Source organism: Xenopus laevis, chromosome 2L, assembly GCF_017654675.1.
Source record: "Xenopus laevis strain J_2021 chromosome 2L, Xenopus_laevis_v10.1, whole genome shotgun sequence".
Lineage (NCBI taxonomy): Eukaryota > Metazoa > Chordata > Amphibia > Anura > Pipidae > Xenopus > Xenopus laevis.
This window is the reverse complement of record NC_054373.1, coordinates 9,475,827-9,547,915: the sequence shown is the minus strand read 5'-3', so window position 1 is coordinate 9,547,915 and position 72,089 is coordinate 9,475,827. Positions and strand designations below refer to the sequence as shown.

The following is a 72,089-nucleotide window of genomic DNA, read 5'->3' as shown; positions in this document are numbered from 1 at the left end:
CGGAGATAAGATTAAGGATTGGGACACTATTCAGTTAGGTCAAATGAGAAAGGTGATTGGAAACAACAGCCATGTGTCAGGCTTATCATGGGAAATTAAGTACTGAATTAGGGTATATATATTCACCAGCATCAAATAAGCAGTTTATTGTGTTACCTCCCCAATTGGGACTGAAACGTCAGTTTTACATGCAACACAATATACTGCTTATTTAATGCAAAAAGACCCCTGATGTTTTCTTTCTCTACAAATACACTGTTTCTCCGTGCACAAGTGGTGCTGTCCATATGTGTGTGTATATATATATATATATATATTGTAAGGGTTTGGGTAACTGGGATCAGTTTTCTTGGGGTAACTCAGCCCAAGGCATAAGCACCACTCATGAGAGTGTAGTCTCTTTTTGGCAGTTTATTGTCTTGTACAGCAAAAATAAACAAAACAAACAATTCAAAATAAAATCCTTGCCACTTAATGGGCTTCTAATTAATACAAGTCAGGTTTCCTAACTAACCAGGAGTAGGCCTACCGCCTGTCTCCCCAAAACAGAGAACATACAGGAAAATACAAAATCCCAAACCTTTTGGTGATTTCAGTCCCTCTCACACAGGCAGCTTTCCTGTGTCTTTTCCCCAGCCAGGAGCTCTGCACTCTGGCTTGAGCTGCCTTTTTAATTAACCACCTGAGATACCTCAGTACAACTCACAACCAGAGCCGGGCCAACCCAGCCAGGCACCCTAGGCAACCTGGCTGGGCACGGCGCCGGCTGAGTACGTGCTCAAGCGCGCATGCGCCAAAGTGCGCTCGAGCGCGCATGCGCCAAAGTGCGCTTGAGCGCACATGTGCAGAAGCGCATTATTACCACAAAATATTCATGCCAGTCGGGGAGAGACGGGACTGGACAATGGGGTAGGCATCAGAGCAGGTATGCCCCCCCAGCTTTGCGCCCTAGTCATGTGCCTACTCTGCCTACCCCTAGTTCCAGCCCTGCTCACAACACTCGGGCTGGACTAGCAGTCCCGGAACCACTCTGTTAGGAACTTGGGGCATAAATAAGCTCTGTCCTGGACTTTCCCTAGTAGTGACCTCACCACAATATATATACTGTTTTTTTATGCAGTAAAAAATACAACTGAAAGCCAGCTCAAGGACCACACAGTACTGTGCTGCAGTTACATTTATTGGACAACACAGAGGTCATTTACTATTAACCAGGTGAAGAAGTGCAGAATGCTAAGGGGCGCAAGTGTATGCCCCTAAATTCAATGCATCAAGGGTACAGGACCAGCGTTAAGGACAGGGCCTGGTAACTCTTCTTTAGCTCCAGGGAAGAATTACAGAGAGAGCTTGAATGTAGGTATACAGAAGAGATACTTGCCTTGCTCCACCACTGCACCCTAGGCACTTGCCTCATCTGCTTACTTCTGGTCCTGACCTACTTTTTTGACTGGTATAGTTTCACTACACAATTTGCTGGAAAAGTAATGTGGGAAAACCCCAATGGCATTATTATTCCGTTATCAGGAAAGCCATCGGGAAGGCCTTCTAGCATAGATTCCATTTATAATAAAATAATTCACATTTTTAAAAATGGTTTCCCTTTCTATAATAAAACCGTACCTTGTACTTGATCGTAGTCATTGGATGTAGTATATCTGAGTTTCTTTTATACAATTGAATATATGTTATCAAGGCGCAGATTTATTAAGGTTCCAGTTGTTTTTTCCTTAAAAATTTGAGTTTTCCAGTTGTATTTTTCAGTCAAAAATCATATTTTCAAGATTTATTAAACCCCGACCCTGAAAATAGCTCCTAAAATCTGTTGAGGTCATGTAGGAGTGAGGTCCCTTGAACCATTTGAGAATGTTAACAGTAGGGATGCACACAATACAGGATTCAGTTTGGTATTCGGCCAGGATTTTTTAGTAGGATTTGGATTTGGCTGAATTCTTGGCCAAACCCGAATCCTAATTTGAATATGAAAATAGGGACAGGAAGAGAAATTACTTACTGTAACTTTTCGTCACAAAACAAGGAAGTAAAAACAATTGTTTCCTCTTTTTCCTTCCCCACAGATAATTTGCATATGCAAATTAGGATTGAGATTCGGTTCAGTATTCCTACTAATCTTTCATGAAGGTTTCAGGGATTTGGACATATCTCAAATAGTGGATTTGGTGCATCCCTAGATAACAGACTGTTTGATATCCGAGTTTTTTTGGAGGGTTTTTGCCCGAAAAAGCTTGAATGATTTGAGCGATTCAAGTCTCAAACTCACAGAACCTGGTTTTTGCCATTGGAGTTTTTTCTTAAATAAGATACCATTTGAGTTACAAGTTTATTTGAGTTCATTCGAGGTAAAAAAAAACTCGACCGTTGATAAATAATTCCCAAATATTTATTATAATTTTACAATTTCTCCTCCTTTGTACCACATTAATGTTATTCTTTCTTAGATTTGTGCTCTAGAATATTTAAGTGTCATTTTATATTTCCCGTGCCTGGATTGTGTATATGCAAATTTGTACATATGTCATTGAGCCTTTTTTCCTCATTCCTAAAAAGCATTTAGTAATTCTAACACTTAATCATTATGTCAGGGAATTTACAGATTGGGCGTGCTCAGTAAACCTGTATCTTCACTTCTTCTCCTTGCCTCCCTGTATGAATATATACAGAAACAATAACACTTGAAGATCCCGGCTGAAATGAATACATAAGGGTCTGATCCAGGTGAGAACTTATTTTTATGTTAGGATAGACATTTATAACCTGAGTAAAACTAGAGTTTAGTAGAACACTCTTAGGTGTAAAAAGATTTTTATAGAGCTTCACCTCTAACTGCCAGTCCTGTTTGTCAGTCAACTAAGGATAGTGATCTACGTTTTGCTTCTGATTTCCACCAATGCTATAATATTCTCCCTATCTCAATAACAGATCATAAAATAGACTACCTTTGGGATCTGTGACGTTGGAATGTTTTTTTAAAGTAAAAAGCAGGCAGAAATGTTACCAGGAAATTCACAGAAAATGTAATTGAAATTTTGCTAAGGTACAGTATAAACTTAGAAGCCTGTTTACTAACATGTGGATTTCCATTTTTTCTCAAATTCAATTTTTTCTCTGTGTTTTTTTATTTCCCTAAAACTCTAAAAACTGGAGATTTATTAAGTGTAAAAACCACGAAAAACTCGAATACTAAACTTCTCCACGTAAAAGCCATCATGGTACGATAGAAGTCAATGGGAGCTGCATTGATCCTATTGGACCTTTATTTTCCAGCCATTCAGACTTTTAGGGGCCAATTCATTAACTTCGAGTGAAGGATTCGAAGTTAAAAAACTTCGAATTTCGAAGTGTTTTTTGGCTACTTCGATCATCTCATGGGCTACTTCGACCTTCGACTACGACTTCGAATCGAAGGATTCGAACTAAAAATCGTTCGACTATGCGACCATTCGATGTTCGAAGTACTGTCTCTTTAAGAAAAAACTTCAACCCCCTAGTTCGCCACCTAAAAGCTACCGAACCCAATGTTAGCCTATGGGGAAGGTCCCCATAGGCTTGCCTAACTTTTTTTGGTCGAAGGATAATCCTTCGATCGTTGGATTAAAATCCTTTGAATCGTTCGATTCGAAGGATTTAATCATTCGATCGAACGCTTATTCCTTCAATCGTTCAAAGTATTTGCGCAAAATCCTTCGACTTCGATATTCGAAGTCAAAGGATTTTCATTCCCCAGTCGAATATCGAGGGTTAATTAACCCTTGATATTCGACCCTTGATGAATTTGCCCCTAAGAGGCACATTTATCAAGATGCGAGTTTTTTTTTACTCATATGAATTCGATTTTACTAAAATTTGATGGGGGGAAATTTATTTAAAAAAATCAAATATTTCAAAATCTGACAAATTTTACCGACTCACAAACTCGAATCGAATTAGAAGGCTACAAACAACTTGAAATTGACCACGTCACCTTTCCATTGACCTAAACAGCAATGCGGCAAGTTTTAGGTGGTGAATAGTCGGACTCAAATTCTAATTCTTAAAGGGCCAAGTATGATAAATCTTGAAAAACTAATTACATTTTTTAAACAAACTCGAATCGAGTTTGAATAATTTGACCATAAAAAAAAAAATCGAAAATTTGAATTAGAATTTTCAATTCGACCCTAAATAAATCTGCCCCTTAGAGGTTTTCAGGTATGAATAATATACATTTTTAAAGATTTTAGAATTTTATTTTTTTTTCAGCTCGTTGAGGACTTTTTTCATTCATATGGAACTTTCATGGCATCCATGATTTTAGAGAAATAGGGGCAGATTCACTAACCGCAAATTTTCGCCGGTGCTGTTTTGTCACCATCGCAACACTTCGCCAGGCGCAAATGAACTCAGACTACTCCAATTCTCTAATATCCTGAGTTTCATCCTGGGCGCCGAAGGCTGGCAACTTTTCGCTAGCGTTACTGCGGCAGTGCGAGCATTTCAAAGCGAAGATGCGCTAGCATACATTTCTGCCTAGCGAATTCACTAGTGATATTGCGATCAGGTCAATTTGCATACATCGGGTCATTTAAAGTTGTATGGATGTCTTTATTATAAATGTTGCTGCAAATGGTTTAAGTTACCGATTTATATTACACATGTCCAGGGAACCTTAATAAAGACAAGAGAGTTAAAGGGATACTGTCATGGGAAAAAAAATTCAAAATGAATCAGTTAATAGTGCTGCTCCAGCAGAATTCTGCACTGCAATCCATTTCTCAAAAGAGCAAACTGATTTTTTTATATTCAATTTTGAAATCTGACATGGGGCTAGACATATTGTCAATTTCCCAGCTGCCCCTGGTCATGTGACTTGTGCTCTGATAAACTTCAATCACTCTTTACTGCTGTACTGCAAGTTGGAGTGATATCACCCCCTCCCTTTTTCCCCCCAGAAGCCAAACAAAAGAACAATGGGAAGGTAACCAGATAGCAGCTCCCTAACACAAGATAACAGCTCCCTGGTAGATCTAAGAACAGCACTCAATAGTAAAAACCCATGTCCCACTGAGACACATTCAGTTACATTGAGAAGGAAAAACAGCAGCCTGCCAGAAAGCATTTCTCTCCTAAAGTGCAGGCACAAGTCACATGACCAGGGGCAGCTGGGAAATTGACAAAATGTCTAGCCCCATGTCAGATTTCAAAATTGAATATAAAAAAATCTGTTTGTTCTTTTGAGAAATCGATTTCAGTGAGAATTCTGCGGGAACAGCACTATTAACTTATTCATTTTGAAAAAAATTTTTCCCATGACAGTATCCCTTTAATATAATGCCCTACACATGAGCCCAATGTAAAATGAATTTTCCATTTGTTAGGAAAGGTCTGGAAAAAAAGTTTGTTAGGACTTTTGCAGGCAATCCCGCTGAAAAATGGAAAAGTCGCCAGCATTTTTTGAACAAATTAGTGAATTTGCGGAGTATTGTCAGTTCGCCAGATCGAAAAGTCGCCTGGCAATAGAGCGTGAATGACCGCTAGTGATGGTCTGTTTTGCTAGTGAATTGGCACCTGTGCCTGTTAGTAAATTGGCGATGTCCCTGCAGTTGGCAACGCTGGTAAAAACTCGCTAGTGTTAGCCACTTTCCTCTTTAGTAAATCTACCCCATAGAGTTTAATCGAGGTTTCAAAAAGCTGTAATAGCACTAGAATTCGCCCTTTAATAAATGGGCCTCTTAGCAACAGCCTCACCTTAGATTACTGAGAGTGTTACCCATTTACTATAATATTAATCAGGCTCATGTCTTCTACAAACAAATCTTTTAATGGCACAAATTGTCAACAAATATCTCTCTGGTCCAAGTCAAGTGAGGTGCTTGTGTGTCCCTGCACCTGCAGTCGATACACCACTGCTTGTTAATTAAAAACACAGATCTAATTCCAGTGATCTCCAACCAGTGGTTTGTGAGCAACCCCTTGGATGTTGCTTCCAGTGGCTTTAAAGCAGGTGCTTATTTTTGAATTCCAGGCTTTTTATACCAAGTTTTTAGCATAAAAACCATGTGTTCTGCCAAACAGAGTCTCCTGTAGGCTGCCAGTCCACATAGGGGCTACCAAATAGCCAATCACAACCCATAACTAGCACCCTATGAACTTTTTTCATGCTTCTGTTGCTTTACAGCTTTTTTTTACATTTGAATTTGGCTCACGGGTAAAAAAAGGTTGGGGACCCCTGTCTTAGCCTGTTGAGCCAGTTTTCTGCATTTTTTTTACATCAAAACCTTCTGCTCTGTATGTACTACACTCCAGGGCTTTTCTCAACATAGAATGTTTGCAATTTCCTGGATGTATTTTGAACTGTTTATAATTCCACGTACTGTATTATTTTGTGTGTGTGCAAGGTGGGGTTTTGGCCCCAGTGCTGTGTCAACTGTTTGATCCCACCCTGTAAAACAAATGCTTCTAAAGAAATGAATTAGGTTTCAGCACAAAGAGTTATATGAAGCAGGAATTTACTGGTGGTTCACTGAAATCTTTGTGTGAAGGAACTGTGATCACTTTGTTCACCTTCAGCTGTCATGGAGCTCAAACACCTATTGCACATTAGTAAACAGACTCCATAGAAATGGAAAGTTCATCAAAAGAGGTGACATGTTCATGCTCTAGGGTGTAATTATGAGTACCGTATATACTCGAGTATAAGCCGATCCGAGTATAAGCCGAGGTACCTAATTTTACCTACGAAAACTGGGAAAACTTATTGACTCTAGTATAAGCCTAGACACAACTACAGCCCTGTCTCCCAGCAGCGCACCTTCTGCCAAAGAGACTCCCCCAGCGATCGACCGGACTTCTTTGCAAAGTTGATGGTGACAGAGAATTGTGCAGAGAGTGCTGTGTGTCATAAAACCATCACTGATCTTTCGTATAACCAACAGATGGCGCTGTGTGATATTGCCATCACTGTTAATCCTTTATTCAACCAACAGATGGCGCTGTGTGATATTGCAGTTACTTTTATTCTTTGATATAACCAACAGAGGGCGCTGTGTGATATTGCAGTCACTGTTATTCTTTGATACAACCAACAGATGGTGCTGTGTGATATTGCAGTTACTGTTATTCTTTGATATAACCAACAGATGGCGCTGTGTGATATTGCAGTCACTGTTATTCTTTGATACAACCAACAGATGGCGCTGTGTGATATTGCAGTCACTGTTATTCTTTGATACAACCAACAGATGGCGCTGTGTGATATTGCAGTCACTGTTATTCTTTGATATAACCAACAGAGGGCGCACTGTTATTCTTTCATAAAACCAACAGAGGGCATTGTGGGATATTGCAGTCTCTCCCCAAGTGAACTGTTGGTATAGGAATGATTAAAAGTGACTGCAATCGCGGCTACTGCCCGCTGACCCGAGTATAAGCCGAGGTAGACTTTTTCAGCACATTTTGGATGCTGAAAAACTCGGCTTATACTCGAGTATATACGGTATTCTACATAGAAATATGCTCAGAAGACAAAAAGGGACAATTTTAGCGAAATATACTGTATATAGTCTAGTGATCCTAAGCATCTCAAATGTCTTTTAAGGAGCAGTTCAGCAGTTCAGTGTAAAAATAAAAAAACTGGGTATATAGAAAAATATAAAGTGTATATATATATATATATATTATATATATATATATATATATATATATATATATATATATATATATATATATATATATATATATAATACACAAAAGCCATGAATGTCTTGTAAATTATATCCTTATAAACGGTGAGTTCTGATGTCATCAGTTATAAACGGTGAGTTCTGATGTCATTTCTGTTACATGACTCACCGAAACTTGTGTATTATAATAAATAAAGTACCCCCTCTTGTAAAATATAAGGATATTAGAAGTTACGTTGGAGTTCCATGACCTGTATAAAAAGACTCGGCCGTCTGCCCCGTGGTCATGAAACTCCTCCTCCTCTCCTCTGTAACTTATAATATCCTTATATTTTACAAGAGGGAGTACTTTATTCACTATATATATATATATATATATGCCATATATATATATATATATATATATATATATATATATATATATATATATATAATCTAAAAAGTCTAAAACAGAACACAACTTCCTGCTTTTCAGCTCTCTAACACTGAGTTAGTCAGTGACTCTAAGGGGGACCACATGGGACATAACTGTTCAGTGAGTTTGCAATTGATCCTCAGCACACATTCAAGATCACACAGTTATGACCCATGTGGCCTCCCCTCAAGTCAGTGATTGGTTACTGCCTGGTAACCAATCAGTGGAAAGCAAGAGAGCTGCAGAACACAAAGTAGTGTTCTGGCTATTATGTTCCCATTTGAATAATTACATTTGAATAATAATTTTAAATTTCTGATCAATATTGTTGTATAGATTTGAAACAGGTGTTTGAACAAAAGACTTTTGAATCTGACAGCCAGTTAGGGAGTTTTCTAAACATATGATCTGCCAGGTATCTCAAGATTTATCCATATTAAAATTCTGCTTCAAAAACGTATTTAATATATACACCAAATTTATTTTCTTGGTGAATAAACAAATGCAGAATTGAACAAAAACCTACCACAGAAAATCTAAAAAAAGATTTTTGGCCCACTCAAACAAAGACATGAAGATTAGTGATGGGCGAATTTGCCCTGTTTCGCTTTGCCACGAAACTGGCGAAAAATTCTCGAAACAGCGATTTCAATACTTCACCAAATTAAAGCTACCGAATTGCTATATGGCCTATGGGGACCTTCCAGTGCATTTTTTAAAGTTTTTGGCATCGAATAAAAATCCTTTGATCGATCGCTAAAAATCATTCAAATAGTTTGATTCGAAGGATTTAATCGTTCGATCGAATGATTTTCATTCGATCGATCAAATGCTATTTTAGCTCTAAATCCTTTGAATTCGATATTTGAATTCGAAGGATTTCAATTCGATGGTCGAATTTCGAGGGTTTTGACCCTTGATAAATCTGCCCCTAAGTGTAATTTTGGCCATGCTCCTCTCAATATAGAAATAATGCAATCTGCCTCTAAACGTTTATACACAGTGGAGATCTATGCCAGATTTTATTCCTGGAGCACTAGGAGGACAATTATTAGAGCAGAATTTCCAGCATTTAAAATATAATTACAAAAATGATTAATTAGAGTTGCCACCTGTCTAGTTTTGAACCAGTCATGTTTTGACACCTATAGCCCTGTTCAAAAGTCTGAAAAACGGCCGGCAGTCCTTCATACTAGATATGGACAATCACAGGTTGCAACATCATTGCCCCGTTAAGTTACTGCTCTGCCTCCAATGTCATCAGTTTTGTCTCTGACATCACTGGTACCACCCTCCTGTGTTTTATAAGGAGCCAACCATATTATTTAATATGAAGCTAATAAGTAACTTCAGAAACAATTAGAAAATTAATGAAGGGACAAAAGAAACTTAATACCGTATATTAAGGGGGTTATTTACTAAAGTCTGGTCGGGCTTTTTGGGGCAACACATTCATTTTTTGGGTTTTTTTTTTAAAACTTGAACTCCAAAAAACTCCAAATTTCAGAAAGGCCATTTCCCATAGACTCCAATATTGTAATAATAAAACAGTAGCTTGTACTTAATCCCAACTAAGATATAATTAACCCTTATTGGAGGCAAAACCAGCCTATTGCTAGTGATGGGTGGATTTTCGCTTCACCAAAAAATTCACGAATTTCCGCAAAATTTGCGAAACAGCAAAAAATTAGCAAAACGTGAAATCGGAAAGTTCATGAAAAATCATGAAATTTTAACGTTTTCACAGAAAATTCATGAAATTCGAACGGTTTCACAAAAAAATCATGAAATTTGAAGAATTTTACAAAAAAAACGTGAAAATCTGACATTTTCACAAAAAATCGTGAAAATCGGAAAATTGATGACAGCTAATTTTCGTGAATTTATTCGCCAGCAGAGAAATGCAGGAATTTCGATGCAAATTTGTGCCAGGCAAATTTATTCACCAATCACTACCTATTGTGTTTATTTAATTTACATGGTTTTCTAGTAGACTTAAGGTATGAAGATCCAAATTTTAGAAAGATCTTTTATCCAGGAAACCCCAGGTCCCGAGCATTCTGGATAACAGGTCCCATACCTGTATAAAGTGTATATATATATATATATATATATATATCATATATAACATCTACAAGCACTGTGGATTTATTGGTCCTTCTATTAAAATAATCCATTCTTTCTACCCTAATAATCCAGGTCGAATTATTGCAGAAGGTGAATTATCAACACCTTTCAGATCTCAAAGAGGCACCCACAAGGTTGTCCACTTTAAAAAAAAATGTATTTGCTGACAACATGCTTTTAATTATAAAAAAACAAAAAAAAACAATTAAGTAGTTTGCTAATACCTTTGGTGCTCTAGAAGATTTGGCAAAATTAATATAAGAAAAAAGGAACAAATTATATAATTAGAATTATATTTTCTTTCATTAGGCAAAACTTTTAAGGTAAGCTTTGTGATGTTGTAACAATGTCCTGATATGTATCAATCTACTAATCTGTACTACTTTATTATTGAAATAACAGATAACTGAGAGAGAGTTGCCAGCTCATTGACTGAAGATCCAAGATTCTTGGCCACCACTTGGGAAGACAAAGCTGATTTTCGAATTACTCAAGAAGCTGGTAACAGTTTAGACCATATTTTCAGATAAATGTGGGATTCTATTGAACAATTAGTAAGTAAAATATACTGTTGATGGCTTTTTAGATTTTGCAAATTTGGCTCTGGACCTTCTCACTTTGAGGCTGAAATGGAACCCAATGAGGTAGGTGAATTTATTTTTAACTTGTGGAAATATTTGGAGACTGCTTATGGTGATATTTGTCTGTAATTTTTTTAAAATATGAAAATACAGATTTGATCTGGATTTGCTACTAAATGTTGGAACCAGTGATGAAATCATAACTATATTTATTAATATTGTTCTTACTTGTTATGCCTGTATTTCCTTTTATTGATTAATAAAGGTTTCTCACTGTCTCTAATGCTGAATGCATCCTATTTTCATTAATGTACTGTAAATTCTTCCAAGGAAGAATCTCATCTATGGTCAAGGGGAGGGAGAGTAAAATGTCACAATTTTTTTTTTTTTTTTTAAAAAAAAGGATTTTCCAATCTTACATTGTCTGATGATTTGTTGGCTTTTGTTTAACAGTATATAAACCAGCCTATCAAGAATTACCCGGTACAGCCTACATATCCTGTTCAACAAACACATCCCTATACCATACCAGTGAATCATCCGCCACCACCGCCATACAACTCCCAATTAAACATTGTTCAGTATGGAGCAGCATCTCCGGCAAGATCATCATCTTGGAGTCGTAGTAAGCGAATTACATGAATGAATCTTAACAAAAATCATTATTTTTCAAGGATGAATCCATATATGGCTATAGTATAGAGAGCAAGTGATTCAGTGATTCTGACACTTTATCATACTGTACATTACGAAACACAATTCATTGAAGACCTAGTTGGGTGGTTAGGAGATTAGCCTTGGGCACCTTTTGGGAGAAATTCTGATCATATACTGTTTTACAGATATTTCAAATGCATTGATCAAGGATATGCAGTCTGTTTCTACTAGGGATGTAATGAACCCATGATTCGGTTCGGGATTCTGCCAGGATTTGGCCTTTTTTAGCAGGATTCGGATTTGGGTGAATCCTTGTGCCTGGCTGAACCGAATCCGAATCCTAATTTGTAAATGTAAATTAGGAGAGGGAAGGGAAATCATATGACTTTTCAACACAAAACAATGTTCCCACTTTTTTCTTTCGGTTTGGTATTCGGCCGAATATATCACATATATAGGCTTTCTAGGCAATTTGTGATCGAAGGAAAATCATTCGATCGATGGATTAAAATCGAATCGAACAATTTTTCCTTTGATCGTTCGATCGAACGAATTGCGGTAAATCCTTCGACTTCGATATTCGAAGTCGAAGGATTTAACTTCGATGGTCGAATATCGAGGTTTAATTAACCCTCGATATTCGACCAATAGTAAATGTGCCCCCTAGTGAGTATATTCTCAGACTTTGACAGTTGAACCACATGATATACAAAAAAGGGGGGTTGTGGGAGCACTCAAAGGCTAAGATAAGTGGCTTATCAATTTTATGATCATAACTTTGTAACTAAAAACCCCTGTTTTTGTAAACACATACACTTGCATTTATACTGAATTACTTATGAGACAGGGGACCAGGGAATGTGCATAGATTAATTGGCCAAATCAGTAGCACTTTCATTGTGCTTAAACATGTTTTAACTTAGTCTTTCAGTGCTCCCACAACCCCCCTTATTGTAAGTTGAACCACATGACCTAGCGGTAGGGATAGGTGAATTTTTTCGGCTTGTTTCGCCGCAAAAATGACACCCATAGACTTGTATGGCGTCATGCGTCAAAAAAATTTTGCTGTGTGACAAAATTATTTTGCTGCCCATAGACTACAATGGGCGTCAACGCCATTTCGCCGGCGAAACGAAACAGGTCAAATTCGCCCATCCCTACCTAGCAGTTATTATTTGGATTTAATAAAGCTATGTCGCAATGTTGGCATAATTCATGTTATCTTCTTGTAAAGGGATGATGTGACAACATTAGGTGCTGTTGGGCTAAAAAAGGTTGAGTATCTTCTTACATGGTATTTTGGAGATCTTTGATCTAGTGAAGGTTATAGGAATAGTAGGAATGTATGATCTAGTTGTTTCCTTAGAAAAAAAATGGAGGGGAATTTCTTAGATTAGATTAGATGTTAGCGAATTTGAGGTATAGCATGCTACCAGATTTCTCTCCTTCATTCTGATATAATTAATTTATTTGTCCACTGTAGCTGTGTTTAGCAAATAATCACACCGTAGAAATCTCTAGTCAACGATGGAGATGTATATATATAAGAAAACTTCCAAATAGGACTGAAATGTTAGATACAATATATTCATGTGTATGTGGGGTTAGTTTCCCAGAAAATACCCATTAGAGGTAGAGTATGTTCCCTTAGGAGACACCACTGAATATCCAATATTCTGGCACTGACACCTGTGGTGAGACTGATCTACTGAAGGAATGGCCATTTACCTCCACTCTGATATCTGTTGAGAATAATTAAGTTATCTCTGTGTACAAAAGAAAATACAGATCTCCATACCTTAATTGGACTAAATAATAATCATTTAAACATTTTAAAACACCCATTAAGATTGTTTTACCTCCAATAAGGATTAGTTGTATCTTGGATGGGATCAAGTAAAAAGGAAATTTCCAAATGTACTTAAAATGTGCTCAATGGGAGATGGCCATCCTGTAATTTGGACCTTTCTGGATAACAGGATCCCCTACATGTACATTCTTTGTTTATGGTTCAGTTGTTCTTGTTTAAGATCTACTGCCAACCAATAATTCTTCTGAAAGTGCCATAATTCTGCCCAGCAACAGCAGTGACCTAGGAGGTTTTAGTTGACTTTTTAGACAAGACCAATGAAAGTTTTGCTAGCTCCAATATTACTGCTGAACCCTACCCAAATCTCACTGTTGCACCCTTGCTCAACATTAACAATGACTGTTTTTTAATTTTTTTAAGGAAAGAAGATTTGTGTCATTACTGCCGTTGTTGTTATTAAAGTGATAATAGGTGTTGGTTTAGGAGTCGGCTTGTATTTTGGTAAGAGAAACCTTATATATATTTACTGTATATACTATGTGTGTTGTACTTGCCTGATCCAAAGGAATTGCGCAGAAATAGAACTCATCCATTAACAGGTAAATTGCAAAGTGCAAGTGGCAGTGCCAAAAGGTTATTTATAAACACTGGGCAAATTTGTACCTGGGCAGTAACCTGTGGCATAAAATTTTTGCTTTCATTCAGTGCCTGGAACTACCGGGGGTGCAGAAGGTGCAACTACACCAGGGTCCACTGGCGATTTGAGAGATAGCAAATCTGCTGTGCAAATTGGTTTTGGAAGGGGGCACGGCTGTTACGTTATGTTACTGCTTTCATTGTTCTACCTGCAGATGGCTGAAACAAGCTAATTACTGATTGGTTGAGTTTCTATGGGTTACATGTGCAAATTCAGTGTTAATAAATGAGCCACACTTTTCTTTAACTATCTGCCATCAAACGCTAGCAAATACTAGCACAATTGATAACACCATTTATAGACATATTTAAGGTTCCATGCATTGCACAAGTATAATATATAACATTTGTATAGGAATAAAGTTCAGCTTCTGATTTTCTGATATTTGTGAATACAGGTAAGAAACCTGTTATCCAGAATGTTCAGGACCTGAGGCTTGTCCAGATAATAGATCTTTCCACAATTTGGATCTTCATACCTTAAGTCTACTAGAATATCATGTAAACATTAAGGGGCATATTTATCAAGGTTTCGAATTTCGAATTGAAAAAACTTCGAAATTCTAATTCAAAAAGACCAACCGAAATTAAGTTGAAGTTTTTTTTGGTTCAAATAGGTCAGTTTTCAATCGCATAGCTCCATGTTCAGCTGAATTGGAATCGTTCGAATCGAAGGAATAGCGCATTCGATCAAATTTGATTCAAAGCTTTTCCCAAAAAAACTTTTTCAAAGTTGACTCCAAATAGTTTCTAGGAGGTCCCCCATAGGCTAAAACAGCAATTCGGCAGGTTTTAGATGCCGAATGGTTAAAGTCAAATTTTTAAAGAGACAGTACATGATACATTTTTTGCAAATTCAAATCGAATTTGGACTATTCCCTAGTCGAAGTACACAAAAATAGCTCGAAATTCAAATTTTTCAATTCGAAAATTTACCTCGACCTTTGATAAATCCTCCCCTAAATAAACCCAATAGGCTGGTTTTGCTTCCAATCAGGATTAATTATATCTTAGTTGGGATCAAGTACAAGGGACTGTTTTATTATTACAGAGGAACATTAAATCATTTAAAAAAAAAAATCGATTTTTTGGATAAAATGGAATCAGCCATTCCATTATTCTGTAATCTGGAGCTTTCTGGATAACAGTTTTACTGGATAACGGATCCCATACCTGTATTAGATAGTGTTGAAAGTGCAAATGAAAAGAGGACTCACTTTCCAATATGCTGATGTCAGGTCTATGTGCCAAGAAGAAGACTGGTCAATACAATTTACAGACTGACTGTGATCCAGTTGGGTAATTGCATTTTAGGAGCCGATTTTTTTAACAAACTGTATTTTTTCTCTAAAAATGTGTTTTATTTTTTTTCAATTTTTCTAAAACTATAAACATTTGAGATTCATTAAGTGTAAAAACCATGAAATAATTTGCAAAGTAAACGCACTTAAGGTCCTGTAGATGTCAGGGGCAGCTGCACTGATCCTACTTTTTTTTAGCCATTCAGACTTTTAGAGGTTTTCAGATTTTTTTTTCCGCTAGTAATTGTCAAAAAACTCAAATTGTTAGAGGTTATGTATTTTTTAGTGCATCGTTCAGCTTTTTTTTTTATTTGGATCTTTTTGGATAACTTTCATGGCATTTGTGGTTGTAGATAAAATGAGCTTAATCGAGGTTTCAAAAAGCTTGAATTTTAATAAATGGGCCTCTTAGTCTGTTGAACTGTCTCCTAAGATATGTATGAAATCTGTTCATAAGCAGCCACTGTACCTCTGCTGATTATAGAAATGGGAAGATAAGCGTATAAATACTATAGAGTTGAAGAGGAAGATAAAGGTGAAAAAAAGAAAGAGAAAAAATGGGAGATAAATTGAAAGGAGGAGAAAGTGGGGGAATTGGGAGATCAAGGAATAGGTTTATTAAAATGTTTGTGTAATAATGTCAGATTTATCAAGGGTCAAGTGATAATGATCATAATGATTTATAAAGGGTCAACTTTGAATGATCTCAAAACTTGAATGGTATCTTATTAAAGAAAACACTTTGTCTAAAACTAGAACGAATATTACCGACCCAAAAACTCAACCTGGAAGTCGATTCAATTCTTTTCTCTGAAAAACCTTGAATGTCTAGAAGGCTATTAACGTCTTCAAATGACCTCTGCCATTGACTTCTACATGAACTCGGCAGGTTTTAGGTGGCATACTATTAAATTCAAATTGTTCCCAGGGGTCAAGGTATGATGAATCTTGAATTCGAGTTTGGATTTTTTGACCAAAAATCCAACTTTAAAATTCTAATTCAAATTTACCATTCTAACCTTAATAAATCTGCCTCTCAAAGAAATACATCTTTTACAAACCCAAATCTATTGAAACAATTAGCTGGAGAGAAGGAAACCCCCTTCTCCAATACTGACCTTTGCACATCAGATAGAACATACTTTGAGAGGTTAATCACACTCAATTGTTGGGCACGTTCTTCATATGTTTTTTCTTCTTGTTGTGCCCCCATCTCATTCGGGAATAGGTCTGATGTTGTCTGTAATTGGAAGCCCCCGTCCTCAAATTCTTAAAGTTACACTTCCCCCCACGGATTCCATGTTGGGGCTTTTTTCTAAGAAAGATGATGACGAGGCCTGGGAGCTAACACTTACATATGCATATCAGAGACAGCAATATTTCTAAGTGATGGACCACTCCTATTGTTCAATTTCAATCTAGTATTACCCTTGTGTTTCCACTTTCTTTTCAGAAAATTTAATTTCAAATGTGTGTTTATTTAATGTTAATTAAGGCCTTACATCTTCTAGATGTGGAACAACTAGAAACATTAAGATGCAGCTTTATTAAGGGTCAAATTGAAAAATTCAAGTTTATTTTAGATTAGTTTGACTAGGGAATAGTCCAAATTCGATACAAGTTTTAAAAAAAAATTGAAATTTTAAATTTAACATGTACTGTCCCTTTAAGAATTCAAATTCGATTATTCGCCATCTAAAACCTGCCGAATTGGTGTTTTAGCCTATAGAGGACCTCCTACAATCAATTTGCAGTTGTTTGGTGGACTTTTAAAAAATATATATATATTTTAATTTTTTTGGTGAAAAAACAGATCGATTCAAATTCGATTCAAGTTTGCTGGTCGAACCTATTCACTTAAAAAATAAAATTAAAAAATAAATTTCGATTGGTCTTTTTATTTTTTTGGCATTTCTAAACTCTAAATTTGACCCTTGATAAATATGCCCCTAAATGTATTTGATTTATCACTTCTTGAAAACTGATGAGATTTTATTTATTTTCAGCCAGATCAAATACATATAATACATTCGGATAAGACCGGCCCATCTGGACTCCCACAGTTTATTTATATCCTTTCTGTTAGGATGGTGGTTGTTCCAATACGAATACTAGGAAAAGAGAACACAACTTGGGGATGAGCCATATCTTTTTTTTTCATAATAAATTGGTGGTGGTGCGATTCATGTAAAATAATAAAGGAGATTTATATAAAATAACGCCACTTAGAACTGACATTTCAGCATGCAGAGAGTGCTTGTGTTTTGTACTGCTTTTGGACTATTCTATTGTACTAAATTCTGACTGATAGTTGAATACTCCTATCTTGCAAAAATTTGAGCCTGAGATTCTAGGGGTCATTTACTCAAAGGAAAGGGCACTAAAAGGTGCAAAGACATGGCCCACAACGCTCACTTAAAAAACACTTGTGTCTGGGGTTAGATTGGATTATGCACAAATTGGTGATTGGTAGAGTGAGGGCTTTTGTCTCTCCCCGCCACCACTCACCACTCATGAATACAACACAGGCAGCACTGTATTCATGGGCAGACATAGAGGAGATCTGCGGCAGTTCCTCTACATGCAGTTGCATGTAGTAAATGACTCCCTGCATTTAGAATCATGCCATGCACTTACCAAGAGTATCTGTATATTAGAAATCCAATGCTGCCATTGGTTCAGAACTACTATAGGGCCAATTTAATATGTAATTTATGTAAAATGTAATGTATGTTTCAGATGTTGTGAATAGTGAATAGAGTGATAGCATTTCATCATGACATGTTTACTGCTTCCAATAAACTTTCAATTGTAAAAGAAAATGTAACATGTATCATCTATACAAGTCTATGGTGGAATAAAACCCAATCCAAAACATCGATTTAATTGAAGACATAAAGAAATGGTTAGCGCAGATTTATTCAGCGCCACCCTCAGCTCCTAGTCTGCTCCATGAAGGATAAATACTACAGTGTGTATGTGGTCTGACAGCAGGCAGAGCTCTGTAAGGCTACACGTTTATTGTTATTACTACTTTTTAACACTCTTCAAGCCTCTCCTATTCATATTTCAGTCTCTTATTCAAATCAATGCATGGTTGCTAGGGTAATTTGGACCCTAGCAACCAGATGGCTGATATTGCAAACTGGAGAGCTGCTGAATAAAAAGCTAAATAACTCAAAAAACAAAAATAATAAAAAATGAAAACCAATTACAAATTGCCTTAGAATATCACTCTATACACCATACTAAGGGGCATATACTCCCATAAACTCCCATAAACTCAAAAAAAAAAACGACCAATCAAAATTTATTAAAAAATTAAAAAAAAATTAAATTCGGGTGAATAGGATCGACCTACAAACTCTAATCAAATTCTAATCAAATTTGATTTGAGTTAAAAAAAAAAATTTACCAAACGACTCCAAATTGATTGTAAAAGGTCCCCCATAGGCTAAAAACCAATTCAGCAGGTTTTAGATGGCAAATAGTCGAAATCAAATTCTTTAAGTACATAATAAATTTCGAATTTCGAAATTCAAATTGTTTTTAAACTTGAATTGAATTTGGACTCTTCCCTAGTCGAATTACACTAAAATAAACTTGAAATTCGAATCTAAAAATTCTAATTTTCAATTTGACCCTTGATAAATCTGCCCCAAAAAAGTTAATTTAAAGATGAACAACCCCCTTTAATGACCCACCATCAGTCTGGCTCTGGAAGAGACTGGTCATTGCTGTAATGATGACAAACTAAACCAATGTATGCAGTCAAGAGTGTATAGCAACCACATGCTTATACATGCTTATAGTGTGCCTAAAAACTCCAAAATATTACGTAAAACACTCAAAGACTAATATAATGTATTAATCATGAATAATGTAATCTTTCTTCTAATGAGTGCAAGTGCCCCCAGAAGAATTAAAGCTACCCTACATCAACTCTCCTCAATTATTTTGACTCTCTCTGGTTTAACTAGCATATGATGACAGCGAGGACGATGTGCTAAAACTAAAATGTATCTCATATTCATATTTATCTCATTTTCATTTTATGAAAAAATCTGATCAAACTTCCTTCCACAAATTGAACTCATTTATCAATCATTTTTCTGGCAAAAATCAGAGCGATAAAACATCACAACAAAATCGAGAGTCAATTCGTATCGTATGACTGAAGCTCCGGAAACTCAATTTTATTGAATTTTCGCTATGAAAACGCTTCTTTTTCTGATTATCCACAATGTCAAGAAACAACTTCATGAACATCTGCCATTGACTTCTACGTGACCTCGACAGGTTTGAGATGGAGTTTTTTCTGATTCAGCTTTAAGGTTTTTTTCCACGAAAAATTCGAGTTTTCTCCCTCAAAACCTCAACCAGGTTTAATAAATGGGCCATTTGGTGTTGTCATGGGCGGAGGCAGTGCTGTGTGTATGGCATGAGGCAAGTAAATATCTTCTGATTTCAGAAGGCTTCACTTTGCATGTAAATTGCTAGTGAAGGGCTTTTTGGCTCCTTTTAGCCCTTCTCACCATAGCCAGGTTTGGTTTCTTATAAGTTTAAAAAACTATTTCAGGCCAATTGTGGACAAAACACCTCTAGGTGTCCTCTAATCTTTAAGAACAGAGAACCTAAAGCATCAGAAACTTGCTTCAGGTTCAGATCACTTGTTAGAGAGTCTAGACATATTTTACAGTGTCTACTTATCAATCTATTTTAGTATTTTATCAAAGCAAGGATCGATGATACACAACTTGGCCACCTGCATGCCAAATGTCACCATATACAATCCAGAGCTTTTATCCAGCTGTGTATTGCTTTTAGGCATAACCTGGTATAAATTCCTGTGTCATAAGAAGAAACCTTGGAAAATTATGTATAGAAAATGGTGATTACATCAGTGCTTCTTACTCCTCATACTCTCTTCTTACACCATTGTTTTCTTGAGTTTTCTTAATTGACTTGAATAGTTTATTTCATAGGGATCATTTACGACAAGCCCGGGCATAGGTGCAAGAGCACTAAGGGGTACAATAGTGCAGTTGTAAATGACCATACATATCTGGGATGGTGTAAAATTATGGTTAAATACATTTAAAGGAGAAGGAAAAGTTAAAACCAAGTAAGCCATATCAGAAACGTCTATATAAATACACCAGTAAACCCTGTCAAAAGAAACAGAGTATTTCTTTCCTTCTATTGTGTACACATGGGCTTCTGTATCAGACTTCCTGTTTTCAGCTTAAACCTCCAGGGCTAGAGCTTGAGCATGCTCAGTTTGCTCAGTATCCCCCCCTCCCTTCTCTGCTGTAATCTGAGCCCAGAGAATAAATATAGCATTCTATCTTGCACTATTGCAGCTAATCTATTGGTAATAAAATGCCTCCATAGCTTTCCTTCTCCTTTAATATATATATATATATATAATATATATATATATATATATATATATATATATATATATATATATATATATATATATTATATACAGGTATGGGACCTGTTATCCAGAATGCTCGGGACCTAGGGCTTTCAGGGTAATGGATATTTTCGTAATTTGGATCTTCATTCCTTAAATCTACTAGAAAATAATGTAAACATAGGCATAAACAATAGGCTGGTTCTTCTTCCAATAAAGATTAATTATATCTTACTTGGGATCAAGTACAAGATACTGGTTTATTATTAAAGAGAAAAAGGTAATATTTTTGAAAATTTGGATTATTTGTATAAAATGGAGTCTATGGGAGACGACCTTTTCGGTAATTCGGAACATTCCGGATAATGGGTTTCTGGATAATGAATCCCATACCTGTATAATATAATAATATATCTAAACTCTTTGGCCCCTTACTGATGGTCACACAGATTGGTCAGCTAGAACTAAAAAGTATCAAATAATAGTTCTGTAACTGGTCAAATTAATAACATTTCTCTGGTGCAGCCCATGTATCACGAATAAAGTGAGAAAATACAACTCCACACAATGATGATGATAATATCGTGTTGTTGATAAAGTCATTGAGTTGTCCCTCGGTCCACCAAATTTCCAGCAGCCTCTGAGCTTTGGTCTGGGAGAGTGGAAATGCAAGTCCTAATGGGGTACTATCATCTCTTCAAATAAAATACACAAATATCCAAGAAGAATGTCCAACTGAACATTTATTTAAGGACAAGATGTAAAAGTGAGGGTTTTTGCTTTGAGCTTCTCATAAATATCATTATTAAAATGACTTGATCCAGAAGATCAAAAACATTTGGCACTAAACAGAACATGGAAATGGTTTTCAAGCAATTGTAGTGATATTAAGTATATCTTTGTGTAACCCTGATTCAGAACCACATTATACAAGGTCAACACAGTGGAACATTTATATCGTATTTTGAGTCTTGAGCCACATGCTTTAAATCTGCTAACATTTAGCACAGTCTTAAAAAAATTGAAATCAAGATCCATTCTAAATGTTTTCATTTGTATGAGCAGAACAAAGTTTTCTAGGACCCCACATCATGCAAAATCTCACAAGGGTACAAATATGATGCAAAAAGTAGAGGCACACTGAATAAATCAATTCTAATTAGAAACTCTCCTGGGTTTAATGATTTTCAGTCTCATGAATGGAGTGCAATAATCACGTCCATTGATGTCTGATGTAAGATATATTAAATCAGGATCAGGATCTGTATATTGGAGCAGTGGGATGCAGATTTAGTTGAGGGATGTTTTACAGTATGTTTCAGCAAACAGTTGCCAATTTTTTCGAGATTTATTATACCTCAATAGCTGCAAAAAGCCAGGATCCAAAAATCCACCATCTCAGACCTGTCAAGGTCCTGTATAAGTCAATGGCAGAGGTCCCTATCACAAATGGAAGGAATCCATCCATCCATCTGTTTCGTGAATTTTAGGGGAAATTGGGACAAATTTGCCCATCACTACCCAAGTCCTTGAATGTGGTGACCTGGCTTGGAAGTGACAATACGACAGGAACGAGGAAAACAGGTACCGGCACACAGGTGCGATTCAAGTAGGGGACTTAACCCTTACGTGTTTATTAAGTCGACACAACGTTTCGGGGGCAACTCCCCCTTCGTCAGGTGAATCACCTGACGAAGGGGGAGTTGCCCCCGAAACGTTGTGTCGACTTAATAAACACGTAAGGGTTAAGTCCCCTACTTGAATCGCACCTGTGTGCCGGTACCTGTTTTCCTCGTTCCTGTCGTATTGCGGAAGTGCCGACTTCCTAGGGTCCGAGCACCGGGTCTATTACTTCATAGGGCTCGGGTGTGCACGTGAGTGTGTTTGCATTGGAAGTGACAATAAACAGTTAAACAAAGGATTAAGTGCCATAACTATAGAGGAAGCAGACCCCCCAGTCGCAGGAGGGCCCAGGGAACAGTGTCTGCTTCCTCTATAGCTAACAACTTCCCCAGCAGCTCTCTTACCTGCAGCTGGGGTATTGGAACGCAAGTCAGCATGGAGCTGAGAAGTAGGCAGGATGGGGCGGGGAGTGGGTGGAGGCAGGGTGGGGAGTAGGTGGGGTCTGGTTGTGGAGTGGGTGGAGGCAGGAAGTGGGCTGGAGGATGGGGATCAGAGTGCACTGTTTTGCAGGGGGGCCCAGCACACTCTAGTTACGCCACTGGAAGGATTCATTATTGGCATTGCACACCGCAGAGAATTAAAACTTAACAGCAAATATACCACAGGTATTAAATATGTCAATATTAGGCAAATTAATTCTAGAAATATATTAGACTACAAAGGATAAAACCTACTCAGTTTCTTTACTATGCCAGCCCAGAGCTTGTTACTGCTATACGGTAAAAGTGAAAAGACAACCCTTATCCCTGCAGATCATCACCCTTTGTTGGTTCCTTGTGTGTGTTTAGCCGATATGAGATGGAAGGCAACACAGAGAGGCATGGTGAAGACAGTAATGACCAGGAAGGGGTGATTGTTTAAAATAAATCTATGCACAGAATCAAGTAGGTTGAGGATCAGTAGTATGGCTTCACTTTCCACTATGATATTACAGTACTAGATGTTCACTGTGCTCAAAAACCCCACTTGCCACATGGAGTCTTGCCCTGGACTTTTCAGATTCAGAATGTGCAAACTTACATTATCTATACATATCGTTATCATATTACCTGTATTTACATTGTATAATAACTAATTGTGTATTTAATTCAGAGTGGACAACCTGCTCTTAAAAATATACAGGTTGACCATCTCTGATTGAAATACTTCTCCTCAATTTGGGGGCCCTGGAAGTCCATTATACTACAGATAAGATTATTATTATTAAAATTGAGGTAGATGGGGAAGCAAAGCCCACATAAAATCATATTTTAAGGCTGAAATAAAAATTCCCATATCTACCAGTCGATCACGTCGATCTACTACTCACCTTCAAGGTTTGACTTGTAAGCTACTTGCCTCTACATAGTTCTTTAACTGGGGCTTTAAGGACAAATAAAGGTAGAATCCCTGTGGGGCACAAAGTTGTTTGGCACCCAAGCCCCCACACCCCCGTTATTCTAGTCTCTACTTTAGACCTTGCATTGATGCTCCTCTTCTTCCAAAAATGCACTGACCTAGGATATTTTTCTTCTCAGTGCTGCACCGACAAGCTCTTCTGTGCAACCCTGGGCCAGCCCTTAAGTGGTACAGAAATTATTTGCAAGTGTAGGTGGTAGGGAAGAATGCTGGAAGAGTATTGTAGCACTGAGAAGAAACGGACCCCAGGCCAATGCATTTTTAAAAGAAAAAGATACAGATACAGGGCTTGAAGTATATGTTGCACCCTCGGTTATACTATCTTCTTTTTCCTTTAGATGAGGTGTCTGGACAGGGTAGAGTAGAAACCCAGAACGTGGGTAGAATGATGCTTTAAATTGTTGGTTGCATAGTTTTGTTTTATGTGGGAGGCGATACAGCAGCCACACGTGCAGTAACAAGATGATAGACCAAAGGGCTCTTTTACTTTTACAAAGTGCAAATAAAAGCTTTATTCTCTTTTATTTGCCCAAAATATAATATTCTTTCCCAGAATTCCAGTGCAATCAAGGTAAACATTTTTTGGGATATAATTAAGGTGCGAGTTGAGCCAGTAATTGCACTGGAGGTCACAGAAAGGCAGTAGATGCAATGTAGGTGGTACAAGGTCAGTGACCTGCATCTTCTGCACCAAGTAGGTACATCGGCCAGTTTGGTTCACAACGCTCGTACAGATGAATGGAAATCCGGGCATTGCATTTACATTGTTTGTCCATTTATACCCCTATCATTTTAAAATTAGTCCTTTCATCGTTATGTGAGGCTTAAATGGATGGTTCACCTTTAGGTTAACTTTTAGTACTTTATAGAATGGCCAGTTCAATGCAACTTTTCAATTGGCCTTCATGTTTTGTTTTTTATAGTTTTTTAATTATTTGCCTTCTTCTTCTGACTCTTTATAGCTTTCAAATGGGGGGTCACTGACCCTCATCTAAAAACAAATGTTCTGTAAGGCTACAGATTTATTGTATTTGCTACTTTTTCTTTGTCAGGCCCTTTTATTTCTTCAGGTCCTTTTCTATTCATATTCCAGACTCTTATTCAAATCAATGCAAGGTTGTTAGGGTCAATTGCAAACTGGAGAGCTGCTGAATAAAAAGCTAAATAACTAAAAAAAAAAAAAAATGAAAACCAATGGCAGATTGTCTCAGAATATCACTTTCTACATCATACTGATAGTTAATTTAAAGGTGAACAACCCCTTTAAGAAAAGAAAGATAAAAAAAATAAAACCAGACATGAACAATATTTACAATTATTTACAAGTGAACGATTAAAAAAAATAAAGTAGCAGTGCTTTCCCTGAGAAATCGCAAGACTGCTTGAACAGCCATAACATCACCAAGAGATATCAAAATACTTGAATACGTTGAGGGTGAACGTGTGTTGGCAGCAATGTACAATTGTAATATAGACTATCATTGCACAGGAGCACAAGAGTGACATTGCTGATGAGTGATCAGCTGCAGATCTTCCTCATGAATGAAAAGAAAAAACACAGAAAAAGGGAACACTATTTAAAAAATACAATAAGTTCTTCTTCTGATGTCCTCTACTGGGAAAAGCATTAAAAAATAATAAAACTAAGGTCAATACATATAAAGTCTTTTCTTTTTTTCCACCGTTCTGAGGTTCTTCTTTATCCGTAGGTCTGCAAAAAAAAAAAGAGCAGAACATGTTACAGGGGTCCCCAACTTTTTCTACCCGTGAGCCACACTTAAATGTAAAATAAATTGGAAAGCAACATAATCACGGCAGAAGTTCCTAGGGGTGTGAAATATGGAATGTTATTGGCAATTGGTAGCCCCTATGTGGACTTGCGGCCTACAAGATTCTCTGTGGCAGTGCACCTGGTTTTTGTACAACCAAAACTTGCCTTCAAGCCAGAAATTCAAAAATAAGCAGCTGCTTTGAGGCCACTGGGAGCAACTTCCAAGGGGTTGGAGAGCAACATGTTGCTCGCAAGCCACTGGTTGGGGCTCACTGCTTAGAGCAAGAACAGTAGTAGTCGATGGACTTCGAAGGGCACAACTTTGACCCCATTTCTTAGCCCATAGAATAAGATGTCACTTTGCCAACCTGCATGATCAGAGTCTGGTGGTATTTGATTCAAAGGGGCAAATTCACTAAGATGCGAAGCGCCGAACGCTAGCGTTAATTCACTAGCGTTTGGCATTTTCGCTACTGCGCAAATTCACTAACGAACGCTGGCGTAGTTTCGCTAGTGTTACTTTGCAACCTTACGCCAGGCGAAGTTTCGCTAGCGACGAAACTACGCAAATTCACTAACTTGCGCAGTGTACTGAACGCTACCTTTTACGCTAGACTTCCTTCGCCACCTCAGACCTGGCGAAGCGCAATAGAGTAGATAGGGATTGTTTAAAAAAAAGTCAATTTTTTTTCTAAGTCCCAAAAAAACACTGGCGTGTTTTCTACATGATGGCTGATAGGCTGAAAAAGATCGAAAAATTTTTGGGGCTCCCCTTCCTCCCCCCTACATTTCCTGACTCATGGCAACTTACCTAGACAGTGGGCACATGTGTAGGGCAAAATAAAAATTTTATTTGCAGATTTGAAGGTTTTCTAGGCATTTGTAGTGCAGATACGTGTTCCTCCATTGAAATTTGAATTTCGCGCCGGATGCAAATTAGCCTTCGCTAGCGTAACTTCGCTTTATATTGCGAATCAACGCTAGCGCAACTTCGCAACCTTACGCTACCCCTGTGCGCAACTTTGCATCTTAGTGAATTTGCCCCAAAGAACCAATTGTAATTTTGCCAAGTTATTGGCTAGAATTAGCAGAATTTGGATTATGTGTGTTTGGATTCCGTTTTTGGTTATCTTTTGGCTGTACCCACCATGCCTAGTCATGAAGGTGGCTTTTTGAGGAAGTGGTTTATCCACGAAACGCGTCAAAGCTATTGAGCTTATTACGCTCTGTCTTCACATTTTAATGGTTTTCAAATAAATGGATGTTTTAAATTTGCTGGTGCTCCGTGTTTGCAAGAATTTGTTGGAGGCTGTACACATCGGGAGCGTTTCTCACGTAGCAGCACAGCGGATATACATCAACGGGTCTGTGAGTGCTCCCCTGTTCTCTTTCGTTTTGTCTCACTAGTCATGAAGGTGAAATGTTCAACATGGTATCATTGATACATTCCCTATTTAGCAATAAGGTTTTATGTTTGTGTTTCTTTTATTTTTATTGTAATCTTTCAAGGATTATGAACACATAAAGTTACATACACTCTACTGTGATATCAAAAAAATATCTTGTACTGTACATTTATTCAACTTATTTGTTGATACATAGTTCTACACATTATGTAGAACAATTTCATTTTAATTTATTTTCCTAAAGAGTCACTAAGCTAAGGGGCTGAGTTTATCAATCACATAGGACTTTACCTCTCTATGATTAGATTCCAATGAAGCCTATAGACAATAAGGTCTATGGGCTGTGATCTTGACACCAAAAGAAATCTCAAACAACTCCCTGACCAATATTTAGCCAAAAATTGGCCATATACCGATGGGGCTGGTTTGATTTTCCCCTGCAATTGAGAACCACATTGGCTAGTTGATGCGGTCCTCGTCCCATCAGTGCCTATTCCCTTTACTGTAATCTGATCATTTGGCCCTAGGGCTGAATGAACGGATTAGCACATTAATGCCCTGCCTTTGGTGGGCATATCGGGGAAAGATCCTCTCGTTTGGCAACCTTAACAAATGAGAAGCTCTTATAGTCTATGGCCACCTTAAATGTTACCCAACTCACCTGCTAATTGTTATAAGGCTGTTTAAGCAGATAAGCTGATGTCATCAGGTTTTAATGTACCCCCTACAAAAATTTAAAATCAATATAACCCTATTTATAAAAAGGGTTTGCTTTCCATTCTATGATCAAGATGTAGTAATTTTACCTGCATCTGTAGGAATATCCATGGCAGAAACTCTGTAATGTTCCCGTACACTCCAGGCTTGTTCACATTGGCGCAACCAGTTCCCCAGCTTGTGTCACCAACGAGCCACCAGAGGGAGTTTGTTTTGGTGACCAAGGGACCTCCGCTGTCCCCCTGTATATATAAGAAGCATCAGCCAATTAAGCAGCCACTCGTAACTGCAAGTGTGCCTTATTTATAGCAGACACTGGGTACAAACCTTGCCTCAAGTTCTTTATTGGTATGTTGTTTAATTGAAATTATATAGAGATTTAAGAGTGAGGGAACCTTTTAGACCACTACTAGAAAACTATAATAACCAATGAGATGGTAGCATTTGGTGTAATGTCTGAAATACAACCATCTAATTGGTTACTAGTCCTGGAACAAGTGTGTTCCTAATATTAAATTACCCCTCAGACTTTAAGCAACTCAGACATTTTTCAGCATTTATTGCACAAGGTAATTCTCCTTTTCTATTGTATATTACCTGGCAGCTGTCAGTGCCTCCTCTGAGGTAGCCTGCACATATCATATTGGAAGTGATGGCTCCATTGTACACAGCGGGTCTGTTGCATGTGTTGGAGTCAATCAAGGGAACCATAGCCGCATTCAGAACAGAGCTTGATGAGCCTGTAGAGGGAAAGTAGAGGAATTAGATAGCAAATGTTGAAGAGTTGCCAGAAGTGTAGAAAATATGGCTGGATAAATGAGTTACATTTAATATGTAGGTTCTAGACCCTCTGAAGTGGGGGTCTCCAACCTTTTTTACCCATGAGCCTTATTTAATTTTAAAAAGAGTTGGGGAGTAACTCAAGCATGACAAAAAGTCCATGGGGTGCCAAATAAGGGCTGCTATTGGCCATTTGGTAAACCCCTATGTGGACTGGGAGCATATACAGGTTTATTTGGGCAGTACACCTGGTTTTTATGCAACAAAAACTTGCCTCCAAGCCTGCAATTCAAAAATAAGCAATTTCTTTGAGGCCACTAGGAGCAACATCCAAGGGGTTATTGAGCAACATGTGGCCCAGGTCTACTTACACCCAGGGTATAACAGTTTCCATCATCTTATCCTTATTTCCACTTTGGGCCTATATACAGTTAAAACCTACACCACTTGGCATTAGCTAAATCCAATTGTGGGCCCAGAGTTTCAGGCTTTCTGGTAAGCTTTATCCAACACTGAGCCCCTCCTACTCTGTGTTAGTTACACCCTGATGCAAAGCCCATGGACATGATTATAATAGGCACACACTACTTTTAAATACCCATTGTCAGGAGAGCCCGATGTTGCTCCCGTCTCCGGGAGCATCAAAGATGGCGGCGCCCATGACCCATACTGTCACGATGACGTCACACGGCCAGCACGAAAATTGAAAATAAAAAGACTTCCAGGTCACTGGTTCAATGCCCGATTATAGGAATTGCTACTTTGATTCCTGGGTGTTCCTAAATTGTCTGATTGCCTTATTGGCTCTTGCCTGAACCTGTTTCCACGATCCTTTTCTGCCTGCCTTTGAACTATTGCCTGGAAATTGATTACGATTGATTACAATTACTTCTGATCCTTTTTTGTTACTTTGAACTTGGACTTTATCCAGAAGCTTCCTCCTTGGTCCGGACTTCTCCTCTAGGAGCCGATAGGACCCATAGACCAATCATATAAAGCAACAAAATAGCAACACTGGGAGAAGTTAGCAGGTTCTGCAATTTTTTCTCACATCTTTTTTAATAGTATTCAAAATTGTCCCCAGTCCTATTATTGCAAGCAATATTCTTCTTATCTTTAACTACCCAGAAAATCCTCCTAAAGTGAAACCATGTTATTAAGTAAGTGTTCTAAAAAATATCCTGATATGTATTCTAATGATTGCCTTGTCCTCTTGGCATTGGGTTTGTGTAACGTTCATAGTTAAGGGCCAATGTCTTTGGTTCAGCTAATTATGGTGTAATGAAGAGGGACGATGTTGTAGGACAAATAAATTATATGATTATACAAACTCAGCTGTTAAATGGGGAGACATTCCATTCATGATTTGTTAGTCGGGATTAAACGTAAAAATTCTGAGACCACCGAAGGGCAAACACACATAGGGGCAAATTCACTAAACGGCGAAGCGCCTAACGCTAGCGTGAGTTTGCCAGCGTTGCGCATTTTCGTTAATTCACTGATTCACTAACGGACGCTGGCGTAAATTCGCTAGTGTTACTTCGCACCCTTACGCCTGCCGAATTTGCTGCGTAACTACGCAAATTCACTGACGCGCGAATTTGTCTGAACGCTACCAGACTTCCTTCGCCACCTCAGACCAGGCGAAGTGCAATAGAGTAGATAGGGATTGCTTCAAAAAGTTAAACATTTTTCTAAGTCCCAAAAAACGCTGGCGTTTTTTTCTTTATTATGGGTGATAGGCTGAAAAAGATCGAAAAAATTTTTTGGGGCTCCCCTCCTTCCCCCCTACATTTCCTAACTCATGGCACCTTAACTATACAGTGGGCACATGTGTAGGGCAAAATAAAAATTTTATTTGATGTTTTGAAGGTTTCCCAGGTGCTGCTACGAATACTTTCATTATAAATTCAATTTGGCGCCGTATGCAAATTAAGCATCGCTAGCGTAGTAGGCGAATTAACGCTAGCGCAACTTCCCAACCTTACGCAAATACGCCTGGCGAAGTGCGGTGAAGCACGGCGAAGCGGACGCCGGCGCAACTACGAATCTTAGTGAATGTCCCACATAGACTTTTTGTAATTAAATGTTCATGTACATGTATATGTGCTACAACAAAATAGCAAGCGATTTATTCCATTAGCTGAACATATTGGATAAGATTTTTTGGATAACCCTTGGATACCCCTTAGTAAAGGCAAATAAGCATTCTATCCCATGTTATGCCCACTGAGCAGGTGAGGGTCACCAAATGAACTGGCTACTGCAACCAGGCAATGGGCAAGTAACCCTTACTCAAATAAATAAATCAAAATCAATTAAGGGTCAAGATATCTAGTTTTAATCTCACCTCCTTCATAGGTGGATCCCCATCCAGATGTCCAACAGGACTGTCCAGACGCCCAAGGCATCCCTGCATTTGGAAGGCACACGGGTTGGACTGTAGCTGTAAAAGAACACAAATGAATGTAAAATGCAATACAAACATTTTTCTAAAGACATTTGAGAAATTGTTATATAGTATGTGATGGAATGGACAAAAGTAAGGCTGTTTAAAGCAAAATTTCCCCCAAAAAATAAATGTATAGGATAAGGCAGTCAATGATGTACAAAAACATCCAACATTCAGACTCATTCAGAGATTTTTTGTATTGTATTATTGTTATTATTTATTTTTCTCCTCAGGCCCTTTCTGATTCAGTGATGAAACCTCTGCCTGATCACTAGGGTCAGTGACCCCAGCAACCTTGACATTTAATTGCATCCCTAACTGGAGACCTGCAGAGCCAAAAGTGAATTTAAAAAAATCCAAAAAGAATGTGGCTCCTAAAGAAGAGTGGCCACTTGGTATCACATGTTGACAGTTGGGCCCAGGGAACACCAGGTGCATTGAGCAAGGAAGCAGAGTTCTCAGCCTTTAAATGCCAGTTGGGGAGTATTGTGCCTTGGGAATATGCTGGAAATGTCATATGCAGCAACTTGGGAATTGTTATTCATTGACCTCTGGCTGACATCACCACTGTCTGCCTTTGACATCAACTTTCCTATGTATAACCCACAGCAACCAATCTGACATTTGCTTTCGACAACAGTAAATGACACTTTGTAAGGAAGTAGATAAACAATACAAACATAACTACCTGCAAATACTAACTAAAAGAGTTGCCTATTCACTTTATGTCATCTCCAGCTTGTACTGCCCCGCTGCACACACCCAGAACCACCAGCAACCTATTGAGAATCTAAGTTAATTTTTAAAAAGTTGTAGCATATTAATGTGGCCACTCCCACTGTTGGTACATACATATAAGGGGTACTATCTGTTGCCGCAGCAGCCAAGAAGAGACAATCTTCAGGGAACCCATTATGGGTTAACCACAACCACTGCTTAGTTCCCTTGATGTATAAATATGGGTGACTCCCGGAAAACTCTAGGAGGGTTGACCGGCTTGCTTTTTGCACTGTATGATTCCTTGACTAATACACCACTCTCATTCTATACACACCACCTTGCCTTCTTACACACTACCCACATCCCAAAGTTCTGACACAGTTCTGGTTGTGCTACCGTACATCCCCTTACTGGACAGAGCGCACTTACGGGACAATATTATGGAACTTCTCAACCTCATGAGGGCAATGTCATTGTTCTTTGTATTTGTATCATAGTTCTGGTGCCCAATCACGGATTTCACAGAATATCGTATCCCGGCAGTGCTTCTGTAGAGGGATCCAACATAAACCGTCCATGAGTACGGAGATGAATAAATTCTAAATGAAAAGGAGAAGACAACAGAATGTTAGAAGGTGTATGTATAAAAAAACATGTGAAGAACAGATGTTAATGTAGGGATACCATGGGTCCCATGAAGGGTCACACACTGGGGGTTCTGGAAGAATGTACAGCTCTAGGGGCAACAATGTGCCATGAACTATAGCACTTCTGCCTCTTTGTGGTTTCTTAGAGGATAGAGATGTGCCAATGTGCAGACAGTACATATGATGATGGCACAGCAGGTATAATATGCAACATGCTGAGGTGCAAGGGAACCATGTATGACCTGGCTTGGTTTACTAGGGAGTATTGCAGCTTGTGTGCTGTTCCTTATTAACCCAAGGAAAGTTCACCATGTGATACCATCTTGCTGCCTCTTTATAAGCACCTAACTCTTCATTTTGTAACAGGCACAAAGATTTGCACCAGGTTGTAACAGCGGCAATTAATCTGGTGCCTCATGGATGAAGCATGGTAAATTGCTCATCTTTTTTTAAAAAAAACTCTGCTCCACTTTATACTTTTATAGGAAAATTCTGCCTGTATTTGTAGTTATAAATACCCATAGTTTCATTTTGCAGGACTTTTGGGAGAGGTAGGTCATGAATAAGTATTGACTGTAAATTACATTAACCAAACAGAACAAACACTTATTAAGTACTGTATAGATCATTGCATGGCTTTGTTGAGCCCAATGCAGAGTCACATACGGGTGGATGAGCCACATTGTATGTTTATTTATTTTGTGTATGATAGTAATGCGGATAGTATCCACACACGCACACAGGTACTTACCCCTCCACGCAGTGTGCAGCTGTGAGTATATAGTTGGAGGTAATTATGGAGCCACCACAGACGTGTCTCTCATTGAACTGAAGACTCACTTGCCACGGCCAGTCTCCCAGTGATGCCTGGGAACCTCCCACTATCCTGTTCCCCACATTCTTTGTGGAGGAACCACATTCTACATTGGAACAAATAAATGTAACTGTTACAAGGGGCATAAAGAGTATAGACCGAAAATGCACATGCAATCCTTTCACTAGGTCTAGTAACCCATAGCAACCAATCAAATGTTTGCTTTCAGGAGACCAGTAAATGCTCTGTGCTGTTTGCTTGGTGTTAGTTGTTAGATCGAATTTTATTGCATGCTAGTTACCCCACATGGCAACAGCATGTCGCCCTACGCGTTTCGACCTATAGAGGTCTTCATCAGGGGCACAAAAATAAAAAAAGGCCTTTTTTTATTTTTGTGCCCCTGATGAAGACCTCTATAGGTCGAAACGCGTAGGGCGACATGCTGTTGCCATGTGGGGTATCTAGCATCGTTTTCATTTAATTATAGAGTGTGCTTTCCTCTTTTTTGATTTTCATGCATGATTTTTTGGAAACTACAGATGGGTAGTGTCCTGGAGGTTTAGCACCGCGCTTATGTTTACTTTTGTTAGTTTTTGATTTTCTATTGGCAAGTGTGCGCCTTCTACCTCTATGTTTAGTTGTTAGACCAACCAATAGATGCAACATTAAGGGGAATAGTGCCACTGAAATATTTGTGCAATGACTCATGATGTTGCGGCTTGTCGACACAAGTGATGTCATTACACATTACATATGCATCATCACTGGAAGTGACATCACTGAGCATGAACACAAGCTCCTCTGAGGTCCCTGAATGCTTCCTGTGTATGCACACATTGAATGCAAAGGGAAATCCTGGGGAATGGTGCAGGCCGGGAGGGATAGGGAAAAAAGTAGGAGAGTTGACATGTCTGTCTCTAAAGAACTTGGTTTAATGAAAATGTCTTAATGAAGTTTGCTGAACCTGTGTATCTTACCTATACAGCGTAAGGTAACCACTCCAGATGTGCAGAAGGAGCTTAAAAAGGTAAAGAAAGCTAATTAATCAATTGTAAGTTGTTAAAGGGTCTGTAAACCCCAAAAAAAGGTTGTATAATGAAAGAAAATGTCATTGTAAGCAACTTTCCTTTATTTGTAAATATATATATATATTGAAAGCAGTGTAGGTCTATCCCATTCTGTCAAATGAAAAAATGGCAAGCACTCACAGATTCCACAACCAGGCTTGTAAAAGAACTGAGAACCTTATTAGGCCACAAGTAAATTAACACATAGCCTCATGCGTTTTGTGTCAATAGGCACTTAATCCTAGGCTGTATGATTAAGTGCCTATTGGAATGAAATGTGCAAGGCTATGTGCCTGCCATTCTCTCCTTTGGTTGTATACCTCCACCTCCACCACGAGCTGTAGGTTTTGGGGGGTGAGCATCCATGCCCCACATATTACTGGTGAGACAATAACCTTTTTAGGTTTTTACATTGGGGCCTTTTCTTTAAGTGCACTATCCCATTCTGTCCCCTTCACTGTTTTTTATTGAAACAATGTAGTACGGGTCAGCTACTTAATAAGCCTGCAAAAAAAAAACCTGCAAGGCCTTGCATAAATGGAGGCTTGGCAAGAGGAAAAGCCAATTTAATTTTTCCTACTTTGCTTCAATAGTGAGAAGCAGCAGTGCAGATAGGGTCACATTTAAGGCAAATAACTTTACACCATACAAAATGTTTAATTTGCCTACAATGACTAGTTACTTGGAATTGCAATATCAGTATTCGGCGCAGTCATAGACTTAGATAGAACTTCTGATGTTCACTGATGTTTCACAAAAATGCAAGGAGGGAACCTCCTTTCTATTCCTGTAGCTATTCTACATGTGCCTCCCTGTATGCCAGACCAGGCAAATAGCTCTTCATCTTTTCCTGCAGTTCCACAAAGATAGGTTCCATAAGTATAACGAAGTCTGAAATTCAATGCATTAACTGTCCACTAGGTGGCAGGGCCTTTAAGTTTTATTTGCATTTCTTTATCTGTAGAAATCTACTGCCACTAGTTCTGTTTATGGTATCTACACAGCCAAAAAAAAAAAACTATATTTAAAATAAGAAATAATTCTGCCCCAGAGATATAATATGTTAAGTTAATTAATAATATTTATGTGTATTTTGTACATTTGGATTTTTAATAGGAATCCACTAGCCTTGAAAAATGATAGATGATCACCTTAATAAATTAATCTCTTACTTACAATGTTGTATATTGCTGCCACCCTGCCTATAAAGGCCGACAGATAAGAAAGGGCCAGAAATCGAAATATATATATATATATATATATATATATATATATATATATATATATATATATATATATATATATATATATATATATATATATATATATTATATGTACAGTATATGAATGCAATGCTTCTGTATGAGAGGTAGACTTGCAGGCTTGTCATTGCAGAACAGATACAGGTTACTTGAAAGAGAAAGTGGAATTCCATACCTCCTGTAAACTCTACTCTGTAGCTTTCCATCAACCACACTGGTATTGAGCTTGAGATATCCCTCAGCGGCATATGTGGCACTCACAGATCCAGTTTTAACATAACTGAAGGGGAAAAGCAGAGAATTAGGCATTGTGCCCCACATTAGATGACTATAAAGAAGAACATAATTTAATTGGAGATGTTGGATTCTCAGCTCGGGATCTAATAATAAAAATAATAAACTCTAGATTAGAGAGACACAGAGAGGAAGCTAGAATCAGTAACAAAAACAACCATTCGGTTATATCATTTCTATTTTGGTTTTGGTTGATCACAAAAATTACATTCATAAGACTCTACTTTGACCCAAAAAGGAAAAGAAAATCGTCTGACCTCCAAAGCAAAAAACAGAAATGAGTAATGAAAGCAGTACATTTTAATTTTATGATTTGCTACAGATAAGCTTTCTTGAAGCAATCTACTATATCTAAAAACCAAAAAATTGTGGCGAATGGCTGGACACCAAAAGACAGTAGGTGACCTTTCATTAGCCACTAAGTAACCTAGTTCAGGAAGTGGTAACACCGAAAAAAGTAACAAAGTGTAATTAAAACGTAACTTTTACTATTGTAATTCTAAAAGACACGCTCACTGAGACACACACCCACTAGCCAACCAATCCGTCGGCAGTGCTGGACCGTTTCCATAAAAATGACATGCAGTTTAAAACAAATTGAGCATAAGGTGTGACGGTGGGGTCTCAAAGAGACTTCATTAATTGTTGTGGAATTGAATTAAACCCCTCCATATACCTGGAGGCCACAACCCGCCCGCTCCCTCCCTTCCAAGCAGATACCCCCGTGCAAGACCTGCCTATCTACGTTGGGACTGCGTGGGAGCTAAGCACTCCACTGTCCACCTATGCCCGCCCTACGCGTTTCGCCGATACCTTCGGCTTCGTCAGGGGCATAAGTAATGAGCGCGTCTTTCCGCACAGTTTAAATAGCCAGTTGGGAATTACCGGGTACTTGAGATCTCGCGATGCTGCGGCCGTGACTTCCGCATTGGTCACATGACATTGTGGTTGTCATGGCAACAATACACAGTCTGGAATAGCCGAATGCTTGAGATCACGCGATGCTGCGGCGGTGATCTCCGCATTTGACATATGACATCGCGGTTGTCATGACTACAATACACAGAAACGCAGCGCATTTTGCCTATGTTATATGCTCCAGGATCCAGTCCCCCATAGTTGGAAGCCATCCTTCTATTTAGACATGGGCTAGATGCTGGTGATTGATAAAAGTTCAAATGCACCTAATACTGTTTGTACTACCGTTTTTAATTTGTGGTGCCTTTTTTCCACACATATTATCCCATATTCCAGCTATTCAGGAGAGTTTCAACACTAAAAAGGGGGGGGGGTTGATTTTTGGGCAGTATTCTAAATAGAATATGTTAAGAAGGAACGGACTTTCATCCTTAAATTTAACCCTGAACAGTAGGGTATTCTTTTATCCTTCGGAGGAAAATCTCATTGACGTAGGAGATTAGATGTATTGGAAAAGTACACACATGGGGGCCATATTACGGGAACCAATGAAGTGCTTAGAGGAATGGACTGAAGGTAAAGCCTTCATCTAGACCATTCGGAGCTTTGCTGTTTAGCCAATAGATCCATTTGGCTTCACACTCCAATAATTTTCTATCTATATCACCCACCCGAGAAGTGGGTTGGAAGTGTTCAACCCCAAAAAATGTCATGACCCCTGTGTTTCCATTATGAACTTCATTAACGTGGGTAGCAACCGTTGTGTTGCGACTGTTTTTTACATCTCCCACATGTTCGAGAATCCGTCTTCTGAATTCCCTCTTGGTTTTCCCCACATAGGTTTTCCCACAGACACATTTCGTAACGTATATGACCCCCACTGTTTTGCAGTTAATAAACTGTGCTATCTTAAAATTAGCAATATCCAGCCTCCCTGTAATACAGGTAGCCTTTTGTATGAATGCACATGCCATACAGGAACCACATTTATAACACCCCTTGGTTTTATTAGTTAGCCATGTGGTGTTCATGGGAGTTTTATAGTGGCTGTGTGTCAGTTGATCTCCAATATTCCTACTTCTCCTGAAAGTTCTCAGTGGTCTGTTTCCGATTATTTGTTTTAGATCTCTGTCTTGTTCCAAGATATGCCAATATTTAGAAAGTATTCGGGTGATTTCTTTGTGTTCGCTACTGAAATCTCCTATCAATCTGATTTGTTTGTTTTCTTTTTGTTTAATGGGAGACAATTGTTTTTGAGGGACTAGGAGTGAATTCTTGTCCTTGGCCAATGCTATTTGATAAGCTTTTTTCAGCGAATTATGGCTGTAGCCTCTTTCCCTGAATCTTTCATATAGTTTTTTGGACTCCACTTTGAAATCTTCCAAGGTGTTACACAGTCTTCTTACTCTTAAGTATTGGCCAGTTGGGATTCCTCTAATGGTACTTCGGGGATGCGGACTGTTAGCGTGTAATAGACTATTAGTGGAGGTCTGTTTTCTATACACCGTTGTTTTAAGTTCATTTTCAGGTCCCCGATAGATTCTTATATCTAAGAAGTTGATAGTATCTTTGTTTATCTCAGAGGTTACCCTCAAATTAATTGTGTTAGTATTGAGTTTGTCAACAAATTCTTTGAAGCTTTCTTGGGTACCTGACCAGATTACCACTACATCGTCAATGTAGCGTAACCACAAAGAAATATTTTGTGTATATTCTATCAAATCTTCATTAAAGACAAAGTTTCGCTCCCACCATCCCAAATATAAGTTGGCATATGAGGGAGCACAGCTACTGCCCATTGCTGTGCCCCTCTATTGGTGGTAAGATTTATTATTAAAAGTGAAGTAATTGTGCTTTAGTACATACTCTAATAGTTCTACCACAAATGCATTATGGTCGTTATATTGTCGACCCCTCTGTTTTAAGGTTTCCTCTACTGCTGTTATGCCAACCTCATGTAGAATGCTTGTATATAGTGATTCAATGTCCAAGCATGCTAGCCATTGGTTGTCACCGAGATTGATCCCATAAACCCCTTATGGAGGAGTTTAATTCAATTCCACAACAATTAATGAAGTCTCTTTGAGACCCCACCGTCACACCTTATGCTCAATTTGTTTTAAACTACATGTCATTTTTATGGAAACGGTCCAGCACTGCCGACGGATTGGTTGGCTAGTGGGTGTGTGTCTCAGTGAGCGTGTCTTTTAGAATTACAATAGTAAAAGTTACATTTTAATTACACTTTGTTACTTTTTTCGGTGTTACCACTTCCTGAACTAGGTTACTTAGTGGCAAATGAAAGGTCACCTACTGTCTTTTGGTGTCCAGCCATTCGCCACAATTTTTTGATTTTGATTTTGATTACACTTGTGTGTTTAAAGCTTGCAGTGGAGTGGAACACATATACTGAATTGAGCTCAATTATTTTCTTGTTTATGAATCTACTATATCTGCCATCACAATTTTGGCAAAAATTCTACAAATTTACTAATAGAAATAAAATGCAATGGTCTTGTATCCTTGTCCGCCTTTTACATATTTATGACTGTAGATTTGTACCGGAATTAAAAAAAATTCAAACCTACAGGTTCAGTCATTGAAGCCCCCCCCCCATTTTTATCACAATAAACTTTTCTATCTCAAATGTTGCAAGTCAGCCGAATTCAGTCAAATGAGGTTAAACAAATGTAATTAAATTTTTTACACCATTTCACTCAGGGAAAATAATCCCTGGAAGTTTTATTGTTCATCGTCACTGGTGATTAAAAAAAAGATCTTTGATGAATCTGTCCTGCATGTTTTATGTTTGTAATTTTCTGGCAGCAAATAATTTTTTATATGACCTATAATTTTCGCAGTATAGCTGCTTTTACTACCTGGGTCTTTAAAGGAAAATTTAAGAATGTTGTAATCACATGACAAATTCCCAGGTGACATTCCTGACATTTTTCTGCCTCTAACAAAAAAATGTGAAAAAAATGTAATTAAAGGGGTGGGGCATGTTAATCTTTCTGTCATGGCTGTGACATTTTATGAGAATTCTTAATTAAATGTTTTCTACCAAGACTTTTGATGCCACAATGAAACGTGTTGGTACATTATTTTCCTTATGTCAGTTATAGAGAATAATTGTTGGTACACACATGACAGTTTTGAGCTAAACATATTTTTCCCATCTATACAAGACTTTTGAAAATTCAGTGGCGGAATTTGAATTTGTAGCACTTACATACAGTTTGGAGAACTGTGTTCTCACCATGTTTGTGAATTCTCTCCACTTGGGCTATTTTTGCCTTAATTCCATAAAGACTAACCTCTAGCAGTAGCCTCTATATCTGTTAAATTTTTGGTCCCTCTAGTTTCACAGCTGATTTTCTGGATTTTAATAAAGATTTTGTAGAGTTATCATTATTTGACAGTCAACCAATCTATCCCCATTTAAGCTAATGTCCCAAGTAGAAGATTCTTCATCAGTGGACTCCATCCAGTGGTTCATGTTGACAACAATCGGAGCCACATGGAAGTAAGCTTTTCTTCTTGAAAATGCATGGCTGGGCATTTTTTGGGTGGAAAGGTGCTCAGATCTTTACTTTGGCATTTGAAGTCAATGAGAGAAATGGGAGGCTGCAAAAGGCATTTCTCCATTGCTGGTTTTCCGCCAGTCTGACATTGGTGTGGGCCAATTTTCTATTGTAGATATTTTAGCTAGTTTTGTATATTTTAACAATGCACCATGCAATTTTTGTTTTATCACACTAAAGAAGGGTCCCCAACCTTTTTTACCCATGAGCCACATTCAAATGTAAAAACAGTTGGGGAGCAACACAAGCAAAAAGTCCCTGGGATGCCAAATAAGAGTTGTTATTGAGTATTTGGTGGTCCCTATGTGGACTGGCAGCCTACAGGAGGCTCTATTTGCAAGAACACCTGGTTTTTATGTAACCATAAATTGCCTTCAAGCCATGAATACAAAAATAAGCACCTGCATTGAGGCCGATGAGAGCAACATCCAAGGGGTTAGTGATCAACATGGTGCTCATGAGCCACTGGTTGGGGGATCACTGATATAAAGCTTAGAAATAATAATAATGCTGTAGGCCATGAACTTGACCTTAACCAGGGGCCTTGATGAATTCTGGATTGAGTTGTATATCTTCATTCGACAAACCATAACTTCTATGGCTGTTACTTGCAACCAGCAGGAAGCAGGCAATAGGTTAAAATATACAAGGGCAGCAATTATAAGAGCTGGGAAAGCTTGCCTTGTGGTTTGGAGACAGGGAAGGTCAGTTGCAAGGTTTGATCCCAAAAAGATTTTAGGATTTAGAGGACAGAAGCGTGGGTAGTGGTGACGTGGCGGGTGCATTGAACTGTGAGGACTGCTAGGAAGCTTGGGCCACAGGCAATACAAAGTACCAGTCCCTAAGGCTTACGTGCTGTATCCCATGTCCTGGCACACGCGTCTCCCCTGAGAGTCACCCCAGTTCTCGTTGCACACAGGCAGCCAGGACGAGGTTGCCGAAATATAGGCTTGCAGCTGGAAATCAGGCCCAGACATTCGAACTGCAAGAACAATTAAAGGGAAACTGTAGTCAAATGAGCACATTCTCATAATTATGTTCATAATTTTTTCTTTTTCTATACGATCGGTTAATCCTCCATAGTGTTTTTGGCAGATAAAACTTTTTAGCAATGTAATTATCAATATAATGATTCTGGTCTTACCACAGTAGCTTTCATCCTCTCCATCTGGACACTGGGCGACCCCATCACACCACTGGTAGGAGCGCACACAGCTTCCGCTAGTACCACATTTCATCTGGCAACTCATTGTTACTACAGAAAAAAAGACTAAATTATTTTCAAAAATACATTGGGCTTCATTTACAAAGTGTAATTTTGTGCCACTACTTTTGTGTCCACTACTTTTTACGCACACACAAAAAAAACCAATAACCAATAGAATCAACATATTTTCTGGAATTGCTCCCCACCCTTTCCAAAAACAGATGAGAACATAAATATTTTGATTGTTCAGTCTAATTAAGTACACCACAAGCTTAATGTAGGATTCAGAGACACTAGACAAAAGGTTTCCTATGGGGCAACAGTCAAAGGGGACCAAGCATAAACAAAATTATAAAAAAGATTAACTAATAATTAAATATAATTACTTCTTACCAAAATACCAGCAGAGCACTGCGCCAACAATCAGCAGAACAAAGAGCAAACCGGTAGCCGCGACAATACAAGCAATCTTTTTTCTTCCTTTAAGAAACAAAATATATATCTATATGTCCTGTTTTATTTATTGACCGGATTAAAATCACTATATACGGAAGTGGCTTTGGGATAAACCAGAAATCCGACTGCATTTTGTGTGAATTAGAACTGGCCCACAGCATGGAAAATCTTGGAGAGCACTTCCCGAGGCCACATAGGAATTTGCCTACTCCATATTTATAGTACTGTATTACTGTTTAGAGCAATAATTCCTAACCAGTGGCTAGAGAGCAACATATTGCTCACCAACCCCATGAATGGTGCTCACAGTAGCCTCAAAGTAGGTTCTTAATTTTGAATTCCAGACTTGGAGACAAGTTTTGGTTGCATAAAAACTAGGTGCACTAGCTGTCAGTCCACATAGGAGCTACCAAATAGCTAATCACAGCTCTCATTTGGCATTCCCATGGACTTTTTATGCTTGTATGCTTCCCATCTCTTTTTACATCTGAATGTGGCTCATGGATAAAAAAGGTTGGGGACCCCTGGTTTAGAGCCATGCTATCAAATGATATGAAGTTGTTGGCCTTTTATTTATCATACTACATGTATGGGGGCCAGATTACATTAAAATGATCCCATACAATGAAATCTATGAAGACTATGTGTTGATAGAAATTCCTTGGAGACCCACATCCAGTCTATGGTCTTCACTTTGGACAGTCTTGTCCTAGAGCAGTGATCTTCAACTAGTGGCTCAAAGTTGCTCACCGACCCCATGTATGTTGCTCCCAGTGACCTCAAAGTAGGAGCTTATTTTTGAATTCCAGGCTTGGAAGCTATTTTTGGTTGCATAGAAAACAGTTGTACTGCCAAACAGAGGATCCTGTAGACAACCAGACCACACAGAGTCGATCAAAAAGCCAATCACATCACTTATTTGGCACCCCCAGGATTTTTTTTCATGCTTGTGTTGCTCCTCAACTCTTTTTACATTTGAATGTGGCTCACAAATAAAAAGGGTTGGGAACCCCTGCTCTAGAGATTGAAAAAGCAAGCTAAAAGTTCTTCAGCAGTAAAGTGAGGAACTACAGCATGTGACCTTCCAGATCTGGAAATAAATGAACATCCATTGGGCAATATTATTTGATTTTAAGTTTGAAGCACATTTTATCAATTTTAGAAGATGCTGGAAGAAGATCTAGCCACCGTCTGCAAAACATTTAGTAACTATCTTTACCATAAAAAAGAAATTTTGTACACAGAACCATGAACTAAAATATGACTTACTTGGAGTCCACCATGTCTGGGACTTGTTCTCATTAATGGCTGGCACGGAATGAATTGTAGATATTTGAGGGATATAATGTGGTACTGGAGAGACATGAGGTCTAGCTGGCTGAAAGACTTGACGACTGAAGGCATTGTTATTGTCCTGCTGGAAGCCATAATTTTCATAATATGGGGGTGGTGGTGACTTCTATAGAGAGAGAGAGGAAACAATAGTAATTATTCTCCATACAAATACACTGGCTAGTCCAATTATCTAATGGATTTCGATTTACTTTAAACTTGGGTTTATTATTAAGTTCCATTAAGATGTGTTCTTGAAATTTGAGATGTTCCAGTAATTTCATGCAACAGGGAAAGTACAAAAGAATGTGTAGAACCCAACATGTCCAGGGGCACAATGAGTTCATTTTATGTTTGCTCAAGTGTATAATCATTACGAATGGCTTTGTTTATACCTGACTACTTATTAATCTATCCGGTAAATTTTTGCATGAGAGCAGGGCTTAAACACAGGAATATCAATATAGGTTTACAGTTTTTTTACTTGGTTACATGCCAACAACCTCACAGAGAGAAACACAATGAAATAGACTACCTGCAATTGCAGGTTTAACAATGTTTTCTATAGGTCTAGTGAGCCATAGCAGCAAATTAGCAGATACTTATAACTTGTTCATTAGTCGCCATGGGATACTAGACCTATTGTTCTTTACATTTCCAACATCTTAGATAGGAAGAGATAATGGAGGCCAATGACTTGGGACCTCATTGTTGCACTGTCAACGTAGTTCCCCTTACAGCAACACATACAGAACTGTTGTAGGGGGTCCAGGAAAAGGGAAATGTGCTGGAACCCCCATAAAGAATACTGGAATACTTGGCCTATAAACGATCAGTAGTAATAACAATAACAAAAAGCACACAGATGAGCTTTTTTGTTTGGGGAGGCTCCCATTAGAGCTCTTTTTGGGAAGGCATCTTGGTTACTCTCTGCCTGAGGTGTCAACAGTAATGCAAAATGGCGTCGGCAAGGTAAGATGGAAACTTCATTTATTGCCCAAGCTAAAGATGCCCCTGAGTACCCTCATAAGCTTTGGGCATAATTTTGTTATGGGAGGGAATGTAGGGGGCACAGCTTTAGAATAACACACCCACACATAAAAGTCTTTCTTTTCTTAGTAACTGAGCCTAAGCCAATGTGCGTTTGTTTAGTTTTCCTCTTTTAAAACAGTCTATGAAAAACACGGTGACTTGGCATGAAGCTTTTATTTGCTTTGGCTTCTCATAAAGCAATATAATTCTGGTCCGTGAATAAACTCATGAGTCAGAAACTGATGCAAAATAACACTTCCGCTTTAGGAGGTTACAATCCATTGACATTGTCATTGTTTCTTTGTGTTGGTCTCATAGAAATATGATGAGGCTTTACTGGCTATTCATGCAGTTTCAGCCTTGCCTAAGCTATCATTCTCTCTATGGTTCTCTCTATGGTTCCAGGCTGGCCATCTCCCATAACCCTCCTATTCTGTTATAATCCATTATTAACAGACCAGAAGAGGAAATGGCCTATCCTTTTGGCTAAGATCGGGGGGCACATTTACTAAGGGTCGAATATCGAGGGTTAATAAACCCTCGAATTTGACCCTCGAATTTAAATCCTTTGAATTCGAATATCGAATTCAAAGGATTTAGCGCAAATCCTACCATCGATCGATCGAAGTAAAAATCGTTCAAAGATTCAAGCGATTTTAAACGATCGATCGAAGGATTTTTCTTTGATCAAAAAAAGCTTAGAAAAGTGATGAGGAAGGTCCCCATAGGCTAACATTGTACCTCGGTAGGTTAAAAATGCCGAGGTATGCAGTCAAAGTTTTTTTAAAGAGACAGTACTTCGACTATCGAATGGTCGAATAGTCGAACGATTTTTAGTTCGAATCGTTCGAATCGAAGTCGAAGGTCGTAGTAGCCTATTCGATGGATCCTTCACTCGAGCTTAGTAAATGTGCCTCCAAGTGTAGTACTGGGCCTTTTGGCTAGGTACAGAAACATTTGGTCCTCTGGCTGGCAAGGGTTGTATGTGTTCTTATGATCTTATGTGAAGAACGGAGAAACACTTGGTCCTCTGGTCTAGGCTTGGAAGCTTGATGAAAGCAGGGAAAGCAGGGGTGAGGGAGGTGCCTGATTTATTTTGAGTAAGGGGCTCTGCACATGCACCTTTTGCCTAATCATGCTTCACTTCCTTTGCCCCAGCCATTAGGTGGGCAGGACATTTTTACTTTTTCCGGCCACCAGCTGGAGCCTTAGCAAGGCAATCAATGGCATTGCATCCGCTCACTCCAGCACCTTTTTTGTGCACCACTGGATGGGTGTCATAGTCCTCTGGGCTTGACCCCAGGCAAAGACTTGCGCCCTGGCGGAAACTTCGGAAGATCCCAGGGTAGACAGGACTCCCCCTAGCTGCAAGAGGTGAAGGGGAGTCCAAACGGCCCTAAACCCCTTCGGGGGTGGGGATGGTGGGGATCACCCTAGCTTCAGCGAAGGTGCTCCCACCTGCTCATGCTGTCCTTTTGAGCTCATGCCTTTGGGTAGGACTTGGAAAGGATGATTCAATATAATCAATTAAAGAACGTACCCTGATGCCATTGGGGTAGGAAGGCAAACAAACAGGGCCATAACTTCAGCACTATTTAGCAATGACAACTTCCTAGGTTTGCTCATAGAATGAACAGATAGAAGCCCCATAGGAATTCCCCTGTGCTAAGTACGTTTCACAAGTCCCCTCCCCCCCCAAGTTAAGTAAACATACCCATCGATAATCTCTGCCAGCCATCCGATTTGGATTAATTTGGGTGAGTTGGAATCTAAAATGAAAGTTACAAATGAAATTAATGATGGCATTGTGGAATGTACAAGACATTATTAATACAGAAATCCCAGCTATCATCTAATGAAATTATGTCAGATTTGGCTAAGTATAAAAAATCCTAGTTGCTGACACAACCCAGTTTTGTGGAACATTAATTATCCATATTAAAGTGCCTCTAGTTTGACATGCACAAAAAAAAAACAACAGAAACAAATTCATTTGGAGCTACAAGCAAACAGCCACTGATCATTAACTCGACTATCTCTGTTGGAAAGGTCCACTTGCTCTGCTGTGCTTCTGTTTATCTAAACTCCCGGCTTCTCTGTTAAACAAACCTTTTACCCCCTATGAGTTTGTGAGAGTTCTGGTTCAGTTATCAGTTAATAGAACAATTCTTTCTTTGCAAACAGAAGGGGACAAAGGTTTCAGCACAGATTGGGAGCATAGGGTACAACACATTCCTCCGCTGTATTGTTGAATGGGAACTACCATATTTTGTGTCTGAGCTGGTGCCCTGGGCACTATCCTAGCTAAAGATGGCCCAGTGAGTACCCTAGTGAGCTTTGTGCTGTGGTTATAGGAGGCAATGTAGATATATATTGGATGACACCAACATAAAGTCTCTTTGTCCTGGTAACTGAGCCTATACTATACTAGTTTGTTAATTTTCCCTCTTCCAAATGAATCTATGCAAAACATGGTGAGTACCTGAAGTGGTGACAACATCTCCATCAAACCAACTGCTTTTATGTTCTGTCATTGATTAATATAAAGCATGCCCCTATACCTTCTTGACTTGCACGACTAACTTGTCCAACTCAGGCCCAGTAATCAAGTGCCCAAAATATGCTGTTGGCTCTGGATGAATGAAGAGGGACACCAATGGCCAGTAAAGTATTGTTTAGTCCTCTAGACTAGGCAATATTAGGCCAAGATGGTCTCCAACAGAGAAGGTCTTGGATGGATCTCCCATTATGAACACTTGATGACAGAACTATTAGCTGACAGTTGGCAGATCCAGAGATGGGTGATACATACAATGCCTGACTGTTATATTATCAAGAAATAGTTATACCATGAGACCAAAAACTGGGTTTGTCCAATCACTTTCATCCATTGACTAGGCTGTAGCATGGTCCTTGGGAGTCTATGGGCAAGTTATCTTGTTATATCTACTTCTCAAGTTGGTCAGTGAGCCCATACATTTGCCAGTGAAGGTGCTACCATTATAAATGATCATACGGAGGCCCTGTAGTCTTCCCCTTTGTTTTAGATAGCTTTTGATATGCAGCAATCATCACCAGAGACGCCCGCTATCAGTTCCTTACTTGGGTGGGCATTTAACTGCAAAGTCTTTCTTGTTGGTACAGTCAATCGTCTGTCCTCTGCTGCCCACCTTAGACAAGAGGTGCCAATGTTGCTGTAGGCCATAGCCGCAATGTCTTTGCGAGAACTATACAGATCTGCTGCACTCTATAGAAAAAGCACTCCCACCCCAAGAAAATCAATATGGTACCTTCCCACTATCTGTATAAACAGAAATATGCAAGGAAGCAATGACAATTTACAAAGGTTAATGGCATCAGTTGCTCTTCGCACAAATCAGTCTATTCCCCCCCCCCTCCTGTTTTACCTGCAGATCTCAAGTGGTTTAACCAACTGCTTCTGTATTAGACACAGAGGTTGAATGCTCAACACAATAAATGCATCAGAATGGGAATAAAGTAGTGGAACTTTATTGGGGGGGGGGTCACAAGTTTGCAACAGGCAAGAGACGAGAAGGTGGCATATGTGTATCAAGGCAAATATATCATTGGGACCTTGTGTGTGCGTGTGTGTCTCTAATAACGACAATGGGAGTAGGATGGAGATAATTACAGAAATCATAGGCTGCCTGTGCCATTACCTAAACATATGATCCTCATTTAACCCTGTGTCTGGTTCCTTCTATCCCTGTGCAGCCAAAGTCATGATTCAGTGATGCACAAATGCAGCGGATCGGCCAGTCGACACAAATGAAAACCTGCCTGTGCGTCTATTACCTGCCTGACTGATTCTCTATGGCCGGATGCATTTGCTTTGCCAAGTACTAAAGGTTGTGTTTGGAGAGTTGCACAGCACAGTGATTTAAGGGACAAGCTTCATCGTAGGAACGTTATTGTACTGGAACTGGTCTCTGTGTCACAATACATTCCTATATCACTATACACATAGATAGGAGCGGCAGAGGGGGCTGTATAAAATGAATGCGCTATAAAACCAATGAGTTTAGAGAATTCACCTTTGGTAATGCCTGACAGATTGAGTTAGTTATTAGCTACTGCCTGAGGGGTCTCCTAAACAAAATATATATGCTTACAAAAGGAACAATATGTATTTTAAAGGAGAACTAAAGCCTAACTAAATAAGTAGCTAGAAATGTTGTACATTATGTTGTGTGCTTCTGTACCAGCCCAAGGCAACCACAGCCCTTTAGCAGTAAAGATCTGTGTCTCCAAAGATGCCCCAGTAGCTCCCCATCTTCTTTTCTGCTGATTCACTCCACATGCTCTGTGCTGCTGTCACTTACTGAGCTTAGGGACCCACTCACAATATACAGTACACATCGAATAGAAATGTCACAATATAAGGCTGATTAGTAATTAATACACATAATTACTACATGGCAGCACAGAAACCAGTGCAATTAGCATCAGAATTTAATAATCGGCAAACCTGTATCATCAGCTTATATTACAGCCAGGGAAGCTCATTTCTGCTGGATAATTAGTGACGAGCCCTAAGCTTAGCTTCTCAACAGCCAATCAGAGCCCACTGAGCATGTGAGTGTCACAGACACTTTCCAAGATGGTGACCCCCTGTGACAAGTTTGAAGTCTTGGATCATTGCTGATATTGACAAGCTGAGACTTTAGGCTAGTTCAATAAGGTCATTATATAAAATATGTCATTTTAGCTATATTCATTTGTAGAATTTAGTTCTCCTTTAAGTTGTCCTTTGAGAAGCATAATACAATTTCTGCATACAGTCACACCCTGGCTTTCCAGGGGCATTCAAACTGTCAGTATTTACCCATCAACAAATCCCTCAGGTTTTAGTTTCTCATATTTGCACCGAAGCTTTGTCCCAACTCCCAGCAACCCTGCTCAAGTAAAGCTCCAACCAATAGCAGTGGGTGCCGCCATGGGCGAAAGTAGGGCCCCCGTTCAGTGAGGCGGGTGGCCAGACAGAGAACAAATAAGACCAGGTTAATATTTTGTTTGACCTTTTTTTCCTGAAAACTGATTTCCGATGGTCAGTCCATTCAGCTGATGATTCTAAGGGTTTATGTGAGACTCAATAACAACAACATGGTGCCCTCACATCATCTGCTCTTACCCAGCATGGCCAGTGGCTATGATAGGAGGAAATAATATAATTATTATTATATTTATATAGTGATATGTTACTCAGCCCCTAAGTAGAGCTCTCAACAGCACTGGACTGGGTCAATGGGGCACCAGTCAAAAACGCACTGCACCCAGACCTGTTGGGCCCCATGGTCTGCTGATATGGAGATGCTATGAAGTGCAATGGTGGAGCGCTGAGATCCTGAATGCAGTGATCGACTGGTGGCAGCGAAACTCATGGTGCTGAAGGTGGGTTCCATCGGGTAGCATGTCAGAGGGGGGCCCTTAGATGGGGAGGTAGGGCCTTATCTCGTTCACTTTTCTGCATTGTCTTACCATAGACTTTTGGGTCTACTTATGACCTTAAAGGATCCTGTCATGATTGTTGTGGTGTAGTTTTTATTTCTAAATTACAATGTTTACACTGCAAATAATTCACTCTACAATATAAAATGAAAAATCATTCCTGAACCAGCAAGTGTATTTTTTTAGTTATAATATTGGTTTGTAGGGGCATCTCAGGTCATTTTGCCTGGTCATGTGCTTTTAGAAAGAGCCAGCACTTTAAGATGGAACTGCTTTCTGGCAGGCTGTTGTTTCTCCTACTCAATGTAACTGAATGTGTCTCAGTGGGACCTGGATTTTACTATTGAGTGCTGTTCTTAGATCTACCGTGCAGCTGTTATCTTGTGTTAGGGAGCTGCTATCTGGTTACCTTCCCATTGTTCTGTTGTTAGGCTGCTGGGAGGAAAGGGAGGGGGTGATATCACTCCAACTTGCAGTACAGCAGTAAAGACTGGCTGAAGTTTATCAGAGCACAAGTCACATGACTGGAGGCAGCTGGGAAACTGTCAATAAGTCCAGCCCCATGTCAGATTTCAAAATTAAATATAAGAAAATCTGTTTGCTCTTTTGAGAAACAGATTTCAGTGTAGAATTCTGCTGGAGCAGCACTATTAACTGGTGCGTTTTGAAAAAAAAAAAAAAACATTTTTCCCATGACAGTATCCCTTTAAGAAGTCTATGTTGGCCAAGGGATGGTATTGTTGCCACCATCAAAGGAAAACAGAATTGAATGGCAGATACAGTCCGGCCTAACTGCTAATTCTCGGGCACTTTTGGCTTGTGACATTTATTGGATATGGATTGTATTTGTACCAAAGAAATGTAGTGGAATAACAACTATCAAGAGAATAGATTGTATTTCTGCATCTGAGAACTAAATCCAGCTCCCGTCTCAGTAACCAGCAGCTCATGTTGCACTGGCCTAATCCTCCCTAAGAACAGCCACTAAGCTCCATATTTACAAAGGGAGGATTCTGCCCATGTACTTTTGATTGGAACAACCTGCCATGATTACTTAAGGACTATTCACATTACTACTTTGCATAATGGAGCAGGAAGGAAAAAAAGAACAATACTTTGTATTATTGTATAAACAGGTCATGTGCTCATACAGAGAGAAGCTGCCATGTTGCTGCAAAGGAGCAAGTAGAATAAAGTGCCCATAAACAGCTGGCACCCGATCTATTGTTCTCTGTTTAGTTTTCCTGCCAGTATGACAGTGCCCTCTATTCCTATCTTCCCATGTGTTGAGTCTATCACATTCTGTCTCATAGGGGCAGATTTACTAAAGGACGAAGTGACTAATGCTGGCGACGATTCACCAGCATTACCGATTTCAGGCACTTCGGCGAATTAGTAACGGGCGCAGGCGTAACTTCGCTAGCGAAAGAGACAGACGCTAGCGGTCATTCGCACTCTATAGCGAGACTTGCCTTCGCCAGCTCAGACCAAGCGAAGTGCATTGATCTTCCTCAGTCATCTGTTACTTACATAAATATATATAGTGGAAAAATTTTCTAAGTCCCAAAAAAACGCTGACGTCTTTTCCTTTTTTCAGAGTGATAGCCTGCAAAAGCCCTTCAAAAAAATTTTTGGGGTAACCGGGTTCCCCCATACATTTTCTGACATATGGAACATAAACTATACAGTGGGCTCATGTGTAGGGCAATATAACAACTCTATTGACTTTATTAAGGTTCCCTGGACTTGTGTAATGTAATGTATTTGCTGCAACATATACGTCCATTCAACTTTATAATTTCTCCGCCATATGCAAATTAGCCTGAGGGAAGACCTCTAACGAAGTTGCGCCAGGCATAATTCAACACTAGCGCATCTTCTCTTTGATTACAGAAGTAAAGCTAGTGAAAATTCGCCAGCGTTGGACGCAACATCACATTTTGGTAAATTAGCATTGTCTGAGCGAATTTTCATCTGGCGAAGTGTTGCGATGGCTGAGAAGCCGTCGATGGCGAATTTTCGCCGCTTAGTAAATTTACCCCATAGAGTCTAGGTTTTAGAGGGCAGAGAAACTGCATAACTTGCCTGCTGTTCTGTACTCAAGCCCAGTCCTCCTGATTTAGATTATACGCCTTGAAGAGACAAAATACATTTCTTTTTTATTTTCCCTGTGTCTCTTTGCTTTAAGTCCCCAAGCTTTAGCGAACTAAAAGTCTCATAAGTCTGAGCAGCCATTGTTCACTAGCAGGTTAGCTGCAATTTATTTATCAACACAGACCACCTGTTGTATTAATCTCAGTACAAGAAACCAGAATGGGGAGGTATGGTATATCAATCGAGGAGGGCATGTTGTGGGCCGTAAGTTCACTCTCCATAGCAGAGACAATTAACCGGGTATTATTTGTACAGAAATATCCATGTGAATGTTCCTCTCTGTACTAAGAACAATTCTGCTGACAAATGTTAGGGTCATTCACATGTCTAGTAGGACATTCACATGTCTAGTAGGCTTTCTCTGCCAATCAGATCTTTCTTATCCAATAACAGACCATTCAGATTGATCCCTCCTGATTGGTTGCTACGAGTTGTTAGAAATGCAGGAGATGTTGCACCTTTGCAAGGCACCTGTTTCTGTGACCTACACATAATAACCAAGAAATTAAAGGGGATCTAAACCCAGTCATAAAGCCGTCCCACAGAGCCCCCTAGTTTTCTATAGAAGTTGTTGAAAAATGTAATTGTAGATGCAAGAAAATCTCTACTGATCAAAAACTTCATTATAAATGCATAATAACTGACAAATAAGAATGCTGATTTCCCAGCACCGTGTCAGGCATCTTGCTGTAATCTTACAAATAGAGATAATTATGTCATTTCTTACCTAAAGGATAAATGGGATAAAGGACAGACTTGTTCAGTGCTGGGAAACTGGGCTTAAAGCTTTCAACTCCAACTGCAGTTGGAGCAACGGATAAAGAGGTTTAGCTGAGCTTTGACTCAATGGAGCAATAGCAAGAATGAAGTGAAAATCCATGCAATGTACCAGCAGGGGGCAGAGTGGGGGGTTTACGGTCAAGGGCATCAACAGGGGGCACGAGCATCAGGAAAGGTCAGCAGCAAAGGCAACTGGAGACACGGATGGTCAAGAAGAAACAAAAAGTGCAAAATATTAACAGAAGAACAAAAACCTTGGGAGTATTAATGAGCTGGAAGCAGAGAATTTGGGATTTTCTGGTTTCTCTGCAGATCCCCACAGATTTTTTTACCTGTAAGCCATATTCAAAAGTAAAAAAAAGTTGGAAAGCAGCTTCAAACATTCATAAAGTCCTTGGGGTGCTTATTATAGGCTGTGATTAAATATTTGGTAGCCCCTATGAGGAGGCTCTGTTTTGCAGTACATATTGTTTTTATACAACCAAAACTTGCCTCCAAGCCAGGAATTCAAAAATAATCACCTGCTTTGAGGCCACTGGGAGCAACATCCAAGGGTTTGGTGAGCAACATGTTGCCCATGAGCCACTGGTTGAAGATCACTGCTCTAGGACAAGACTGTCCAACTTGAAGACCATAGACTGGATGTGGGTCTGTAATCCCCAGTTAACTCATAGTCTCCATAGATTTCATTACATGGGATCATTTTAATGTAACCTCGCCCCCATACATTACATAGTATGATAAATAAAAGGGCAACAGTTTTATATCATTTTCTAAAGCAGGGACCTGTAAACGCCCGAAGGCGCAGTTTGGAGTTGCGGACCAAGGAGGAAGCAAATAGTTTGTATCAACAGGGTTAAGCAAAAGGGTAGTCAAAGTCCAGGTAAGGGGTCAATCCAGGCAGGAAGGTTCAATATCCAATAACAGGCCGAAGTCAAACACAGGGATCCAATCAAGATAACAATAAATCACACCCAGGAACTCAGTAAGAAGAACCTATATTTGGCAAAGTCTTCTGGCATCTTATATAGGCCCAGTTTGGCGGCAAACAGGCGTGATGCCGTCACGAGGATGCATCTTGACGTTGTGTCGCTGCTTCTATTGTGACGCACCGGCATCAAGACACTGCACAAGCTTGACACATTGGCGTCAGAGCGTGCCACGTGGAGACCATGGGCGCCGCCATATTGGATAGGACCGGAGCAGAGGCCGCAACAGTGAGTAATCCTTACAGGGCCATGCCAAATGAGGGCTGCGATTAGCTGTTTGGTAGCCCCTAGGTGGACTGGCCAAGAGGGTGGTAAATAACATGATGCTCATGAGCTAACAGTTGGGGATCACTGGGTTGCACCATTAATTGGGGAGCAAAGCAAACATTATAAAAGTTCCTGGAGGTACCAAATTGGGGCCATGATTTGCTATTTGGTAGCCCCTATATGGACTGGTAGCCTACAGGAGACTTTGTTTGGGAGTATACCTGGTTTTTATGCAAACCTTGCTTCCAAAAGCATTCAAAAAAATTCAAAATAAGCACCTGCTTTGAGGCCACTTGGAGCAACAGCCAAGGGGCTGGGGACCACACATGTTGCTCCTGAGCCACTGGTTGGGGATCACTGATTTAAGGGCAAAGAACCCCCTGCATGGAATTTTTATTCTACTAAAAGCTAAAATTACTTCTGTCATGATGGACCAATAGCTGTGGAGGCAGGGAACGTTTCTTTGGGTTTATAGAACCTTCCAACAACATTATGCTCTGCTGACAGGTACGTGTGAGATGGGAATTACTGTATGTTCCATACAAGACAGGACAGACTGTTCCACACTGGCACCAAGAATTTAGACTTCTCGATTAGGATCTTAAAGAGATACTGACACCAGAAATTAAACCATTTTTACATCTATCATAGTATTGGCTTTGTTTGCTACTTATAATTTTGCCATAAAGTATTTGCTCAAAGCAGGGGGGCTGCCATATTTGGTCAGCAGGAGTCCGTTAGCATTAGAAACTTTAACTGACAGGCTGAGGTGGGACAGTCAGGTTGGCAAAACAGTCAAGTTTAGGAACATCAACTAAAAATGAGTTACAAAAACAAACCTCTCAACAAAAAACGATCAACATGACCTATAGGTAACTTTTAATGTAGATTCATATTTTAAAAAGTAGCTTTTTAGCATCAGTATCACTTTAAAGTAGCAGTCACACCATGAAGTGAATGTATATCTGTCCCTGTTCATGCAATACCTACAAATAAACAATTTCTTAGCGACAAGCGTTCTCTTTTGCATAAGAAAGACTTTTGGTACCTGTTGATCTTTTCCGTGTACGAACTAAAACCATTGTATTCTACGCAGCTCATCTGTTATCAGCTGGGTAACCGTGTGCCCTATTGCCTTATAGTGACTTGAATGGTATCCGCTATAGCTACACCGCAGCTTATTGTTATCAACTGAGATTCACAAACAAAAACACCATTTGTAACACTTCATTATATGCAAATAAATTAAGAAAAACAACCTTATTTGTTGTTGAGGCTGAGCCTTTAAAGAATATCAGCCCGTAGAAAGTATTAGGGCAGAGACACACGGTCAGATACGGGGAGATTAGTCGCCCGGCAACAAATCTCCTCTTCTTCTGGGGGACTAATCACCCCGAACTGCCTTCTCGCTGGCTGTAATGAAATTGGAGCGCTTTGTTTCCTGAAATCGCCCAAAGTTTCCTTGTGAGGCAACTTCGGACAACTTGGGAAAATGAGTGCCATCCCGCTGGCGATTTTCATTCTAGCCCGCTGGAAGGCACGGGAAGGCAATTCGGGGAGATTAGTTGCCTGGAAGAAGAGGAGATTTGTCGCCGGGCGACTAATCTCCCCGAATCTGACCGTGTGTCTCTGCCCTTAGAGAATTAGAGAAGTGCTACTGGGAGTCAATTACAAGTAGGATCCGAGCCCAGTGGGACAGAATGTTCAGATATAAAGATTATTATTATTATTATTACTGATATTAGCCTTCTAATAAAGATAGCTGGAATCTTGGACTCTGCCCCCTAATTAGGCAAAGGAGTTATTCACGGTTCCTCCAGCCCTAATGACATTTTAACTTCATGATTCAACAACAAATACCTGAGCGGTTGGATGTGAGCGTCAGTGAGTATCAGTAAATGATAAAATACACTGAGTTTGTATAGGGAACTGATGAACGCGGTCGGTTCAAAGAGTCTCTCGTGGATTGTAAATGTCACATTCTGATAATCATTTGTGTTTGTGACACTAAATCCAACCAGTGAATCCAGAGGAATAAGGGAAATCCCAATACAAGCTTTATAGGGAGCTGATCACTTTCTAAGGAGGGCCTTGAACTAACAGGGGCTTCTTGTGAGATTAGAAATGGGTTTTACACTAAAGGGGTTGTTCACCTTTGAGTAAACCTTTAGTATGATAGAGAGTCATGTAGAGAGGGATATTCTGAGACAATTTCCAATTAGTTTTGATTTTTTATTATTTGTGGTTTTTGAGTTATTTAGCTTTTTATTCAGCAGTTCTCCAGTTTGCAATGTCAGCAATCTGGTTGCTAGGGTCCAAATTACCTAGCAACCATGCACTAATTTGAATAGGAGACTGGAATATGAATAGGAGATGCCTGAATAGTTGAGTAACAAAAAGTAGCAGTAACAATAAGGGGGTTATTTATCAAAGTCCGAATTTATCTCAATAATTTCTGCTACAAACAACAATCAAATCCGCTCAGGTTTTTTACACTTATTTATTATAACATTTTCCCGAAAATTTACTTTGCAGGAAAAATCTGATTTGAATGATTTTTTTTTTTCTGCAATATTCACGATTTTTTCGGATTTTTCACCTGAAAACTCAGATTTCTTATGCTTTTTCCCCGAAAACTTCAGGATATTGCACGAAACACAGCGACATCAAAAAATCATTGCGACTTCTCCCATTGACTTATATACAACCTCGACACGTCTGAGATGCCGGATTTTCTGATTCAGACTTTTCCATCCTTGGGGTTGAATAAATTCCGAAAAATTTGTGATTTTTTAAAAGTCACAAATTTTTCATGATTTTTGCATTCGGAGTTTAGTAAATAAGCCCCTTAATGTGTAACATTTGTTTTTTTAGATGGGGTCAGTGAAAGCTGGCTGGAAAGAGTTAGAGGAAAAAAACAAATAATTAAAAAAAACTATAAAAAAAATAAAATAATGAAGACCAATTGAAAAGCTGCTTAGAATTGGCCATTCTATAACATACTGAAAGTTAATGCTAAGGTGAACCCTCCCTTTAAGACCCTTTAAAACCCGGTTAATACTGTGAGAATGCTGACGTCGGAGAAGCAGTAGGACTGGCAGATATAGTAGACAGCTTCAAGAAAGGGTCGGATGCTTCTTGAGCAAGTGAAAAAAATGTGAGGTTATTATTTTATCACTAATAGCACAATGTTGATTCAGAGAGTTATTTTTTCAGAGACAGTTTGGTAGAGGTAGACTGAATACAGCTAAAGTAGTGTATTTTAGGACCCTAATAATAATAATATGGATGGAACAAGAATGGCGCGGCCTAGTTCTTCAACATATGGGGCCACCAGATTATATGAGAATGATGCCCTACAAACAAACCTATGATCGCTTTGATTGACCTGAGGGCCATAACGTCACTGGAGGGCTGCAATTGGTCCACAGACCACTATATAGGTATGAGATCAGTTATCTGGAAACCTATTATGCAGAGTTCTCCAAATTATTGTGAAGCCGTTTCCCATAGACTCCATTTAAAAAAAAACAGATTTTTTCTTTTTTCTCTGCAATAAAAAAAACTGTAGCTTGTATTTGATCCCAAAGTTTTAAGATGTGTTTATACAACTAAATCACATTAATTACATACATAGACCATATGGAGTCACATAGATCACAACCAATACCAGCACAAAAGGTGAGGAAGGCCCTGTGCAAAGGAGCTTACAATCTAAAGGGAAGGGAATAAGACACAAGGTGTGGGCAAGATCAGAATTAAGTGAGTGAGAGTTGTAGTACCGTATGTGGTTTTGCAGTTGGTAGTTAAACAGAGTGAGGGTAGGCTTCTGTAAAGAAGTACGTTTTAAGAGATCTTTTGAAAGCAGAAAGGTTGGGAGAAAGTCGGACAGACTGTGGGAGAGAATTCCAGAGGAGGGGTTGTACCGAGTTAACCATTGAAAAAATGCAGAAAATGTAAAGTTTGATGTTTTATTGGCTAACTGAATAAGTAACAATTGCAAGCTTTTGGAGCACACAAGCCCCTTTGTCAGCCTTTTGCCTATTGGATTTACTTAATGTTTAAATGATTTTCTAGTAGACTTAAGGTATGAAGATCGAAATTATGGAAAGACCTGTTATCTGGAAAACCCCTGGTCCCGAACATTCTGGATAACAGGTCCCATAGCTGTACTTGATTAGCCCAGGACTGGATGTTAGGTGTATCAACTGACTGATGCTTTAATCTCAGCTGCTATGTAACTTTGATAGGAAATGCAGCTATGGACTAAGCTGGGATACTATGGGGTTCTATCCAGCATAGGGATTCAGACAACAAAGCTGATCAATGGGATAGTGCAGGTTTTAATATCATGTGTGTGGCCAAATTGCACAATATCCAATGGATCAGTTTACAATGTGCCCCAGCAATGCTGCTAAACACAACTCAGCTCATTTGGTGATGTCAGTGAATACCAGCACGGCGTCTCCAGCAACGACCAAAACACTGTGCTGGTTTCAGGGACGCTAATAAGAACATTGAGAGCCCAGCAATGTGACAGTTGGAAGGTCCCTGATTGGAATAACACCCACCATAGTCAGTGTTTGCCAGCGCTGCTTTTATTCATTCATTCCTGCACATTGTTTAAGGGGGAAACACTTAATTTTGATGAAGTTTCGGGAGGAGGAATGTGTGAACATTGGTAAACAAGAGGTGGGAAGGGAAGAGGATAAGAGTCAACGAGCTCTGGATGAGGCCGATTGTCTCCTTTATCCATCGACACCTTCCTGTGCTGGAGGCTCATTATCACCCCGGGCTGCATAATAAATGTACACAAAGATTAGTCTCAGCTCAACACCTGAGCCCCTGCTGGAAACTGTTGCCTGTAAACAAGTGTCACTTGCTCTCAGTGCAGATCAACGGCATTGATTCATCTCATTGCACCTCTTCTGCTCTACGTGGATCTAATGGTGCCCATACACGGGCAGATTAAAGCCGCCAATATTGGCTCTTTAGACCAATTCGGCATCTTATCTGGTTGTGTATGGGGCTTCTGACAGGTCTTCCTGATTGATATCTGGCCATGATATTGATCGGGAACATTTAATATTTCATCAGAGCCCATTGCTCCTTGTTGTTATCCGATTGTTCGGCCCCAGGGCCGAACGTTCGGAATATAGGCCTGCGTTGGTGGGCATATCGGGAAAGATCCACTCGTTTGGCGATGTTGGCAAACGAGTGGATCTTACAGTGTTTGGCCATCTTAAGGGCACTAATTGGCACCATCTCACCCTACTTTACCCAGTCTAAAGGAGACCATGCAGTATAACACCTTGCCAAACAAACAGGTCTTTCCCCTATATATGCCCATCAAAGGCAAGGCAATATCGGGTTAATCCAATCATATGGCTCAAGGTCTAACCTATAGGATTACAATGAAGAAAATGGGAGCCAGAGAGACAAGGACCTCAACAACCAGCCAATGTGGTCCTCGGTCGCCAAAAAAAAATCAAACCTGCCCGATCAATATCTGGCTGATTTTCGGCCTGATATCGATCGGGGAGACCCATTGGAATTCATAAGAGAAATGGGGGAATTATCTAAGAGGCTCGAGCACTGATGAAACTAGATGTTACTTGGCCCCAACGCAAATTAATTTTATGCCCCCCAACATAATCAGAGGTTGTCCATTTTTACCAACGTATATGTTGAAATTGCTCATTATTTAAGGCCTCATGGGGCCCCAATAGCTCCTGGACCCCCCTGTAGCAGCAGGGTCTGATTCCTCTGTACAACCCATTATTACATGGTTTGTCTTAAAGCACAATAGTGACTCAGTGTGCTGGGGTACTGAGTTGGGAGTTTCTATATTCTCCCAGTGTCTGCAAGGGTCTCACACAACCCCACACACATACAGGCAGGTTACTTGGCTCCGGATAAAACTGACCCTAGTTTGTATGAATGTGATAAAGACCTTAGATTGTATACTCCACTGGGGCAAGGACTAATGTGTTAGGGACCCTAGATTGTAAGCTCACTGGGACAGGGACTAATGGGAATGTGATAGGGACCCTAGATTGTAAGCTCACTGGGACAGGGACTAATGGGAATGTGATAGGGACCCTAGATTGTAAACTCACTGGGACAGGGACTGATGGGAATGTGATCATGACTTTAGATTGTACGCTCACTGGGACAGGGACTGATGGGAATGTGATAAGGACCTTAGGTTGTAAGCTCCACTGGGACAGGGACTGATGGGAATGTGATAGGGACCTTAGATTGTAAGCTCACTGGGACAGGGACTGATGGGAATGTGATAGGGACCTTAGATTGTAAACTCCACTGGGGCAGGGACTGATGGAAATGTGATAGGGACCCTAGATTGTAAACTCACCGGGATAGGGACTAATGGGAATGTGATAGGGACCTTATATTGCAAGCTTCATTGGGACAGGGACCGATGGGAATGTGATAAGGACCCTGGTTTGTAAACTCACTGGGAAAGGGACTGATGGGAATGTGATGGGGACCTTAGATTGTAAGATCCACTGAGGCAGGGACGGATTGGAATGTGATAGGGACCCTAGATTGTAAACTCACTGGGACAGGGAATGACAGAAATGTGATAGAGACTCTAAATTGTAAGCTCCACTGGGGCAGGGACTGATGGTAATGTGATAGGGAGCAGAGATATATATATATATATATATATATATATATATATATATATATATATATATATATATATATATATATACTGCTTTACTTGTACTCACTGAGCTCTATCTAAATAACAGATAATACATTATTTATATAAAATTGTGGAGAGACACAAGAACCATAACTATGTTGTCCAACTCGATGTTAAGGTGGCCAATCATGGACAAAAAAAAAAAAATCAGTCCCCTAGAGCAAGTTGTAAGGTTGCTGTGTATGGGGAATACCTGGTTGATTGCCCAACAGACTTCTGTCTCAATACTGAGCAGATGTTTATCAGTAAGGAGATAATATACTGTTGGGTGAGTACTGCATTGACATGTTGACATGGTCATCTTCTATCTGCATTGGACCCAATCACTGACCAAGGGACAAATAATAAGATTATCTCAAATAAGCCAAGACCTGGGTGGTCAAATCAGGCACAGATCTCTCTGTTTGGTGGATCTTTTGGTGTATGGCCAGTTTGTAATACAATTTTACAACAAAGTTAAGCAGAGTATGTAATTTCTGAAGGTGCTGCTCCAAGTGCCAAATTTATGCACCACCTTCAACAGCCATAATTAGCAGCCACCCACACGGCAGAATGCACTCACCCAGTCATAATAGTTGTAATAAAGCCAGACATTCTACAATAATTGTTCTTATTTCAGCCACGTCTAGAAACCAGCCTCTAGACTGGAATGTCCTTGCCTCCATAATTAAAACTGACTTATCTCTAACACAGAAGCTTTTTTGGCAGTTACAGAAATTCATTGCTATATACCTCGGTCACAGAAAGGTACAACTCTGTCTTTTATTTGTGAATTTTGTAAAAAGTTCCCAAAATTCCATTTGCTAATAGGAAATACCAGAAAAACATGGTGCCAGTAAGGCAGTTTTATAATTTCCACCCTAATTAGTACACGTTTCAATTGACAAAGTCTTCAAGTGGCTACATCTGTCATTCAACAAGTCGCTGGTGTGGATTACCTCATTGGAATCAATGGAACTAACTCCCTGCATTCTGTTCTTTGGAAAAACAAATACAGCAATATGTGGCACTGAGGTTTGGCCCTTCACCCTTCTTCTGGAATATAGTGTCCATTGTGCACATCGCTATCTAGCTGATAAATCCCATAGCCAAAAACAAACGGAATGACAAAGGCTTCTCCATGTTGTTGATATACTATTACCTGTACCTTCCAACAGCCATAGGAGACTGTTGGGGAGGTTCTAGGTCAAACTCATAAGGGGTTATTTACTAAAGTCCAAATTTATTTAATCTTTTATTTAAAAAATCCACGACCAAACTCTCACTCCTGATTTTAGCTTATTTATTAATAAAAAAAACTCAATTTAATCGGATTGCAGAAAAACTTGCAAAAACCCAAATCATATGGATTTTTTGTACTTTTTCCTGAATTGCTTGAATTTTTTGGCCTTTTTTCCGAATTTTTCAAATTTTTCCTGAATCGATCAAATTTTTTTGAGTTTTGCACTGAAAAGACCCAAAAAAGTCAGCTTTTCTAAATAAACCGAGCGCAAGCCAAGAAAACTTAAAATTGAGATAGGTGCCTCTCCCACTGACTTATACATGACCTTGACAGGTCTGAGATGATGGATTTTCAGATTCAGGCTTTTTGCAGCATTGCTATATAATAAATCTAGAAAAAAATCAGGTTTTTTTCCTCTAACAATTTGAGGTTTCTAGTTAAGAAAACTCTAAATTTTATCATTTGGATTTTAATAAATAACCCCTATAATTTTAACTTATTTTTTACGTGTGAGCAACATTAAAAGTGTTGGGGAGCCACAGAAGCATGATAAAAGACCCTGCAATTGTCATATATGGGCTGAGATTGTCTGACAGAGTTGTTAACCACTGGTTGTGGACAACCGTTCTAAAAAGTTGCAACTATCAACCATCCCTATGCTATTAGGGAGAGAATTATCCACAGTTTTTTGAGCCCTTATTTCATGTCACCATTGAATCCAGGATTGAATTCTTATCTGCCTGACCATTTGAGGTTGGTTGGTTTATAGCTTTGGTGCCCAACTAGTAGCTTGGGAGCAACATGCTGCTCATCAACCCCTTCAATGTTTCTCCCAATGGCCTCAAATTAGGTACTAATTCCTGATTGAAAGAAAGTTTTTGTTGCATAAGAACCATGTTTACCACCAAACAGAGCCTCCTGTAGGCGGCCAGTTCACATAGGGGCTACAAAATACCAACCACAGCCCTATTTGACACCCCAAAGAACATTTTCATGCTTGTGTTGCTCCCCATCTCTGTTGAATATTGAATTCGGCTCATTGGTTTAAAAAAGGTTGGGGAACCTTGGTCTATACCATGAGTCCTACAGAACAGCAACAGTAGTTACACAAAAACAGGGTATAACATGTGCAAGATAAAAACAATAAAGCAATTTGGTGATTGTATGGCAAGATGGGGCCAGTAGAACACAATGCAGAACATAGAGCAAAATAAAGGCAGTAGGGCAAGATGATGGGTTACTAGACAAGTAACACTTTATATTATTGCCGCCTAACTGCTACCCTTCAAGTAGAAACATGTAGTGAAGAAGACAGCACAAGAATCCTGAGCACATAACTAAAACTATATTCTCAATCCTCATAACAAAACTTCCCCACAAACAACAGTCTCTAGGAATTCTGCCCGTCCTTACCTGAATCTGTGCTCCCTCCACCCGTATCTCCAGTTATTTCCTTCACGAGCTGTTCCTTGCTGGTGTGATGCTGACAAATCATGAGCAATGAGTTACCTATTGACACAGGTATTACGTTCCTCTCCTCCCCTGAGTCAGGACACGCCTCCCTGAACCCTTTCATTGCTGGAGCATTTTGAAGGCAATGCAATGAATCCTCAGGTGTTTCTGCCTGCCCTGGAGACATACATCGCAGGGATTACACTGGAGAACGAAAGGAGCAAAATAAGTCCTCACTTCTCGCTACGTAATGAAATCATTTGCAAACAGTCTACAAAGGTTTTTAGGGTAGGGCAGAAAGGGCATTTAGCCGGGCTCCATGGATGAAAAGAATGTAGATAAAAATAAAAATTAAATATTCTATTATTTAAGGGATGTGCCTTTTGGCTAGAATTTTCTCCCCCTTGAGTCAAATGAGGACCCCAGATCTGACATAACTTAAACATGCCCCCCCCCACCACAAAATAATCATTGGAGGGGCCTGGCACAGTGGTAAGAAGGAGAGTGACTGGTTTATCAGAACTATAGAGGAAACCAGTGGTCCCTAACCAGTAGCTCATGATCAACATGTTGCTTGTCAACCCATTGGATGTTTCACCCAGTGGCCTCAAAGCAGGTGCTTATTTTTGAATTCCAGGCTAGGAGGCAAGTTTAAGAAATATATTTCTTTACAACTCTAAAAATTGAAGATTTATTAAATATAACGAACCATGAAAAAATTTGCCATGTAAAAGTTGTCGAGGTCCTATAGAAGTCAACGGGAGCTGAGCTGATTTTATTGGACAATTTTTAGTCAATGATCAATTAACCTTTTTTATTGCCTGGGAAATCCATATCTCACAACTGATCTCTTATTTTCCCCACAGAGATTCCATGCCTTAAAACATGAGCTACATTTTTCTCATGCAATTATATCTAACTCACAGCCACCAAACTTGTTTTGTAACAGATTTAGCAAGCGCCCCGACCACAGACCAGCAGAAAAACTCTGCACTATGACAACATTGAGGAACTACTCTCAGTAATCATTCCTCTTCATTTACTGTATATAGCAAAAACAGGTTCTCATGAGCTCATGATTTTACAGAGATTATACATCATTGAAATTCCAGTATAAGTTCACTTTCACCCTCTAGCACCTCAGACACCCCTCCCAATGCAACCACAAAGACGACCTATTCTGCACTCTGACCAAGCCCTAGGGGGCAAGATATCTAGTGCAGAATGCTCCATTATGGTCCTTCCTATCAGACTGTAGTTAACCAACCTGCCGGTATGTTTTTGGAGGGTGGGGGGAAACCACCAGGCTACCTGGAGGAAGCCCACACAGTTGTGAGGAGAACATACCACTTTGCAGAAAGTGCCCTGGCTGGAATTGATCCAAGAACTGTAATACAGGTATGGGACTGCTATCCGGAATGCTCTGGACCTGGGGTTTTCCAGATAATGGATCTTTCTGTAATTTGGCTCTCCATGCCTTAAGTCTACTAGAAAATCATGTAAACATTAAATAAACCCAATAGGCTGGTTTTGCTTTCAATAAGGATTAATTATATCTTAGTTGAGGTCAAGTACAAGGTACTGCATAGAAGACAAATGGTACGGAGCACACGGTGGTCCAGGAGTAAAATTCTGTTTATTAGATATCCATTAAAACTGACAGTACATTACACGGATGTTGTGACCCCAGTACACACTTGACGCGTTTCGTGGCGTCTCGCCACTTCCTCAGAAGCATGGAGAATCCCCACCCCCAACACCGTTTATAAAACCAAATTAGCCCCACCTATTAAAAACATTTAAACATTTAACCCATTTAATGTTTTTAATAGGTGGGTCTAATTTGGTTTTATAAGCGGTGTTGGGGGTGGGGATTCTCCATGCTTCTGAGGAAGTGGCGAGACGACACGAAACGCGTGTGTACTGGGGTCACAACATCCATGTAATGTACTGACGGTTTTAATGGATATCTAATAAACAGAATTTTACTCCTGGACCACCGTGTGCTCCGTACCAGTTGTCTTCTATGCTGTCCAGTTCGTCCAATTCCGGGGATGCTATCATCGTGCAGCACAGGTGTTTGTCTGGATGCACGGGATTTTTTGGGGCGAGTGATCTCATGTTATGCCTATTACTATTAAGTACAAGGTACTGTTTTATTATTACAGAAAAAAAAGGAAATCAATTTTAAAAATGTAGATTATTTGGATAAAGTGTAGTCTATGGGAGACAACCTTTCTGTAATTCTGAGCTTTCTGGATAACGGGTATCCGGATAATGGATCCCATACATGTACTACATTTTGGTACTGCATGTGCCATCTCTTTCAGGCCCTTGATTCGAGTATAAAAATAATTGAGAGGCATGAGTCCTGCATAATATATATAATCATATCTATGTACTTTATCCTCAAACATAGAGAGTAGTGCTACACAATCAATCTCACCGCTTTTTGTATGGTCGGGTGCCGGCTACGACTCTGTCTGCCCAGGTCCAGTTCAAATTCTGATACAAACTCCAGCAGCACTCCGGTATAGTGAAAAAATAATTTATTTGTGCAAATGAAGCAACGTTTCGGGCATAACCAGCCCTTTATCAAGCTTGATAAAGGGCTGGTTATGCCTGAAACGTTGCTTCATTTGCACAAATAAATTATTTTTTCACTATACCGGAGTGCTGCTGGAGTTTGTATCGGAATATGTACTTTATCCTAAAACTACAGCTGGGGCTTGCTCCTCACTGGAGTAGAATCAGATACTGGAGCTTGCTCCCCACTGGAGTAGAATCAGATACTGGGGCTTGCTCCTCACTGGAGTAGAATCAGATACGGGGGTTTGCTCCTCACTGGAGTGGGATCAGATATTGGGGCTTGCTCTTCACTGGATTAGAATCAGACACTGTGGCTTGCTCTTCACAAGAGTAGTATCAGATACGGGGGCTTGCTCCTCACTGGAGTAGAATCCGATACTGGGTTTGGCTCCTCTCAGGAGTAGAATCAGATACTGGGGCTTGCTCCTCACTGGAGTAGAATCAGATACTGGAGTTTGCTCCTCACTGGAGTAGAATCAGATACTGGGGCTTGCTCCTCACTGGAGTAGAATCAGATATATTAGCCAGCCAATGGGTTCAAGCCTACAGAAATCTAATATCTAACTGATCTTAATGTTCAGAAGATGTATTTATAAAAAGATCAATCACCCCTCTCCTGCCTGTAACAAAGAACAACCTATGCAAACTTTAAGATGTTTACTTCTATGGAAACACACATATGTGCCAAGGCTAGTTAGGGATATTCAACAGGACCAGCTGTGTTTGCTCTAGTCACACATATAAAACGAATGAGAGTGGATAAGTGTTTAATGACCACCAACAATTGAAACCCAACTGCATAATGGAGTTTCAGCCCAATCTGCATCCCAAACCATCTGACATCACTCACTGAGCTGTTACCCTACCCATGTCCAACAGAACACAGAGACCCTGGCTTTTGGAATCTGTTGATATCTATAAATGTAGTCATATGCAAAGTAGATGAGTTTGACATGTCCTTCAAGTTCAACATTCTGTTCAAGTAGTACCTGATAGGGATGTAGCGAACCGCCGTTTTGGTGTTCGCGAACGCCGTTCGCGAACACCGGCAAAAAATGCGAACGGTTCGCGAACCGTTCGCGAGCTTCGAACACCCGCAAAATCGTTCGATTCGAACGTTCGAAGGATTTTTCGTTCGATTCGAACGTTTGAAGGATTTTCATCGTTCGATCGAAGGATTTTCATTCGAATCGAACGGTCGAGGGATTTTAATCGTTCGAACGAATGGAAATCGTTCGAACGAATGGAAATCGTTCGAACGAATGGAAATCGTTCGAACGAATGGAAATCGTTCGATTTTAGCGGTCGAATGGTCGCGAACTCAAATTGCGAACGTTCCCAAACGTTCGCGAACATTAGGCGGACGCGAACGGTCGATGTTCGCGCGAACAAGTTCGCAGGCGAACTGTTCACTACATCCCTAGTACCTGACAAAAAAAAGACTTTACTCTATATTCATGCTGATAAAAAGTAATTTATTATATCAAATTAAAATACATAGCATTTCCCCTTATGGAGCCTAACACGTTTCATGCTTACCCTGCACTTCATATGCAATCTTAAAGACTTAAGACAAGTAGTACCTGCCTAACTTCTAGAGAAAGGCAAAACCCCCTTTAAAGCTCCAAAGTCTCCAGTTTGTCTCCAATAAGGAGTGTTCAGAAAAGTTTAGCATAAGTACTTTAAAAAAGGGCTATTGGATCAGTCCCTGGATAGAGTTTCTTTAGAACATAGACTTTATAGTCCCTTACTCACTCCGAAGTCTTTCTCGTTTTCAGCCCATTCTGCAGTTAGGTTATAAATAATAAACCAATTCTTTAAACCACTCAGAAATGAGGTTTCATAAATCTAAAGCAATCAAGGACAATGTTTATGATAAGAACTGTCTATGAATTAATTCTATTTGCTCCCAAAAAAAGGGAATGCACATAGTGCGTTCTAGCTAATTTAACCATCCACCCAGAATGTCCAAGAATGCACAGGGTGCCTAAGGCTTAGATCAAGTAGAATCTGCTAAACTGGCAGTCAGGTACTTGGCAGCCAGTAATGTAGATTCTATGAGATAAGGCATACTGTCAGATAAAATGTTCCATTGAAGTGGCGGTACTGTATGTCCAACTATTTGGATAAAACCATGAAACGGCAGTCTGGGTAGAAAAATAAAATGAAGTGAGGAAACATGGTTGAAGGTCATTGAAAGAGAATTGCAAGGAAATTTTTTAAAAACAGGAAGAATTATCCAAATATTAGTTATTACCGCAAAATTCGCGAAGCGGCGGAAAATTCGTGAAATGGCGCCAATGTCTCGTTTTTTGTACGCCGGTGCAAATTCGCTGGCGGTGGTTTCGGGAGAATTCGCCGCCAATTTGCGCCTGGCGAATAAATTCACCCATCACTACCAAATATATAAATTTCAACTGATTTTATTATATAGATGCTATACAAATAGGAACAAGGATGCTTTCTATCATGCCCAGTGCCCTGAGAGAGCTTGGAGAATCTGGTACCCGCCTGCTCTTCTATTGATAAAGCCAACTTAGATCTCTGGGCCAAGTCCTCCAGCAATGGTGGTGTGCTAAGGCTTACTAATGAAAATTTTGTGTGTTTGAGTTCTAATCACTGGTTCCTCAAGACCCCTAAATTAATAGAGACAACATTAATAGTTCTAATTCAGATCAGATGAAGACCAAGGATGCCTCATACCAGAGGTAAACAGTTAGGGACCACTGTATGGGGTTTACCTTGATGTGGTATGGTGGCTTACTAATTTTATGATCATGTTTTTGTAACTAAAAACCCTTGTCTTCATACATACATGCACTTGCATATACAGTATATATATATATATATATATATATATATATATATATATATATATATATATATATATATATATATATATATATATATATTGAATTATTTGTGAGCCAGGGACCAGGGAATGTGCATTGATTAATGGGATAGATCAGTTGTACTTCCATTGTTTTTAAACGTATATATTTTTTGTAGCCTGGAGTGCTTCCACTTTCTCCCCCTTTGTAGTTGACTGAACTGAACCCTACATTCAGGCCATTCTTGAAAATGTGGATTCCAACTTTGGAAGTTTGCCAAGAAAAGTGGGTATGGAAGTTTATATTGCTTGGTTACCTAGATATAGGGAAGAATATTGTTTATCTTTTGGGTTAGATTATCAGATTACTTCCACAAATTACTGAAATCGGGGTACCCTTTACAAATTTTTTGCTAGTGCAAAGTAACTCATTGTTCCCATCATACAACAATAATTAAAGCTGACTGTGGGGAACAGATTTTGGCCATGTAAATTACTGAATATTCAGTATATTGAGCCATTAAGTGAAAGAAGGCTCCATATATATATATATATATATATATATATATATATATATATATATATATATATATATATATGTGGAGCCTTCTTTCACTTAATGGCTCAATATACTGAATATTCAGTAATTTACATGGCCAAAATCAGTAAAATTACTAAGCACTCATTACAGCTGTGCTAATTGATTGTTTTATGCGTAGCTGAATATTCATATTGAGCCTCATCGTGTAATTCTCAGTTTATATGTGATGAAGAACTCACCCTGTATGACATTAGCCCAAAATAGAAGTATTGTCATAAGCAGACCTTCCCTTGTTTTCATACAGACACACCCAACTGGATAGTCAAGAGGGGAAAGGAATGACAAATATGCTTTCCTTGTGAGTACACTGTTACTCATGGACGTCCTAGCAAATGGACTGATTTTGATTCTTAGGGATTGTTACTAATTCTGCTTATAAATGAGAGAGAGGAAATGTTTAGTTATGTTTAAGATGCTATATACTAACTATATCTTCTTCTACTTTCAGATTGTAGGCATTTTTGGGCAAGGTCTTCTTCAATTCTTCCATCAGTGGGCATAATTGTATTTTTTTTCACCTGGTATCTGTAACACCTTAGGGCGGCAGCAGATAAAACAGACCATACTGTTATCTTATTGGACCACATCTTATTGGGGGTACTGGCAGATGAGAAAGTCCGAAAAGTTGCAGCTCCTCTCAGTTAAGCCCTTACCCTAAAACAAAGTCCTCATTTAGTTAAAAGTAACCTGTGAACTGTGTAATGATGTGATCATCGTTCTTGTTATGTTGTTGAGGGATAGTCCCATCCACCCCAAATGTATGAACAGACTTGATTTAGGTGTATTTTTTATTTAATTTACCTTTGTAAAAAACTAAATAAAGTAGGCACATACCAGTAGATACAGCAGACCCAGTACATTTAGCACTGACCCCAAAAACACATTGTGGGAGGGAACCAAGCACATAAAATTTACTTTATCATTCAGCCCCTTTCAGATATAGATTGAGAAGGCCATGTTAAGGACATGTTGGATCAAAAGTGTGATTGGTCAGTGAAAAACGTCCAAGTATCACCAGCTTTAATAGGTCTGTGGCCAATAGGATCAGGCTCACAAATAAACAGAGGGGTTATAGACTATGTTGCTGCAATCTATAAAGTCCATGATGAAAACAAGTAGATGAAGAGGCTTCAGATAGCAGCATTTTACCAGGGAGAGTGTATTATAATTGGATGTTAGAAAAAGAAGAGGTCTGCAGTTCCCTTAGGAATCTGGGCTTTCTGCACCATCAATAAGGAGAATTTGTCTCCCCTAAGGTGAACTGACAAAACAGCAAAGAACCTCGGAACCAGAGAGACATAGACAGCCAGGCAAAGGGTAAATAGCATATTGGCACCACATTCCTGAGACATGAAAATGGTTGCCAAGGCTGGCAGGCACACAGGCCCTACAGTATGCTCATGTGCTAGTGGATGTGGCAGTGTTCCAGAGCAGCAGATTGAAGGATGTGGTGATGACAAACCACTGCTTTCTAAAACAACAGATGTTTTATATGAGCTCCTATGCAGAAAAAAAACATTGGCATCCCCATGTCTGAGAGACAGGTCTGATTTGTAGAAGGGTAACATTGGCCTACGTAGGGTAGCAGACCTGTAGGGGGCAGTAAACTGACAAATTTCTTAAGAGAATAATACAATTAGAAAGTGTTTTAATGGTTTTCTAAATGCTTTGATTTCAGTTGCTGTAATGGGTGAAGGGTTTAATGTTGGGCAGGGTCTCAGCACCCAACATTGTGACAATTTATCAGTGGATGAGTAAAATATCCACCCTTTGTCGCCATTTATAATCCACCGATCAGTCATCAGTCTCTCACCACTACTTATATTAGCAAATGGCAAGAGTCTTACTGAACACAAAAGGAGCAGTGACAGGACCTCAGTGCTCAAGGGAGTCATTTATTAAAGCCAGGATGCAAAAAAAAATATTCACGTTTTTTAATATAAAATCGGAATTTTCAGTGGGAAAAAACTCAAATTTTCCCATATTTATTATACCTCGAGGATGGAAAAAGTCAGACTCCAAAAATCCGCCATCTCAGACCTGCCAAGGTTTTATATAAGTCAATGGGAGAGGTCTCTATCCTTTTTCGAAGTTTCTGTGGCCTGCGCTGGAATTATACCAAAAAACCTGACTTTTTGGGGGGGGGGGGGAAAGCCTGAAAGAATCAAGCGATTCAGGAAAAAAATCTGAAAAAATCCCATGATTCAGATTTTTGATCAATGTTATCGATTTTTTCCACGATCCGACTAAATTGTGCTTTTCTTAATTATAAAATAAGGTCAAATTGTGGATTCTAGTTCGGTCAGACTTTTTTAAATAAAATAAACAGAAAAATTCAGATGTTGATAAATAACCCCCTTTGTCTGGCACTGTTCTCTATTTGAAGGAAGCACCTGAGAAAATGCTTTGCGTACCGGGGGCCTCAGAATAGATGTTTTACGATTCTTGATGACATCTCAATGCCAACCTGGCCACCATGAGTCCTCCTCCTTGTCATTCAATGTATGAAGATCCCTGACTTTTCATAGTGGCCTGCAGCCTCAATAATCCCACACTTGTCAAACCAGAATGGATGGATCTCTGGACTTTGTTAAAGATTGGTGAATAAAAACAACAATTCTAACATTATATCAGGGGAGTTGAGAGCATGGATTTGATATTTATATGGTACAAAAAGAATCCCCTGTTCTAAACATTGACCCCATTTCATGTCATCTCTCAATGCAAAACAGTGAGGAGAATATTAGGGATGCACTGGAGATTTACGAATGTATATTA

The 72,089-nt window shown here is 39.3% G+C and overlaps 1 protein-coding gene across 1 annotated transcript; it reads right to left on the bottom strand.

Annotated features, from left to right (window-relative positions):
* Positions 1-25,070: 25,070 nt before the first annotated feature.
* tmprss2.1.L (transmembrane serine protease 2 gene 1 L homeolog) lies at positions 25,071-63,402 on the bottom strand. Its single transcript, XM_018245884.2, has 14 exons — positions 63,253-63,402; positions 45,940-45,994; positions 43,131-43,320; positions 41,799-41,885; positions 41,343-41,453; positions 41,051-41,180; positions 35,578-35,682; positions 34,051-34,091; positions 33,011-33,179; positions 32,042-32,211; positions 30,791-30,886; positions 28,258-28,400; positions 27,750-27,902; positions 25,071-25,477 (listed from the first exon to the last, which is right to left on the bottom strand). The coding sequence occupies exons 2-14, from the start codon at positions 45,961-45,963 to the stop codon at positions 25,466-25,468; spliced, it is 1,431 nt and encodes a 476-aa protein (XP_018101373.1). The 5' UTR covers positions 45,964-45,994; positions 63,253-63,402; the 3' UTR covers positions 25,071-25,465.
* Positions 63,403-72,089: the final 8,687 nt, after the last annotated feature.

Excerpts from the sequence above, each read along its gene's own strand:
- tmprss2.1.L (XM_018245884.2), bottom strand. The coding sequence starts at position 45,963 with ATGGCTGGCAGAGATTATCGATGG. Across the intron at positions 32,212-33,010 it reads GCTGCACACTGCGTGGAGGG|AATTTATTCATCTCCGTACT; the intron begins GTAAGTACCTGT and ends CTTTTCATTTAG. Across the intron at positions 30,887-32,041 it reads AAGTTCCATAATATTGTCCC|CTACAGTCCAACCCGTGTGC; the intron begins GTAAGTGCGCTC and ends GTTCTTTTACAG.